This window comes from Perca fluviatilis, chromosome 1 (genome assembly GCF_010015445.1).
Source record: "Perca fluviatilis chromosome 1, GENO_Pfluv_1.0, whole genome shotgun sequence".
Taxonomy (NCBI): Eukaryota; Metazoa; Chordata; class Actinopteri; order Perciformes; family Percidae; genus Perca; species Perca fluviatilis.
Window position 1 is genome coordinate 23,693,219 of NC_053112.1, and position 59,190 is coordinate 23,752,408.

The 59,190-nt window shown below is 39.8% G+C and overlaps 3 protein-coding genes and 1 long non-coding RNA gene across 7 annotated transcripts; 2 read left to right on the forward strand and 2 right to left on the reverse strand.

The window, feature by feature from the left end:
- Positions 1-10,935: 10,935 nt before the first annotated feature.
- LOC120557252 lies at positions 10,936-25,508 on the forward strand. Its single transcript, XR_005638948.1, has 4 exons — positions 10,936-11,017; positions 20,466-20,596; positions 22,226-22,300; positions 25,256-25,508. It is a non-coding gene; the product is annotated as an uncharacterized LOC120557252 (long non-coding RNA).
- LOC120557242 (rab11 family-interacting protein 4A-like) lies at positions 18,609-27,532 on the reverse strand. Of its 2 annotated transcripts, none has more exons than XR_005638947.1 (3): positions 20,779-20,868; positions 20,499-20,586; positions 18,609-18,689 (listed from the first exon to the last, which is right to left on the reverse strand). XR_005638947.1 is itself a non-coding variant. In XM_039797387.1 (3 exons), the coding sequence occupies exons 1-3, from the start codon at positions 27,427-27,429 to the stop codon at positions 20,008-20,010; spliced, it is 246 nt and encodes an 81-aa protein (XP_039653321.1). In that variant the 5' UTR covers positions 27,430-27,532; the 3' UTR covers positions 19,929-20,007. The 2 variants fall into 2 exon arrangements, 1 of the variants encoding a protein (XP_039653321.1); XM_039797387.1 differs by lacking the exons at positions 18,609-18,689; positions 20,779-20,868 and adding exons at positions 19,929-20,012; positions 27,277-27,532.
- Positions 27,533-32,000: 4,468 nt separating this feature from the next.
- LOC120565434 lies at positions 32,001-38,357 on the forward strand. 2 transcript variants are annotated; one of them, XM_039811267.1, is made up of 10 exons: positions 32,001-32,128; positions 32,573-32,721; positions 32,821-32,977; positions 34,813-35,094; positions 35,188-35,211; positions 35,396-35,497; positions 35,614-35,644; positions 36,072-36,121; positions 36,298-36,332; positions 38,010-38,357. In XM_039811267.1, the coding sequence occupies exons 1-10, from the start codon at positions 32,059-32,061 to the stop codon at positions 38,106-38,108; spliced, it is 999 nt and encodes a 332-aa protein (XP_039667201.1). In that variant the 5' UTR covers positions 32,001-32,058; the 3' UTR covers positions 38,109-38,357. The 2 variants fall into 2 exon arrangements, with proteins under 2 accessions (XP_039667201.1, XP_039667285.1); XM_039811351.1 differs by having other exon boundaries at positions 32,047-32,128; positions 32,577-32,721.
- A 4,462-nt stretch (positions 38,358-42,819) lies between these two features.
- Positions 42,820-52,813, reverse strand: si:ch211-207j7.2. 2 transcript variants are annotated; one of them, XM_039804317.1, is made up of 4 exons: positions 52,598-52,813; positions 46,497-49,095; positions 45,288-45,361; positions 42,820-43,986 (listed from the first exon to the last, which is right to left on the reverse strand). In XM_039804317.1, exons 2-4 carry the CDS (start codon positions 49,027-49,029, stop codon positions 43,891-43,893), a joined length of 2,703 nt encoding a protein of 900 aa, XP_039660251.1. In that variant the 5' UTR covers positions 49,030-49,095; positions 52,598-52,813; the 3' UTR covers positions 42,820-43,890. The 2 variants fall into 2 exon arrangements, with proteins under 2 accessions (XP_039660251.1, XP_039660260.1); XM_039804326.1 differs by lacking the exon at positions 45,288-45,361.
- Positions 52,814-59,190: the final 6,377 nt, after the last annotated feature.

Here is a 59,190-nt window from a genome sequence, read left to right on the forward strand (position 1 = left end):
CCCCTGGCAATTGCCGTGGTGCGAGGATGCCCTGTCACAGCTGGACGGCGCAATAGCCCACCCCCCGGTGATAACCCAGCGACTGTGGGGCTGGCTGCTGAGTGGGAACGCTTGCAGAGGTTAGGCTTGCCTAAAACGTTTTTTGAAGGGGTCAGATGGCAGAAACCCGCCGTGCGTTCTCTCACGCCCCAATGGGATCTGGCCCTGGTACTCCGAGCTCTGGGGAAGCCCCCTTTCGAGACCCTGGCACAAGCCCCTCTCCGGTTGCTGTCTCTAAAAACAGCGCTCCTCCTTGCACTGACATCAGCCAAGCGAGTGAGCGACTTATGTGCGCTGTCAGTCTCGCCGTCCTGTCTCTCAATCAGAGGGGACGGGAGCGCAGCCACCCTACAGCCCAACCCTTCCTTCACACCAAAAATTTTAACAAATTCGTTTCGGTCGAGGGTTTTTTCCCTCCAGGGTTTTTTTCCCCCGCCTCATAACAACGACGCGGAGGAGGCTTCCCACAGATTGTGCCCGGTGCGTGCGTTATCACAGTATGTTTTACGCACGGCGGACATAAGGCGGACACAGCAGCTGTTTGTTCACTACAGGGAACGCTCCCAAGGGGCGGCCCTGTTGAAACAACGCCTGTCCCACTGGCTGTGCGAGGCTATCACCCAGACCTATAACATAGAGGGGGCGGAGCCCCCCCAGGGCATTCGGGCACATTCCACACGGGCTCTGTCTGCATCGACAGCCCTGTTCAGAGGCATGTCAGTGTCCGAAATCTGTGCAGCGGCCTCTTGGGCATCTCCATGCCCTTTCATCCGCTTCTATTTGCGGGATGTGTCTGAGCCCTCCCTGACTCACTCAGTCCTCTCTTCTCACAACGACGAATGAGGCCCCGTCGTATGTATAATTGTATATATTATGTACATATGTATACGTTTTGTCACTATTATACAATCACGACATGTGCCGCTTTATGTTTTCTTCTGCCCCCTCCCCTCCCCCCCTACACTGGGTGTCTGGGAGGAACTCGGGCGTCCCATAATTATCAATCATGTATTTCCCTCATCAATCATGCACACCTGCATTCTCGGCTTGGGCTTTCAGCCAGCTAACAGGTCATTGCCATGGCGGCACATGAGAGATAAGTGACAGTAAGGGAAAATAAGTTAGTCTATGTTCCACTTGTGGGATCTGTCGCAGGTGGCATTGACTACATCAGCTTAACCCATAGCGTGGCTTAGAGGGCGAAGCCTATAAGAAATAGAACGATAGTTACGTTATTGTAACTCCAGATTCTATGAGTATAGGCGTAGCCCTCTAAGATTCGGGCCACCTGCTCCTATTGCATTAGCTGAAGAAAAAGCTGATGTTGGGAGCAGAGCAACGTAGGCCCCTTTTTTTATACAGTAATTGCGGACGTAGTTGAAGCCCGTGCGTCACGCAAGGGCGGGAAAGAAAATCTTCACGACTGCGCATGCGTGAAGGGATAAATCCATAGCGTGGCTTAGAGGGCTACGCCTATACTCATACAATCTGGAGTTACAATAACGTAACTATCGATCTATGACCAACAAGATTTTTTTTTTAAATGTTCTCTGTTTACTTTTGTTTCTTTATGTGGAGTTTTCTATTACAAACTCATGTTTACCAGCTGTTGGGTAACAAAGGACTTTAAGATAAGACTGCATATCAGAACAATGTTTAGTGTTATTTCAAACTAGCATGTGGGTATAGATAACAAATGGATGGATTGATCTATGTCTTTATTATGTTTCAACTAGTTATGAGTCAGTGAACATGTCTCACAATTTGAGTTTTACCCATGTAGGCCTATTAGCCAATGCAATGTTGTGGTGAGCTGATGTTTGCTATGTTAAAAAGAGTCAAAAATAGATTGTTGGTTAAAAGAGACACACATCTTCTGTATGAATGCTGAGCAGGCCTGGTAGCATCTGACTGACAACAGATCAAAGCCCGGTGATCAATACATGCCATGGCTATCCATCTGTCAAATCACTACCAGACCACTGGGACAGCAAGTGACAGAGGGATCATTGAGGAAGTGAGGAAGATTAGTCCGATAACAACTAAGACAGGAAGGGGAGAGAGACTAAAAGAAAGAGACACACCTTTGTGTTTGTAAGTTACAACATCTCTCACGCTACAAAACTCTAGTGATTATTTCAAAACCCTGGTGTATTTGCAGCTCAGAGCGGAAGAAGTGCTACAGAGCCTTTGCAGGATGTTCAGGGTTTTATGGAGGTTTTTCACTTCCTCTATTAAAAGGTTACTTGGTGCAAGCTGAACTGAAACAATGCAACTAGACAATGGCTGCTAATTTGCCCTGACAGGGAAAACACTGAACCATGAAAGGAGTTACTGACTAAGGTGATGGAATATAAATGCACTTTGCAAAGAGATGAACAAACAGAAGATACTGTACACACAAATCACACACACAGTGGGCAAGGTATTTGAATTCAACAAGTGGGATTATATTATTATATTAGCTGCATTTTCAAAGCCAAGTCACATTTTTGTAGTACTTTACAGCTGTTGCAAAGTGCCAACAACATGAACTGTAGTGACCGGAATACTAGAAAGAGAAATGCTGGACATGCAGCACTGGAGCCAAGATCACAACAGGACACCAGTGATAACCTGTTCATCGTGTGATGAGAGGTATTTTCATTTTAACCAGTGTTTTATTTTGATTTATTATTCCAGTTGCACAATAAGCAATAGAGCAGTGTTCTGGTTTAAAGACACCTTTAAATACACCTGGGTGCAGACATAGGAAGTGGGCTGTGGTAAACATTTACACCAAGATGACTCCTTTCTTTCACCCACAGTTCTCGTTTGCGTGGAAAAAGGATTTGTGCCAGCTGTGAGTTTATTGTACGTTCTTGTGTATCACCCTGTTATGATACTGTGGGGGATACGATTTTTGCTGAAACACCTGTTGAAATAGTTTGTGCAAGCGTTAAACTTCCTTTATGGTTGCACTGTGACCCTGAGGCGGAGGCAACATTTATGTGTGAAATTGCCTTGTAAAGTTGCTACATGCGCTGTTTATCAGTCTCTCTCCTCATAGCTGGAACAGGTCGATGGTAGAACAATGTTAAGTCACTTTTATGATTGATAGCAGTGTAACAAAATATCACAATACAAACATTTGCAAACACAAATGTGATCATACTCAACTTAACTAATATTTAACTGCTATTTTCTCTAAATTGTAAACAAAAGGTTTGTTGCCCTTAGGGTAATTTCCAGTCAGTTTGGTGAATCAACCCCTAAGTGTGGTGCAATGCCATTACTCCCACTATGAGTGGGAGTGAGAGTTGTTTATGAAAGAGGGGAGAAAGAGAGAGAAAAAGGGAGAGAAGGAGGAAGCATTGATCCAGAACTGAGCTTATGTGACAGGTTTTCTATTCAGTCCACACATCACAGGACAATCAGCGACCTAACTAAACAAACGAGAATGAGGGAGTAAAAGACCAAAGAAAGTGTGGAGGAAAAAAAAGATGTGTGGACTGATCGAAAGCTAGTGAGAAAACCAAAGGCAAAAATGGGGGTCAAAGAAACAAAAAACCTGAAAAGAGAGAATGAGATTCAAAATTAGGATTTAAAGAACTTGTAGTGAGAAAAAAAAACAATTAAATCAGGTAAGGCCCAAATAAAACACAAGCAGCAGAGTAGAAAGACAGTAAAGAAGGATGTAGTCAGGGGTAGTAAGGAGGGGTACAGTGTTTTACACACTAGCCTTGAACAACATAATAAAAGCTGGCTCAGATTTGGGGGTAGAGAAAGAGAGAGGGGTTTGGGGCAAAAGGCCTGCTGCAAGCATTTCAGTTTATCCACCTTGAAATGAGGAAGACAGGGTCTGACCGCTTGTTATGGATAACAAGATAGACAGACGGACACTAGCAGAGCTTTTCCCAGACTGCACCAGCACTGGTCAAGGGAGATAACAGTGGAGAGAGACGAAAGGAAAGTGACAGCAAATTAAGGAGGGAGGAAGGAGAATGGGACAGAAAGTAAGAGAGACAGAGTTAAGTATTTCATTTACGGACGGCAACAGGGGTGATGTTTTTTCTCACTACCACAAAAACCCAGTAGCAGTCCAATTTCCTGTCTGCAGCAGCCCTTACAAGGCCAGCAGTAGAGCATAGCATACACTGGGGAAAAACTGGAAAATCCACACAAGAGAAAGAAGGCAGACTGCTGGATGCCAAAGCCACACTTAATGACAGAATGTATCCTGTTGGTCACACTGATTCAGCCATCTGACACTTTGATGTACAGCATCATTCAGATTTAGTCTGACAAAGGCACAGTGTAGTAGTCTGTGCAACAGTTGCGACTAAGAGGGTTATTAAGGGTCATTTTTGTGTGGAATTGCTTCTTAAAATATTAAGTATTGGTGCATTAAATACAGTACAATCTCTCATTTCAGCTTTGATGATAACACATTTGTGTGTTTTTGAGTGTATATCCAATTATTAGTATTGACACATAGTTATGTGATTTTATGTCTAATATACACAGACATGTGTATGAAGAAATATGTCTGCAGATCCATGTTTGCATTTGTAACAACGTAGATTATAGATCTACATGCACAATCACTCTGTGTTCTGCTGCGTACTGTGACACTGTTTTTCTTCATTCTTTGCAGAAAGGACACTTAACAGCTGTGAAAGTTTGCATGTTGTCTGTTCTGCACTCTGTTCTGTTGTGCACGGAATGATTAAAAAGGCACCACCCAGACAGAAAGAAAAGTTGTTTGGAAATTCACAGCTAAAAGTGATGGCAAAGCAAAGTGTTAAGAGGGGTGTCATCAAAAAAGGAAGGGCCAGTAGAGATCACCCACGCACATACTGAGATGGACAGACAGTGAGGACAGAACAGCTTACAAAAGCACATACAGTACTGTATAGACTGGCTTTTTCCTCAAGTCAACAATATGGTTAAGGTTTGGTTAGGTTTAGGAAAAGATCAAGGTAAGGGTTAAAATAAGTATTTAAGGTTAGGGAAACATTGTGGTTTGGGTTAAATTACTACTGCAGGTTAAGGACATTCATCCTCATGGTTGCAAAAATAAACATGGGGTTAAAGTTAGGGAATGATTGTGGTAATGCTTGGTCATGTCATTTGAAAGTCAAATGTTTCCTTTACCCATCCATACTAGAGGATGGATACCTGAACCGAGCACGTAGGGACCCGACGGTACCCGATGGGCCGGGCCAGGTTCGGACAGATATTTAGAAATTATGTTTGGGTTCGGGTCGGGCTCGGTCACATAAGCGCAATAAGGTATTGAACATTTTCAATTTAAAAAAGCTTATTATGTAAGTGCGCACCTGTGTTAATGTGCGGTCTTGGGCCGGGTTCGGTTACTGCTCTATCGGATGCGGGCCGGGCTCGGACAGAAAAATGCGGCCAGATTCGCACTCTAATCCATACACATCAACCTCCTCACTACATGGACTTTGTTGCTTGCTAAAAACATCAAAGGCTTCCTTCTTTGTCATTATTACTACAGCTTTGTCACTCGAATGTAAACATATGTAATTTGTAGGTACTTGCTGAAACAACTGATGCTGTCGTTCTTCCTGGGAGGACAGTCTTGTTTATCTCTTTCAGACACACATGGACATGTCAGGCATAAACCACTGGGGTTTTCATTGTAGTTAAGGTACAATTATGCTCTACCTTTCTCTGAGAGTGTACAATACAACTCCTCTCCATCTGGAGAATCACGATAGAATGAAGAGAAACTTCATGGACTAAGCAATAGAAAAAAAGAAAAGAAAAAGAATTAGCATAGCCACACAAAGACAAGTTCAAGGTGAAAATGAGTTTCCTTCTGACTGCCTGTGCAATGCTTGTCTGTACACAACACAGAAATTGCAGGTATGCTAGTGTGTGTGTGTGTGTGTGTGTGTGTGTGTGTGTGTGTGTGTGCGCATGTATGTGTTCATGCTTCATGCTCTCCACCCAGATGCTCCTGGCAGGAGGTGACCTCTGTCGACTGACAGACTGTCTGGACCTGTGGCAACACAAACACTCACACAGGGATAGAAAGAGAGTATCAAAGCCAGTTCAAAGTCAGAATAAAGTCGTTTACAGACTCTGGGCCCTATTTTAACGATCTGAAACGCAAGTATCAAAACGTGAAACGCAAGTAGCTTTGTGGGCGGATCTCAGGCGCTGTTGCTATTATACCGGCGGGATAAATGACTCTTGCACCCGATGCAAATCTAAAATGGGTTGGTCTGAAGTAGCTAGGTGTGGTTTGGGCGTAACGTGCAATAAACCAATCAGAGCGTCATCTCACATTCCCTTTAAGAGCAGGTGCGCTTGTTCCATGGCGGATTGCTATTATGACGGTGGATTTGCCTGCCGCACGTCAGCGTGAGCTGTCCGGGATGTGGCAAAGTAATAAATGCCCATCTTGTCCGGGTGGTGATGTTGCTGCACCACCTGCTCCTGTTGTGACCCTTCCTCCTCCCCCCACTCATCTCCGTCCACGCGCAAATACATTCCCTAAATTTACCTGTCTGTGGAGGGAAAAGTCCGCTGTGCGTCGGGTGCAAAATAGGAATGATACATGCGTCGGTGTACAAAGGCAATTGCGCTGGGTGCAAGATAGGGCCTACAGTCACAGTCGTTACAACAACTTACAGAATAACCAGTTAAGAAGAAACAGCCCTGGTGCGCACACACACACACACACACACACACACACACACACACACACACACACACACACACACACACACACACACACACACACACACACACACACACACACACACACGTGGCTGAGGTGATCAAATGCCAATGAAAAGCATAATTTATCAGAAAGTTGAAGGACTATTACTTGTTTCTCTGTGTGAAGATGCTCTACATTCTGGCTTTCAGAGATAATGAGGGTGTATTGAAAGAAAGAGGGAAGTGGAAAGATGGCGTGGTCTACAGCACAGGAAGTATAAGAGCATTAATGCAAAAAAAATGCTGTAACATTTGAACATATATAGGTTGACCTACATCACATACATGCATAAAGATTAATTTGGCAAATTGGACAGTATACAGTTGTATAAGATTTATAGCCATTGCTAGTCAGTGAGAACATGGGAGAAAAGAAATGAATATGTGCATGTGTGATGGGAGAGAGAGAGAGAGAGAGAGAGAGAGAGAGAGAGAGAGAGAGAGAAAGAGAGAGAGAGCAAGAGAGAGCGAGAGAGAGAGAGTCTCGTGGTGAAGTTCATTAGCAGTCCTCCCTTATAGCCCGATAGTTACAGAATAATCCTCTCTGCTTGGTGTGTCCTTGACTGTCATTGGTGGGACTCTGCTGGGCCTTGTCTCTATTCCAGACTGTGTGTACTGTATGTGTACGTGTGTGTATGCATGTGTATTGAAGTCTTTCAAAACCTTCATTAAACAACTATGCCACACACACTGGTGCCAAAAACTGAGGCAGAAATGCTTGTGCTCTTCCAAATAAACAACACGTAATTCCCTTCCTTTCCAAACAGCCTATTGCGTACGCATTACCAATCCTTGAGAATTTGATGTATAACAATAGAAGACAATAGAAACAGCAATGAGTGCCATATTCTGCATTAAATATTTTTCAAATGGCATTCATTGGCAATGGACAGTATGAAGCACCAAAAGATGAAATAGAAAAAGGGAGGTGATGGTTGCAGCTACATGCACCTTGTCCCATTTTTACCAGAATGCCTCACTGCATTTCTCTATTGATACTATCCATTGATCACTCTCTGCTTAAACAGAGTTAGAATGATTTAGCAACTCCACATTTTTGGGTTGACTGGCTGCTTTTCCCAAGGGTATTTTGGAGACTTCTGCAGCACTGTGATCGATGGGTGAACTATTGAGCGTATTTTCCACACAGCTCAATACAGTTACTGTTTTTTCATGTGATCACATTGTTATGTTTTTTCCAAATTCTGGAAATGTACAGTAGATGAACTCTCTGTTTCAGTAGACCAAACACAGACACATAGACATAACCTACATCGGATAGCTTTAAATAATGCATAACTCAAAGGCTAAATTGAAGAATAGACTATTATGACTAGGAGCTAAGAGGCTCAGAATGAGTTTTTTAGCCATCTAGACCCCAGGCTGCCATAAGATGAAATTAAAAACTTCTTACCTTTTTAATGTCATATAGAATGAAATTAAAGCAAGTTTTACAATTCAAATAATTCAACTTTATAGTGCATGTACCGTTTTTCTCACTTTAACCTGTCACAAGAACTCTAAACAAAGTAAATCCTGATGAATAACAATTAGAATGTTTTAACTGCATTGTAGATCTTCAGTTTGGATAATTTTATGTTAACAGTGCAGACCCCCACACGGTTGACCATATTGTCCTGACCGTATCATTCGTTCCTGTTTCCATCTGAACAGAGAACGTATTTGGAAGTGAGACCTGATGAGTGTCATCTGCAGTAATGGGGTCCGTCACTCACCGTCACAGGCCAAATGGTTCACTGATTAATAAATTAGATAAGGCGCTGCTTAGTTTATCCATCTCTGTTGTTCATCTGTTCTCTATGTCCACATCTTTTCTTTTTAGTTTTTCCCTGTTCTGTTTTCCTTTAGTCTCTCTTCAGACTCTCTGTCTGCATTCCTTCTACAGCTCTTATCTCTTTCCAAACTCTCATTCCTTCACATCCATCAATCCATTAATGTTTCCCTTGTGTCATTCTTTCAACTGTCATCACTGCTCCATCAATTTCTCCTCACTTGCTCAGACAGAGGTAAACAAAACTCACATGGTCTGTATTCACATTTACACTTGCTTCCCATAACCTCCTTTAGATGTAGTCAAAGTCAATATACTATCAATATAACAAACAAATGAATACCAATTGATTTTTGCTTTAGGCTGTATGTGCGACAGCGAGTTAACCCACATGCTGTGCTCCTCCTACAGGCTGTTGTAGAAATGCTACAGTACTGTAGTCATTTTACTGTATGTACACTACATGTATAGCTATAGCAAGATACCAGTAATATTTTATGTATAACTCTGTTAAGCCCCTTTTACATATGCACTGCAAACCTGAAACGGGTCATGCACGAAAATAAGTAGTTTGTATTTCTGTGCATGTTACTGTTGTCCACAAATAGTTGGCTATTTGTTAGTTGTGTAAAAAAATGAAAACGAGAGCTAGAGAGAGTTCAAACCCAGCTTACTTTCTCACCTCGGCACATCTGACCAATCACGGCATGAAGCGGGTGTAAATGTTGGATTGTCAAAAAAGTGTGGAACAAACTAACACTTAAATTGGATGACATGACATGGTAATAGATTTACAGCTGACATGATGTGTTTTGCACCTGAATGCAACATTTATAATATTAGGCCTAAAATCAGCTTGTCTTATGAATTGCTATCGAAGAGGAGAGATTGAATCATCACACTATGTGAAATTAGGCTCTGTTACACCTCTGTGATGTTCACGTTTATTTTAAAACACAAACATTTTTAATTCTGTGAGACAAACAGTCTCTAAAATTCTCAGAAATATTTTGAAGATGCATTTGTATATTGCATATTTTAATGATTGTTGTTGTAAGAAAGTTAACAAAAGATGCAACACTAACTTTAGCTCTCTCCATACATTTGTATGACTTTCAAAAAGACCAATGGCAGCAGCTGAGAAAAGGTCTTGGTCATTAGCAGACATCACAGAAAAAGCACACACTGCCAGCACTTATCACAAGAAAATGGTAAATCTAAAAGACAGCTTGTCTTAATGTGCCATCACATCACATCATACCAGATGGGTCACAATGTGGCATCACATATTGTAAGGTTTCCATGGCTGTCAGTGTGGGTATCAGTCAGCTGCGTTGGCGTTTAATGTGGCCAGAAAGTTTACTGTGTTGGTTTGGGATTGCCTAAACATTACATGCCTGCAGGAATTTACACATGCTGCTCCACATGTGTGCCAAAAACATAAAACATACACAGAACTGAAATAATTTGTCAACCTCTACAAACCATACAGATCTACAGTCTTTGCCCCCATCTTCAACAAAGATGAAAACAAAAGATCTGACATAAGTGGATTTCATTACAGTGCGATTCTTAGATATTAATTATTCAAACTGAACCGCAGATGTAACCATATAATTTCATCCTGCTAAGGAAACTTTGAAACAGTGGCATACGTCATATTCATACATTTGTAATCCTAAGCCTGATCTTCAGTACATCTGTAGAAGAAAAGATACTAATAAAAATCAATAAATTTTCGAGTTGGTCACAGTGGCAACAAGAGTAAGCAGAGCAGCCTAAACACCTCAGCAACATCCCCACAGCATGGAGGTTCCCCAAACAAACGTACATGCATGTTTGACATCTGCCCCAGTTTAGCCTGGAAACCCTAAGAACTAAAAACTACATGCCTCTAATTATTTAATACATAGTACTAATTGCTAGGGCAGAGCAGACCGGTCTCTGCCTTCGGTCATGTTTTAACACATATAGTCAAAGACATTATGCAAAGTAAACTCAGTTTGCCAAACTTAACAATGAAACAGGTCAGTGGTTTGTCATTGCCTTCTAAGACAACACAGTAGGGTACTATAGTGTTTTCAGAGGTGGTGCCCCAATCAACGTGGAAAACATAATTCGTCAGTGCCTTCCAAAATGCAAATCAGGTTACTAAAATTATTAATTTCTGATCTGCCACTGCTATGGATTAGGTTTGGTCAGGTTTTAGGCAACCCAACTTATTTGTTAAGGTTATGGAAAGATTGTAGCCATGGTTTAAAGAAACCAACTGACAGTTGGTTGGAAACAGGATGCATTAAGTAGTCTTTCAAAAGCACGCATTTTCTAAGCCTAACACCCAACTGTGACTTCCTCCCTAGGAGGTTTTGAGGTTCCATAACAGCATTGTTTCGCTTTTGCTTCTGAGAGACAACAGTCACAATCTGCACGACCACGAGAGCTCCTTGTCAGGTAAACACAAACGTATGTCATTTTTAACCACAATACTGTGAGTCAATTGCATCATTACATTGCTGACTGACAAACGTTAGACAACTTCCGCTTACTCAGAGAGTTGAACTGTAAAAAATAGCCAAAGACCACCAATACACAGCTCTGAGGAAGGCTTGTGGATAGTCCTCATGAGGAAGTGTTCATGTTGCAGATGGTGACAGGGATGTTGCCTCTGTTTCATAGTCTGCAGTGCAGCTCGGATAGCTGATTTTCACATCATGCTCTTGCACAAACAGTGGTAAACAGCAAACATGCTCTTTGTACTCTCTCCATTCCTTGCTGGATCCCTTTTTCATCCCCTTTTTGTTTTTCTTTGTTGTTGGTTTCAACTTTCACCGTTATTGCTCTCTCCTGTCTCGGTTCGCAACTCTCTGTCTCACTTTTCTTCCATCACAGTTCTTCAATTAGACCATGAAATGACAGCAGAGACTGGCACAGCAATCTCCTCCTCACTACCCATGTGATGTGCTAATGTGGAAGGAGGGATAAGAGGAGGATGGAAGTAGGAAGAGATGGAGAAATTACGAGAACGGAGATCAAGACAGACAAGCAAGAGGGAAAGAGAGAAAATGAAGCAATGAATGAAAGAGAATTCTAGAAAAAGATGAGAGAATAACAAAGTACAAGCAAAGGGGTGCAGCAGAGTGCTGGGGAGTGATGGATAATTAATGAAACCAAGAGATTTGCTCTAAACAAGCGCATATACAGTATGAAGCAGTCAAGGGGGGTGAGGGAACGAGAGCAGACCATAAATAAAAAGAGAAGAGGGTGACAAGATCGCAACAATTTTTTTGTGCTTATGTCTGACCTGCAAACCCCACTTCTGCAGCCGTCACACACACACAAACAAAATCGTCTTGGTGATAACTCAGGGAGGATGTGCCTTAACTGAGAGCACACAGAGATCAAGCGAAACAAGCAGGAGATAAAGAAAACACACAGAGAAAGAGCAGACAAGCTTTGATAGGAAGGCAGATTAGAGGCAGAATGCTCAAATGATACCTCTGACCTGCTAGAAACCCTAAGGAGAAGAAATTAACATCCCTCCATGTGAGGACAAATTAGGTGTAAATTATTGATTATTCTGCTGCAGCAGCTCAGTAAATCTGGGCCACCACACGGTTTTCACATATTTTCAGGATCAGGTTAATTGAGGTTCCCTGCTGTTAAGGACAGCCAAACTGTCGTGCGCCAGTGTGACGTCATGGGAGCGCCGTAACTGTTTATACTCCTGCATGGTGGTCGCGACCCTACACTGTAATAAATTTCATGTTAGTTTAACTTGGAAATGCAAGTTCCCTTGCTGCCTTGAAAATTGAAGTTCACTCAACTTGAAGACTGCCTTTGTTTCAACTTAGAAATTAAAGTTAATGAGGTTGATGTAACTACTGTGTTCTAGTTTTGTTAAAGTTGTTCTTTTAGTTGATTTAACTTTGTATTACTTGCTTTAACTTCATACTTTAAGTTAAAACAAATAATTTATTTTCTTTAATAATGCCAGAAACCTTCCTTGCCTAGTATAACAGACATTCCTTTCTGCTTTATTACAACTCACACTTTCAAGTTAAAACAACATAACCACATTTATAGCAGAGATACCGTGGGTGCTTGGGTGGGGCCACCCCAGGGCCCCGTACAAAATAGCGGCCTCTCTGCTGATGTTGTGTCACTTGACATAAAATGGCCGCTAGTGAAGTGACACGCCGCAGATTAATGGCTGAAGGAAGCCTATTACTGCTCAATGTCTAACACTGTAATACTCCACCTCTTATCAAACGTAACAGTCACTTAACTCATGGTTACAAATGTAAACCAGCACAACAATGACAATTACCAGGCAACAAAACATTACATTCTAAACACATGTTTAATAAACAGAATTCATAAAGTTACATTTGTATTTCGAACAAACTGCAAACTTTTCAGAAAATTTTAACAAAACTCTATTTACCGCCTTGCATCATGGGAATTGGCCAGCCAATGAACCAGTTGCAGTCCTGACTGCAATTGGTTGATAACTTAACTTACATACCCAAGTTCAATCAACACATACATTTTTTTAAATAGTCAACCCAACGAATAAATGCAAGTTTAACTTTCAAAAACTCATAAAGTTGAGTTCAAAATCGACAACTTGTATAAGCTCGTTCAGTTAAAAATAAGTGGACATAACTAAATGGGTCTGTAATATTTTACAGTGTAGTTGCAGTCTTCTCCTGAACAGAGGTGGCTCTAATGAGGAAAGGCTACCGACTTTGCTCTTTCTACGAACTAGAAGAAGAAGAAAAAGGTAAACAACGGCAGAACTGGCAACAGCATTGCCGTCAATGCTTCGATTTGATTCAATGACCTACAGTACTTTGCATTCACCATAAAAGAACTCATCTTAACCCAGTAAGTTTACAAGAGAGACTTGCAGTCACTCTGAGAGTCCTGACATCCGGTTACCCTCGAGCTCGTTCAGGCTTGCTGTTTCCGCTTTGTTGCGCGCCGCTGAAAAAAATAGTGCCCTCTGGACGCGCACTCAAAATCCTGGCGCCCAAGCGAGCGCTACGTCATTTTGACGTCACATTGGCGCGTGCAAGCTCGGATGCGGCGACTGTAAAACGGCCTTTAGTCTCACATTGCCAGAACTATCTCCGCAGCGCTGTAGAGTAAGGTCTGGCCACACCGCACATACATTCTAGGATAGGAGAAAAAAATGCTCTGGGTTGTTTGCCTTTCTTTAAACCAATCACAATCATTTTGGGCAGCGCTAAACTCCTGACGCAACAACGGTAGCTCTGCAAAATAGTCTCTGGAAGGAGTGGAACATTTGCACCCTGCAAAACCCAGGAACAATAATGTACTTGCATTATCACTGCAGATCAAATGCATAATTTCTTTTTAGACAACTCCCTGGCAAGTGTTTGATAACAACATTAAACAGGCTGGGTTAGTTAAAGCTGCTAATCAATAATTAAGACAAATTACACAAGAGGGTGTGATTTAACATCATTATTGGTACGACAGTGATGCGGCTAGGACATAGGCACTTGCGCCGAGGTTCGTTAACATCACTGATGTGCCAATAATATGATGTTAAATCACACCCTTTAGTGTAATATTGAGATTATACATACAATGGTTACCAACAAAATAAAAGAAATAATCAAACTATATTCATATTGTGGGGCAATTTGCTCTCAAAATAAAAAAAAGCATCAGAGACAGATTTGTAGTCTGTTCCTTTTAACTCAGCCAGCCAGCTTAAGCTAACGTTAAGACCATAGAATTTCCAAAACGGAATAAATACCGCACATATAAAACACAAAATTGCTTTACTAGCTCAATCTTGTAGTGACTAAGATATCTGCTGAAAAAAAAATATTTTTCCCTTTGACAGATTTAGCTATTATACTACAGTCAACTCCAGTGTGTTGTAAGAAAAAAAATAATTGTTGTTTAATCCAATGAATCACTTTATATAAATATGTTAGAGATCTTTTGTGTGTTCCACATTTGTTCGTGATTTATAATCATTAATAATGTTTTAAAAAAAAGAAAAATTTGATTCAACTTTGTAATGTTGATATGGAAATGGCAGATATTTTTAGTGATGGTGTGCTCAAACGTCTTTTGGTGTGAGATCATGCTGCTTTGATAACGTTCTAAATGTCTAGTTGACCAATCAGATTGCCTGGTTGGATCTACTTGTTGTATAATTGAGAATTGAAGCCATGGGCCAAATAAAAAAAAAAGAAGATATACATATATATACATATATATATATACACCTTGCGAAAGTATTGCCCTGGTTACCTTTGCCACATTTCAGGCCTCAAACATAAAGATATAACTGTTTGTGATTCCCATAGGCAGCTAACAAATAAAACGAAAGTGCAAATTCGCCCTTACTCGTGTTAGAGTTTATTTAACCCGGGATCGTAAACCAAACATATAAACACACCGCCTGGTTGTTTATTTAGTTTCGCCGTCCCTCTAAACTTTCAGCTAGCAGGACAAGCCCAGTCCGGCAGAGATTCCGGTGTCTAGGGGCAAGAAGATATCGTTTGCCAAAGCACCTGGGAGACACCTGTGGGAGGTGCTGTGGTGCAAGCCGGTTGACAACACCTCCCCCTCCCACTGTCAAACATGGTGGTGCGCATCATTGCTGCTTTTTTCGCACAGGGGATGGTTAAATTGATGGGGAGGTGGGCCATATCTGCGGAGCGCCTGGGGGACGCTGAATACGTCCCTCCCGTTTATACATATATATATATATAATATATATATATAACATATATATATATATATATATATATATATATATATATATATATATATATATATATATATATATATACACACACACATACACACATATATATATATATATAAAATTAGAAACGAAACAAGGGTGTTTATCTAGTCAGAGGCCAAAAGGGCAGGTTCCTGAGCTCCCCTGGGGTCTATCTGTTCATGTACCTGCTGAACACATTCTGTATAGACACAGACGGAAGACCAAAGCTGCTGCTGCTCTGCTAACGTGCTGCTAATGTGTACACCTCCTGTATAGACATGGCGTCAGCAACTACCAGTATGTTGGTGGAGCACTTAACAGCTAAAGAGCCAGATATTTCCCTTAGAAATAGCTGGAGACAAAAACAGAGCTAAATAGAGTGAATATTGGACTTACACTTAGTGTAGGGTAGCAACAGACATGACTCCAAATGAATGCTAATGTTGCCTATTTGTCGGATGTGTAAACTGCTTGCTAACATGTTGGCCATTGAAACTTCATAAGGTGGTAATGTCATATATACAAGTGGTGTGTTTACAGGTAGCTGCAAAGTCCCCACATGGCCAAAATTGATTTTGTATAAAACATGGTTAAATATACAATACGTTGGTCACTGTCACTCACATGAGTCCCACAATGTTTACATGGAGGAGCATTTGTCTGTGCACACTGTAGGGAGCACAACAGAAAGACGCTTTACATATCATCAAAGATGTTTAAAGTTATTTAGAAATTAATTTTCTGTCTTTTACTCCAGTCCATACAATGTTTACTATGATTACTATGTAATCATTTACAGCCTTCTCCCACCCTTCTCCTATTGATCCTGCTACCCCTGTCTTTGTTACTCTGGAGCTGAGCACATAGGCCAAGACATCCCCACACACTTTAGCAGGCACATGTACAGGATAGGTGCTTAGTACACCAGTTCAATTTGTCTTTGCTATGTGCCAAAATTAATTTCAGCACCTGCCTTGGCCATGCTGAGTCTTTCCCCTGTTATGACTAATATTTTTGTGTGTGTGTGTGTGTGTGTGTGTGTGTGTGTGTGTAATAGACGTAGACTATGATTTATTAGCTTGCTCTCCTGCTGTGCACACACCACACACACACCTCCCTCTACTTGTTATGGCAACACAACTTTATACCTCAACATTTTTCCCACAACTAGACACCTCTGCACTCAAATAACTGAGCTTCTATAGATCATAAATCTAATTGTAAAAGTGAAAAGGTTAAATAGCAGTTATTAATTTCAAGGTTATCTCTGTCCACCACAAGAGGATAAGCTCTGCATAGACCAAGAGGAACAGAGGAAGTACCTGCAAATTACACTGGAAACCAATACTGTAGCATCAACTGGCTGCAGCTTCCAGTAAGTTTAAATGCAGTGGCTGCTTTTTCATACAGCAGTTTAGAGCTTTAAAGCGTATTTCACTAGAGGTAAACATTCTAAAACATAAAAACAAGCTGAAAAAAAGTCTTAGTAAGAAGTCATTTTATGTAGAACACAATATTTAAATTGTATATGTACACACTCCCTGGTAACGACCATCTATGCTGCTCAGCCCGATAGACACAATGTTACAACAGATCAATTATGTAAACAGACCAGCCAAGTTGCACATTACTGTACGTTAGGAGTGACCCATATAGATAAAATCCTCTATCACAATATAAAATGTCATCATTTATCCTTAGTCTCTACTCTATCTAGTCTCTACATCACATAAGTACAGTAACGCATCCGTTTCCATTCTGGCTAATATCTTGTTTCCTGGTCATGCTAAAGACATTTCCAGGGTAAAAACACAATGCATTTTTATTCAAACAGATGACGAAACCGCAACAAACTGCAACACGTACCTGTCACTGTGTGGAAAAAATAATAAACAGTGAAAAATAATCTTGAATAAAAGCACACACCTCTTCCTGGAATATAAGATGGTATGACTGCTACTAGAAACCTTCATAAGCTGAGTTTCAAAGGAAGTTTGCAAATGAGACAGCATTTCCAAAAACAGAGAAGTGTTTTGTAATGCCCGTGAAAGATTCAGTAGGTAGTGACTCGTGAGCGTATTGTATTTCACCCAGTGTGAATATTTTAAGAGTACTTCTCCATTGGTATAATGAAATGTTACACTATAACGATGGCAGAGAAAAGACTCTTAACTTCTCTAAACCTGTGGTCACATTAAAAGACAAACAATCTAAAGCTAGAATATTGACGCAAACTGTTGCACAGAATACTCTACAACAGTTACTTCTCAACTATGAAGTGGAGCTTACATTCATTTGACTTTGTTTCTATGCAAAGTATCCATGTTCTTAATGCTAGAGGGAGTGGTATTGTACAAAATACCAAATTTCCCAAGAGATAAGCACAGGAGTTCATGTAATATGCGTCACATGTAACACCTAGGGATCTCAGTTAGACTATGATTAATGAACCAATTATCTCAGTGTACCCAAACGTCAGTTGGAGTCAAACAAAAGACTTTGTGGCAATAAGACAAAATGACTAAAACTGTAATAACTTTCCAGAGTAGATTTCATCATTTAACCAAGGGTCCTTAAAAGCCAAAATAATACATTTTGAAGAACAAATCTAACAGTTTATAGACATGCACCTAATCCAAGAACTCAATAGGGATTTTTGTCCTGTTCACATACAAGTAATTTAGTGTGGAAGTGAACCTGATATACTTTCTACTGCACATCTGCAGCTGAACACTACCACCAAGTGGGCAGAATAGTAAAAGTACAAGCTGCACGCACTCGACTGCTGTCGTTCTGACTCTCAACATGGCTCTCAAAATGTAACATGGTTACATTTTTATAAAATGTATTTAATGCCCACAAGACATAGTGTAACTGGTATTGAGGGCCATTGAGGATGAACATTTAGCACATTTTCTTCTTTATTGCACATGGATTACCGAAAACTATAGTTTACTGTACCTGTGTACAGTAAACTATAGTTTAATACTAAATACTAAAAAGAAATAATTCAGACATTATTTACTTTACATATATCTTCTAAACTGTGGTTTAGCCCACAGACTGCTGAGACTCCCCTCCAACAGCTGCTACTGGACTGTAAAACTAATAGAGAGGAAAGCTGCCAAGTACAGTACTTTCTGTAGTTTCTTGCTGTATCACAATTATCCTGCTGCTCACTTAATGTGCTGCAGTGCCGATGATATTAATCAAGATACAGTACTGTATATCCAACACACACAGACACACACGTAAAAACTTAAAAACTTACCTGATAACAACTCTTAGCTGTCTCATATGGCCCTGTGATGAACTGTGTCCTTTCCTTTTTAAGGATCCCAACATAACCTGCAAAGAAAAGAATGCATGACTCATCTCAGTCTGTTTGAGATTCTGCACTACAATCATTTCCTATCCAAGCTGCTAAAAGCATGTCCTGCTAAATAGACAATAACTTTGTTGAGACAAACAACTGTATATTGTGTGTTCTATTTTGGTTGGAGATAGTGCACAGGCTTGTCTTTGTGGTGTTAAGTGACTTTATAATTTAGGTTTTCAATTTATATTATTCACCTGAACACCATTACTTTTATTTACTTTCAAAATAGCAAATTCAAAAAAGGAAGAAAATCAGCATCACATTAGTTTTGATTTTTAATAAGACAATGTTCTGTAAACCTTTCAAAAGCCCCAACAACCGGACACTCCTGTGGTTTAGAGAAGTAGAGAAGTAGCTTCACTGATGTTTCCAAACCACTTTAAAAACAGTGGGTCAATATCAGGACAAAAATGTAAAAACACTCTGTGATAAAACTTGTAGGAGAGAGCAGATAAGTGATGCAATTTATAAAACGGATCTATAATTTAGAAACCCAAATTCGTTGAAACAGGAAAACAGAAATGGCACCAAGGGGAGGGCTTACAGAGTTGATGAGGTAAAGATGCAACACTTAATCCAGCAAAATGCACAATAAACTGATGCATGGAATGAAAACTTTACCTTAAAACTGCAATAACTAATTATTTTGGCCATTTGAGGGCAGAGGAAACAAGTAAACAAAACATTAGCATATTCACGTTTTAAGTTGATATCTTGTTTGCAATAGATGGTCATTTACATATGCAACAATTGCAGAGCAACATTATCATTCATTTGGAGTCATTTCCTGAGGGAAATATTGATCTTTTTAGCTGCTAAATGCTCCACTATGTTCACCAGCTAGTTGCTAACTGTGTCTGTCTGGTGCTAAGCAGATGCACAGAGGGCTTTTAAAAAAAAAATAATTAAAAGCAGCTGCCTGCTGAGACCGAAAACTACGCTAAAAATATGAGAGTGAACCAAAACAGTAAAGTTGCAGCCGGACAGCTAAACAATGAGTTGAAACTCTCTTTAACTCTCTATAAAGTAAAGTCGCATGGAGCTCCAGATTCAGGTGATAATTCTCTGCTCACACATTTGGAAATAGATCATTAACTGACACTTGAGGGTTAAATGAACATTGTATTATTAATGTCAGGTCAACTCAATACCACTCAACAATGCAGACTAGAAACCCAATTTGCTCCTCTCTAACTCAGTGGCAGTGCCCCGGCTCTGTCCTTTCCTGTGTCCTGGTTGGCCTGGGTCCACTGTAGTGGGAAAGCTGACCTGCTTTTACAGAGACTCTTAGTCTGGGCAGAATACAAAGAGAACAGAACCCAGAAAGGGGAAATATGATGAGTTGGCATACATGCTACATTATTCCACTTGGTTAAGCATGGAAGCATTATTAGGGCTTCACAAGAGCCACACATACAAAAAATACTTCTGTACATGAACAAGTTTGCTATCAGTCAGTATGCTCCAGGGCAGTAACCATTGGTTTTACTCCATCAAGCCGTCTTCACACCCTTTTTTCACACCATATTCTGTATGAAATGAGGAGGTTTGGTTTTGATGACTTATATTCTCCCCAAATGCATAAGGGCATTATTCACAAACAGGAGAATGGTAGTAGGACTTGAGTTAATAGAAAAAGAAATGTAGCCTATGCTAAATTATTCCCAGAGCTATTGTTAAGGGAGCAAGACGTTCTCTAAACCAACAAATGTGCAGCCCTTAAAACTATTAATTCTCACACACAGAAAATGTATTCCCATACTTGAGCCCATTCTAACCTTTCATGGTGAGGACGCCACGGCAGAAGATTTTGAAGTTGATCCTCCCAAAAGTGTCGGGGTCTAGACATTGGGCCAACTTCTTCACCTGTGGAAAGGTACGGAAAAAACATGGCCGCTATCAGAGCACACCAAACACTTTTCTGTTAATGCACAGTACATTTAAAAAATGATGGATGAGGTTATTATGGTCCCTGTATCACTTAAAAAAACATTTGTCTGTAGGTCCTGTGGAGCAATTTGGAATCCATGATCCTAAAACTGCACGTTCAAAAATTACCAGTAATTTACAGCCCAAATGGTACAAAAGGCACTGTAAATATATTCTGTGCTGGCTGAGGGCCGATACACTGGCTGCGTTTCATTTTGGCGAACGCCGACATAACAGAACTCAGCCATCGTTAGTGTTATTAGTTACACCTGTGTTTTTCTTGCTACTCAAATTCAAAATATGTGCTGTGAAAAAAAATCTATCAGTACTGAAATCCTGTTATATTATCATATTGGTGTCAGGTTATTGAAAAAGTACCTATAATGACCCTCATCCCTATTCAAACATTCTTCAGCCACTTCAACATGTATTTGCATGCGAGTGTGTTAATGCAGGTCTGTGCCTCTCACTGTCACTTTACACCAGTTGGTTTCCGAGATAGACAGGTGGCTGATTAATACAAACCAGTTATAAGTACATGACTCATCCTGACTTCACATTGCACTAAGGCTCTTTATAGAGATGAAGCACGCTGCAAAAACGTTTCATATCACCAACCATATTAAGTATAACGGATAGTTTGATAGTCATAGTATTCTCTCATGCTGCATCTATCCTCTTTATCAATGCAAACACTGGTCTTTCAAATGCAGAGCTACACTATGCAGTCTGTGCTGTATAAAACTACTTTTGTCCCTCAAACAACTGACCGCCAGAAAACATGGAAACACGTGAATTTGAATTGTCCTCCATCTACTATGCAAAAAAGGTCCTACAGAATGTTAAAATATAGCCCTGTAGGAATATAACCAACAATAAAAGTTTAACTGACAACAGTTTATTGCCTTTATCATCAACTAGACAATGTTTACAACCTCACTGGAATCTGTAATGTTTATCGCATGGCACAATGGTGCGTTTGTTCGGCAAAACATACCATTATTGATGGGTTTAATATTCTTATAGCCTTAGGAGTACCGAGTGTTACGTTTGTCAAGATAATCACAATGGAGGAAAGGCAGTTGAATCATTAAACCAAAATGGTTTGTCATCTTGCAAAATGCATGGCAATCTGCCTATTAGATTAGGAGAAATCCAATGTGCAAAGTTGATATTTTGGCCTGATGGTGGTGGAGATGACCAAATTGGTTAGGAATCAGCATATGCATCCATTACACTTTGCTATTTCCTTGAGAAGTGGAGACTTTGTCGTAATGTGACAACATGCTACCACACAACTGATTTAAATGTAAGTTAGCCTCCTGCACACACTTTAGTTTTCTATAGTTTACACTTAATAGTTCATAAAGCTCTTTTGTTGAGTTTTGCTTACCTTTTGAACTCATGCACATTGCACACACAACAACAAATTCACACAGCTTTTGTTTCATACATCAAACTAGTTTATTTAGTATTGGCAGCACATTGGTTTCTTTTTGTTGTGCACACATTTAGATAACTTCTGTGCAGTGACACTTGTGTTAGTCTTAACTTATTATAATTCTTATTTCTTAAGTTACCAGTACTGAAGGTTATGCTATTGCGGCTGTCGCTGAATGGAGGTCTTGGCAGGCTGGACACACTATAATGGGTGAGCTAGAATTATTACTATTACTCTAATATTTGTATCAATATATTAATTGTCCTGTCATAATGTCAAAAATAGTCTGATCACTTATATATTCCCCTATTCTCTTCAGTTTGTTAGGTCAGATTTTGTCTTTGTAAGGGGCACAACCCATATTGCAGTAATAATTGTGTCCCTTTTTAAAATACACTAACTCTGTTTTAAGTCTGATATATAATGATTAACTAAACATGATCACATGTTTGTATGTCCCTCAACCACACTTTTAAATGACCCCTAAAGATAGAAAGACTTGTGCTTTCCCTCACTGACAGTGGAATGCTATTCCAGAAACTCACTCCCTGATATGACAGGACGTTCTGTGAAAAGGCGGTCAGTTTAGTATGTTAAGTTTATGTTAAGCGTCTGCCAGCGCCATCCCTCACACCTCATAATGACACTACATGAAAGTGCAACAAGTCACCAATTAGAAAAATTGCTCTGGGAAGCATGATAATATACAATAATTGACATGGACATTTGGCCAGTAAGTAGCTGTGTTCTTCCTAAAGACCAGTGTTAATGGAAAAACAGACCTGCTGACAAACCAACAGATGGACAAAATGACATTCCCATCTTTAGGCCGTCAATGAGGCAAAACTGCTTCAAATAAAAATAATATGTTAATAACTTTTGACCTGAACCAAGACTGAAGACAGTAGGATGATTTACTAAAATAACATAAAAAACCTCATTTCCAATATCACACATTTGTGAGTGGCCAAACCATGCCCAAGTACATGCACACGCTGACTCATGATCCTCCCTCATCAACATCACTGAAGAGGGCTGCTGCCTTTCAGTGCTCTGCACCACAGCTGAAAAAAAGCGTCATTCTCTTTGCAAGCTACCCACAGCCATTTCAAATTTAACAGCACTAATTTTAGCAAAGGTTTATGACTGAACAACTTCAGGGTTTTCCCCAGGTTAAATAAAAAGAACTTAGGTTTGACGCTTCAACTTTTAAAGGTAGAGATAGTGTTACCACAACAGTCAACATAAGATAAATAGTGTATAACTAAATTATTGAACAGAGTAGCATACTGTGCAAGCGTCAACACTTAAGTAAGCCAGCTAGCTAGCTATGAAGGGTTAAGATTAGGGTTAGGGTTACATCACATCTCGTTACTTATAAGGTGAGTCACTTCTTTATGTATAATGAATTATAAAGTAGATTATTGCTGCGTTTGGCTTCATATTTATTGATGCTTGCGGTAACTACATTTTGTAACTTTGTTCGGTAACAACATTCTAGCATCTACCCCTCCTGGCCATTAGAAAGAATGCAGGCAAAAAGTATAGAAGGGGAGGAAAAGAGGCCAGGGGATTACGAGAGTGTGTGCACATTTGCATGTGACTGTACAACTGGGAGTGTCACCTACTGGTTCCAATAGTAGGTCAGGTTGTCATGGAGCAGCCAGTGGGATTTGCCCATATAGGACAATGACACGAGAGGGCAATGCAGGAGGCGGCTGCTTAATACGGTGCATGAATTTAAAAGTACCAACCCAATATAGGTGTAATGTGCATTGTTTATTTGTATACAATCTTATTATCATCATAGAATAGATATTGTTTTGTCCGTTTTTTTGTGTAAATTCTGAATAACTTGCAATACACGAGTTAGAGAGTTGGATCACAAGAACAGGATAAACAATAAATAAAAAGGTTATACAATACACTATGACGTGCAAAATGTTTCAGCATTATATTACATAGGTTCTACTAATGTATAGGTCCTTGAGTTATAAATAGCATCCACTTCATCCTGTTAACCCATTAGTCCCACTTCCCCCTGGAGCTAATCAGTGCTTCCACAATGTTCCTGCTGATGAACAACACAACACTGGGGAGCCAATCAACCACAGTGCTCATTTACTCTGACATACATTGAGACACGAGGGATGTCCATTGTGACACATATGCACTGATGAAAAACACCAATAATATTCCTTTTTCATCCCAAACTAAGCTCTTTAAGTCAAATTAGTTACAGAAGATGCCACAGTATTTTCCACTTTGTTTTGTCGGCATGTCTTCCATAATTATTGCTATGCTTCAAAGAAAATATCCTCAATCAAATGAAACAGCATCCTGAATCGAGATGTATTGGAAAAACTGAAGTGAAAAACAATTGATTTACTAAGCTTCATAGTTGCAGTTACAAATATTAACAGGAACAGTCCAATACATGGACTGGTGATGTGTGTGGTATTGTGTTGTGTTGCTAGATATGTAAACAGTACACGCACTGATGTTCTGCACTTAAATGAAGTTCCTAACGGATAAATACAGTTCATTGAATTGAACTGAACTACTCAGAGCTGAGGTAATTTGTTGTGATTAAGATATACAGGAGCATGCTCAAAATCATCTCAGCAGTAGTTACTGCTAAAGAGCTCTCCTCTTAATCAGTAAATTCTGTCCTGGTCAACATTCTCAAAAAAAGATTAAAGGAAGTGAAATTTATGTAGCAATCAAAACAACATATTTGGATTTCCTTTTTACTCCAAAATACACTCATACACTAACCATTTTCTAAACATCCCGTTCAGGGTTGCAAGAAGCTGGAGCTGTCTAAGCATAGACTGGGTGAGAGGCATGGTACACCCACCCTGAACAGGTCACCAGCAGTGTTGTAATGTAACAAAGTATAAATAATTCATTACTGTACTGAAGTAGAATTTTCACGTATCTGTATACTTCATTTCTGGAAACTTTTACTTTTTACTCCACTACGCACAGTGTACATTCCTCCAGGAAGACTTCTAAACTTCATCACTTTTCTTTCTCTTCTAACTGATCAGCTGTTACGAGGCGTTCACTTTTATTTTAACTAATCAGAAGCGGCCATGAATTTCACAAGCCAATCACAGCATGACATCCCTGTTTTAATCCCTGTCAATCTCTGCTGCTCAGGTTGTCATTTCAGGCTAAGAGCACGACCCTCCTCCTCCCCTTGCACCTCCGGTCTTCATCATGCACGGCTCCTGGGTCCTCCTCCGGCAGGCCGCTACTGTCGCCTCCTCGGCTTGGTCTTCAGGCTCCTCACACCACCATCAGTGTCTAGACTCCATCATAGACTCCGGGGGATTATCTTTTGGTTTTCTACCCCTTTATAAAATATAATTTCATAATGATGGAGTCTAATCTCCAAAGACTGTACATTTCATATTATGCATATGCACAATAAATCTTTGCATATCTGCAACGACGTCTCTCCTGATTGAAAGCATCTTAGTTACTCGTTACTACAAAATAAAATCAGAAGAAATTTGTTACGCTCGATAAAAAGCAGGTTTGGCGAATCATTGCTCCTTAACTGCCAAGATAATGCACCCTCCATTTCAGTTGGTGACCTAATGCCTGTTTTTTGATAACCGGCAAAAAAACACAACAACCATAGGCCAAAACTAAAGAAGAAGAGGAGGAAGCATAATGACTGATAGTGTCATGGAAGCACCTGGTGCAGGCTCTGCCGCCATGGTAACAGACGATGACCACCCCAACGACAGCAGTGATGAAGATAACATTACACACATTTGGCCATAAAGTTCATAATCAAAGTTTTTTTTTTACTTTTACTTTTACTTCTAATACTTTAGTACATTTAATATCAGAAAATTACTTTTGATACTTAAGTACAGTAAATATAAGATACTTTAAGACTTTTACTCAAGTAATATTGTAAAAGGAGACTTTAACTTCTACCAAAGTCATTTTCTTGTACACTTTTATTCAAGTAATGGAGCTCAGCGTAAATTCAGTCAGGGAGACTTCTATTCGTGGTCCCTCCCCCTTTACCGTCAGCTGGGCGGCGGGTGTTACGGTTCTGTATACCAATTAGAGTCTGGCACTTATGTTCTAACCAATCACAGCTGACTACCGTGTTTTAAAGCTGTCCTCTCTCCTGCTTCTGTCAGTTGTTTTTTCAGACTTCAGTGCGACCCGCCTCCTCCCCTTTCTCCTCCCGGCCTTTGGACGGTGTTCTCGATCTTCTCCCGGCTGTCGGCTCTCGTTCGTCTTCGGCTTTTCCTTGCCACCACCAGTGTTTGGTTTCCATTGGGGGATGTGTTTGGTTTTCCTAAACCAAAGAATTGTGTAGATACCCTTCCAATGGAGACTAATCTCCAAATAATTATGTTTCAAATAATGTTCCAAACACCTATGTATATGTACTTGGTTTCTCTTATTAAATGTTTGCATATCTGCAACGGAGTCTCTCCTGATTGAATTGCTTTCAGGTACTTTATACAAGACTGGTCACCAGTTTAGGTTTAAATACACTTCAGATGTACAAATGTACTCTTCATAACTCTACTGATACTGGATTTTAATGTAGGTATTTAAGAGTTTAAAAAATATGATGATGATATATCAGCCAAAAACAGAAGATTTACACAAAATACACTTTTGATAGGGATCCCTTACATGTTTCATTTAATTCCAAGATAAGTATGCCTACGAATTGGGACTTTTTACAGTTGAAACTTGTCAATGCTCTCTGCTGGACCAATAAATGTAACAGTGTCACATTAGCATACAGATGAGTTCAAACCTTTGTCATTTCCTTACTGCAATTTCTTGTTACCAGTTGGTCAACATACAATGCACTGATTTTGATTTTTTAACTATCAGTCCATAGCTCTACTTCTCATTATACTACAAAAGCCCTCTGCTGGGTCAGTTTGCAATATTCACATCTCAATTTCTTCTTGGAAAACTTTATTTAGGAACCTCCTCTGCATCAGGAGAGACATATATATATATATATATATATATATATATATATATATATATATATATATATATATATATGAGGCATACAGAAGCCTATATAGTTTCAGAAAATAATGAGTGTGGCAAATGCAAGCGTATTGCCTATAGCATCATAGTGAAGTGGCGGACAATTACTGAAGGTCCAAGACACGTGTGCTCACCTGTTCTGCTTGTCCAAACTGGGAACCCAACTGCACAAAGTGTTCAGGGCGGATAAACCCGTCTGAGTCTTCGTCACACACGTCAAACACCTCTTTGAGTGTCCTCACAAATGTCAACAGACGTCCCGGCTCAGGAAAAAAGTCTCTATCCATCTCTTTTTTGCTTTATTCTTCTAATTACCGGGTGTTTTAGCCCGACGTGAACCACAAAAACACCACTGGAAATCCCTCGGGCTGTGCACATGTGACACAAGAGCTCGTGGATGCTGCTGCTGCGCGCGAGAGGAGGCGTGATGCTGATAGACAGAGGACAAGTCACAAACCGGAGGCACAGCAATGTAACCATATCAGTAAAGTAACGTTATAGAAGTCCACTAAATCCCTCACCTCCCAGTCAGTTTGTCATCTTTAGTTCTTATCATACCCAATGTTGTATGTATATAGGCCTATTAGCCAATTGTATATAATATATATATATATATATATATATATATATATGTAGAGGTTAGCCTGTCCTGCATGCTGTTACAACAAACCTTAGCACAATAAACAAATCATAAGAAAAGGTCATTACTCTAACTGACCTTTTCTTTTGAAATGCATGTAAAAAGTTGTGTGTGAATAAAAACGTAGGCTCTGATATCTTGTTCACCCAAGACCTACAGCTAAGCTAGCAAAATGCTATAGCATAGGATACTAACAATAAAAATGACAATGCTAACATGCTGATGTAAGGAGGAATAAGGAGGAATAATGTTCAATCATTATCTTGCGTGTTAGCATGCTAACATTAGATAATTAGCATAAACACAAAGTACTGAAACTAATGGGAATGTCTTTTTTTTTTGCAGGATTGTATGAGCCAAAGATTTGGACAAACCTTTTTTGACCTGTTGGTATTGCTAGAGGGACAGTCAGGGTAACACCAATACAGTTACAACTTCTATGGGGACATCAATGTGTAACACATTTCATGCAGTCCATCCAAGACATTTCTTGCAAGTGTGAGTATTTGTCCACCAAAGTCATTAGGATAAACTGTCTGGGTGCCATGAATGTCTGTACAAAATTAAAATGTAGTGCATTTCCAGCAAGTCAGCCCACTCTCACTGAAAAGCGTACAAATAACACGGGTTTATACGTGTGAAATACGTGCAATGTGTACGCTAAAGTAAAATTGTGCGTACAGTAGATACGTGGAGCGCTCCAATTACAGTAATGGAAACCACTGCGTTTATAGTATAAAGGGACGTGGGACCGCGTAAGGAGGTTGGTTGGGGTGGTGGATGGGTAAAACACAGGACTTTTTTTCAGCATGTGTTTTTTTTGTTGTTGTTAGGATGTTTATTAGCGTGTTTATGTGGCGCGTTTTTGCGACTTTGTTGTGTTTTTTTGTTAAGCCTTCCCCAATGTTTCTTCCCTAAACTCAACCGTTTATTAGTGTGTTTTTGTGACTTTCTTGTGTTACTAAAGCCTTTCCCTGCATTATTTTTCTAAACCCAACCATATTTATGTTTTTGTGTGTGATGCTGTTCTAGCGATAACACACAATGTGGTGACGCGAGCTGCGTGCATATAAAACGCACCGGTCTCCCTTACTTCAATTGGAGCGCTCCGCGTATGTAATGCACAAAGAATTTCACTTTGGCGTACACATTGCACGGCTGTAAACCCGTTTTATTTGTACGCTTTCGAGTGAGACCGGGTTGAGCAAGTAGATATTTCACAGGAAAAATTGAAACTTTGATCATCTGATGGCACTAGAGCAGGGATCTTCAACTGGGGGTCCGGGACTAGGGGGTCCTCAGAGTCAATAAAGTGGGGCTGCCAAATTATTGTTAATTTTTGAAAGTTTTTTCAAAGATTAAAAAGTCCTATTATTAGCAAATATAAATCCCCACTGATGATAGGCTTACTGGCGTAAGGTAAGTCATAGCCATCACCAGATAGTTAATTAATGAATTAATCCTCTGTTAACTTATGAATTAACTCCTCTTTTAATATTTAAACATGATTTCTAAAATCATGCCAACAATTATTAGGCCATTTTAATAGCTTAGTATTCTATGCAAAAAGGCTATGCAAAAAGGCTATGTATAAAGGCTATAGGCCGCCCTACATGTTATTGTGGGCCCAGTTTAATATGCAACTTCATTTTATACAATATATGTAGAGGCATGTGGCATTTGTGCATATGGCTGTATTTCTCAATACACTTTCATTTTAACAGCATATCAGAGACAGATTCACACGCAGGATGGAAGGTGGATGCTGTTAATAAGTTAGTGGGATGGAAAGTAACTGTTCCTTGATCACATGCAAGGACCAGATGTAAAATCACTACTGTCTCCCTATTTTGTATTGTACTGCTAATAGTAGGAATCATTATACTGAGATTTAACCCACAACTTGCTATGTTAAAAATCAATTTTGTATTTCTGGTCTTAAAGCTGAAGATTGTCTCCTGGTGGATTTTAAAGATGATGGTGATGTACTGTATGTGTTATTCAGTTTGGAGTACCCAGAGTTACATTTAAAACAATTCTTCCTCAAAAATATACCACCAGTTCACCAGTAGCCACTAGTTATTCTCTTCTGTATTTGACATGCGTCATTGTGTATCCTTCACTGTACATATTTGTATGTATATTGGGTGGGAATCACACACAAAATATTAATCTTAGAAGAGATTCTAGAAAGAAAAAGTGTTTTAATGTTGTCCTGTAAACCCAGTTTCCTTAAAAGCAAGATAATGTGACTTTGTGTTTTAAAGGTTTTAAAATGTTGCTGCACCTGATAACTCTTTATAAGAGAAGGTTCTTAAATAAAAAATTATAGGCAGGCCATCCTTAAGGATCTGCATTTGCGATTAAATTTATAACTCCTCCACATTAAAACTGACTTCCCTGTCAATAAAACACGAGTAGGTGAACGAGTTGATGAATTCATTATGAAATATGACTCTTTATTTTGTCGGGTGCTATAGTGGAAGTTGCCAGAGTAATGTTCCATGACTGATGTGATTTAAAGCTGTACCCTTATCCTCTTTAAGAATATTTACCACCTTGAGATGAATTAGATTTATAATGCACACTTTAATTCTCCTCGAGGCTTCAGTTCTGGTCCCTCTTTTATGCAAAATAAAATACTTCTGTCTCACAGAGATTCAAGTTTGGAGTTGTTTATATAGTTTATAAACATCTTGTTCCATCATTTAATGACCTAATTCTTGGTCTCTATTATGCAATTTCTTGTTTTCTCCCATCATCTGCACACGCAGCGGACTCAAACCTTTCCAACACTTTTAAGTCTACTTCTTTTTCGCGTTAACATAGAACTGCCGGTTGCGTAGACTCTAACTTGTTTTTGGGCCATCAAGCTCTAGAAACAAAAGGCAAGTTTGCTGACAACATGTTGTAGGCTATACTCTTCATTTGATCTATGCTAGTATACAATAACAATAACATAACAGCTATAACATCAACTAAAATGTATAAAGATTTTCATCAATGAAGAAACAAAAAGGCAGTTACGTGCTTCATCATCATGACAATATTTCATGACACTATTTCTTTAATAATCTTCTAGAAGATATATTGATACATTACAGAAAATGAAATCCTAGATTTGCACAATATGACATTTTCATTGTAAGAAATAAATATACTAATAAGACAAGGTTACATCTTTCTCATTAATGTTGCAGCTGCAAGGTGGGGCTAATTTCAACTACTTTACATACTGCTGGCTTGTGTGACTGTGAATCTGCAAAGTGACTTGTGTTTTAACATAAATGTAGTTGAGTAAAAAGTACTAAATTTTGGCTGCCAAAATGTAGAGGAGTAGAATAATGAAAAATGGAAATACTAGTCAAGTAGTATACCTCAAAATTGCACTTAAACGGGAACTACCCCCATTTTCAAAATGCATACAGTAAATGTTATTCCTATACAGTACAAAAATATTTGACATGAACAAATCTCTCCCAAATCCAAAAACTAGAGTGCTAAAACTCAGATGTGAAGTCATCAGGTATAAAGTGTGGAACTGCTCCACAGACTTAGGGATGATGAATCGGAAAAGATGTTTATAGATGACACTGAGAGCACCCAGGGGAATTTTCTGAGTATATGGGAACATTTTCTGTTTCAGAACTGAGAGCACTACAATAGAATAGAACTCATTTGGGAATATAAAAAGAAAACAAACATTCTGTGGGTCCACAAAGTCTCCTAATCATTGTCTATGGAGCAGCTCCAGACTTTATACTTGATAACATCACACGTTTGAGACGTGTTAGCCTACTCCTATGGCTTTGAGAGAGAGTAGCTCATGTTTACCAATGTTGATTGAACTTGTCTAGGCCATGGAAATAATATATTGGTATCTTAATTTAGGTGGTGTTCCCAATAATTGAGTGAATGTATTTTCCACTGATTATCAAGCACATCGCATCCTATGGCACCAGATGACATGCTTCGTCTCGATTAATGTGCTGACACAGAAATATTTTGTGGGTTACTGAGACACAGCCCTGCTATTTATTGTCATCACACACCCGACCAGTGGACTCCAAAAAAGGAAGTGTGTTTACTGGTTCAACTTCCCCCAATCGTTCTGTCTTCAAGAGGATGTGATGTGTATTAAGAAAACAGATGAGAGAGAGAGAGAGAGAGAGAGAGAGAGAGAGAGAGAGAGAGAGAGAGAGAGAGAGAGAGAGAGAGAGCAGCCCATGGTTTTAGGTGCTTTTATACTATATTCAGTCTTCTTCTTGTGTCAAAGATGCAGGTTGTTAGTGGTGGACAATCACTCTGGATGTACACTCTGTTATTCACTTCTCTACAACTTTGGGGTAAGTATCATATGTACTAGAGGTGTTTCTAAATACATTATTCTTATTGTTATTTCTTTTGTTTTGTTTTACAGCTAAAAAACACACTATCAATTACCACTAGAATTATCTAATCACAGATTTTTGGGGGGTTAAAGAAGAAGTAAACAATTATAAAACTGCCATTACATATATAATCATTAACACAAACAATTATGTTTGTTGTAAATTTACTAAATATTGAAGTTACAGGCAATATTTCCATTTTGAGTTTCATGTCGCATTGTAATTTTCTGATTAGCTGCAATCACCGGTTTGGTACAAAACGAGCGTCACCACATGTAGCAATAACAGCAGTGTTTCTACATGCCTGCTGCACAGCTGTACTGTTGCTCCACCTCAAAAGGAATATGTCAAATTCATCTGATTCTTGCTGTATGTTGTACTTTTCTCTCTACTGTCTAGGAAGGCTTTCAGCTTCTACTTCCTCTCCTCCTCTTCCTGCACCTATACTTGACATCTATTCAAGGTCAAAGAGCTCAGTGGTTCTGGTCTGCCGTGCCCCAGAGGGCCACCGAGGGGTTCATTTCATGTTGTACCGAACTAGAGAGAAGGTACTTTTTTTTAAGGATTATGTATTTTTTCGGATGTTTTGTCTTATCACTGGGCTCCTGTGGTTTTATTATTCTCTGTATTTCTCTTCGTTCATTGAGGTGGACTCTCAGGAGCTGCAGTCTGGTGCTGAGGAGGTTCAGTTCACTGTGAGGGTAAAGGAAGGGGATTCAGTCCAACTCTTCTGCTGTCTGTACAAGGACCAGGATGGTCATTACAGTGTTTTCAGTCCCTATTTGCAGCTGGAGCACACAAGAGGTGTGTCTATGTTTTTTTCTTCTTTTTTTAAATGCATATCTTTATAGAAATTGTGCCTGTGACTGATTTAAAAATCAGATTTAACCCTCAGTTTCTTGATGGAAGCTTTTACTCTGGTAACACGACATTTTGTATTTCAATCTAGACACAGGTCTCATATAGAGAACAAAGCAGAGAGGAGATGTGGTTTATGGGCTGTAGCTCCACATCTTGTTAGAAGAGAAACAAAAGAGTTTGTAGAGTCAATCTGTTCACTCTGCACCCAGTAGTGATTCTACATGTGGTATAAAATAATAAACACTCCCATCCGCTCCTTTCCAACCTCCAAAACACACTGCTGCATGCAGGTGCTCTCTGTGGTCTCTTATTGTCCTCCGCTCTGTGGGTGTGTGGAGTGGTAGTTACATCCTGCACTTCATATAGAAACCACACACCCACACATACACACAAAAGCATCAAACACAATGTGTACTGGCTTCCACTGTTGGCGGTGACAGACCGAAATTTGGCTAGCAACAGTGGCAAACCAAGGTTGATAGCATTGGGGTTTACATAGGTTTTGTGAGGAAGAACGAATATGTAAAAGTAATAAGGCCGCAAAAACATAGAGACAATTGCTTCTTTATCATCTGTACTGTCCAGATGCTGTCCCTACTCGCTCCATGCCCTCTTTCCCTCCTCCAGTCTTGTCTGTGAATCCCTCTACTGGTGTGCTAAAACGTGGAGAGATGCTATCCTTCAGCTGCTCAATCCCGCTTCTGAACCAGTTTCAGTCCCAGTCTGTCAATAACAACAAACCAGTGACCTTCCTTTTGCTGAGGGCCACTGTACAAACAGGGGCAACATCTGTTATCCTCCAGCCTCAGGCTAGTCAGGTATCAAACCCTGAACCCCAGCCAGGAGTCTTCACTGTGGGGCCAGTTAGGGGAGGAGAGGAGGGCGAGTATACCTGCCTTTACCAGATCACCAAAAAAAGGGGATTGGTCAATTCAACTGTCAGCAATATGGTTCAAATCACTATTACAGGTGAGGGTGTCACACAATGTTATACTCTCAGGGCCTGCAAGCTCTGGAACAGCCTCTGTGTTGTTCACCTTGTTACTCCATTGACTTCCTTTAAATCTTTACTAAAGACTTACATTCATAAACTTGCTTTAGATTATGTGGGCTTTAATCAATCATATTATTTTTTTCTTGTTATGTTATTGTTATGGGATGTTTTTTTTCTGTTTTGTGTTTAGGGATTATTGTAACTATTATTATGATGCATTCTGAAAAGTATTCTGGTTATTTGAATTAATTACTGTATGCATGAATAACATTTGCAAAGGAGATAAATGTTGCATTGAATGGCAAGTGTTTTAGTGCTCATTACAATTTGAAAATGTTTTAACTAGGGCTCCAGCTAGTAAATGTTTTTTTAATCTATATATTATGTTTTTTAAATGTCAGTCAACAGCAAAAAATGCCAACCATCCCAATCACTGAGTCCAATTGCTCATTTTGTCTGAACAACAGTCCAAAACCCCAAAAAGTTAGTTTACTGTAGCATAAAACAAAAGCAAATATTCACATTTGATAAGCTGGAACTAGTGAATGCTTTGCCTAAAGATCACTTTAATGATTAATTGATTTTTAAAATTGTTGCAGATTAATTTTCTCTTCAATGACTAATCAATTTATCGAGTAATCATTTCACTTGTAACTATAACACCAATTTATCCAATCTAGAAACATGATTTATATATATATAGCCTACAGTGTAAAGCCTACTGAGATATATGTCAGCACCATTCACTCGGACTAATGTTTCCTCTGATTTTGTCTGTTGCTAGATGCATTGCCAGTTCCCACCCTTGTCGTCCAGCAGCAGATGGACGTGTGGCATTTGCTCTGCACAGGCTCTGCTGCTTACCCCGGTGCTGTGTTCTCCCTCTACCTGGCTGATATTGAACTTCCTGTTGCCACTCACCATGCCACCTTGCTCGACCATCAGGCCATCTTCCCAGTGCCTGTCCAGGACAGTCCAGTGGCTTTTTACCAGTGCCAGTACGATGTCCTCCTGGGAAGGAAATGGAGCAGCTCTGAGCGCAGCCGCTCGTTGGCTGTAACCAGAGGTGCAGATTTACAGTTGTACTATATGTGTGTGTTTTTATTAGAGCGTAATTTAACACAAAATGTGACTGTTTGGTGCTTTTCTCTTCTTTCAGGAATTCCTCCTCCATCATCAACAGGTAGACCTGCAAAAATGTGTCATTATTTCATATGTAGTTTTATATTATGCATTTTGAGTGGCAGGGAGTAAAAGACAAAAGAAGTGACAGTCTTGTAGTTCTACTCCAGTGACCATGAATACAAATATTGATATATCTCACATTAATGCCAGTGCGATGTAAACAAATAAACAAATGTCTGCAGATTTGTCCGGTGTGGACTGGCCTCTCGTACTGGGCTCTTTCTCCGCTGTGGTATTGTTAATCTGCTCAGTGGCACTCGTGGTTGTGGTGGCACACAGGAAAGGTATTTTACACATGAATCTCTGCTTTCTCACATGATACATTCACGGGGCCGTGATTGTCTTCCGTTGTGAAACTTATTATTTCCTCTCTTTCTTCTCTTTTCACAATCCCTTAAAGTTAAAGCTGCGGCCAAGGAAAAGAAGAAAAGGTATTGTCTTTTCAGTGCTCATTAAATCCCTGTTTGTCTATCCAGAATAATTTTGTCTTCCTAAAGTTACCATAAACAAGCGAGACAGCCATGACACATGAGCAACTGAAAATATTTTTCTCAAGTTGGCAACATAACAAACTGTTTTAAACAAATGGATCACTAAAACATATACCCTAAAATTGCTCAGAAATTGCATGAATATGATATAGTTTAAAATGTATAATGGCCAACAGAGAAAAGTTGCTGCACTTTATTGATCCCTCTCTCACAATAAGAATATCCATTACACATTATGGCTTGCCTTTACACAGCTCCGATCTGGGTTTATCAAGTTGATTTTCATATAACTTTGTACATAAAATGCATTAGTGCATTGCATAATTGGTATTGTGGTAAAACATGTTGCTGTGTTGAACTGTTTCAGACAGGAAGCCCAGTTCTGGACTCAAGTTCATGCTAAGGACCATGTTGTTGGTGAGTTTACGGTCATATTTATGACTTGTTAATTCCATTCAGTCCATTCAAATTCCTTTAGTTTCTACAAGGCAATTTTAGTTCTGCACTATGTTTCATGGAAGTAAAGAGATATACTTATACAAACCACTGCTTGATATTGTGCTTGCTTGTTTTTCTTCTTCTGTGTTTTGCAGACCTTACACTCAGGCGTACAAGGTTTCCCTCTGAGGTAATTATGAATAATCTGAATCTCCAATTTCTAATATTATTTGGTGATTTATAAACTATGCAGACTAGCTTCCTCTTACCTTTGTACCTTCTATTACAACACTTTGATTTAAAGGATGAGGCTGGCTGGCTTTTTGTTATTGTAATTGTTCATCCCATGAACCAACCAATAGTCCGCCTCTCTTTACTTTCTGACTTTCCCAGAGTGCCTGTGGCACTCAGCCTCAAGCCCATTGGTTCCTACTGAAGATGTACTGTAAATCTAAGACAGCTGGACACAGCAGTTCTTGGCAAACAAATGGAGTAAATAATACATTTATTGAGACAATTTTGAGCAGTGTATTAATAAGCATGGTGTTCTGAGTATTTACAGTAGCAGGATGGTGTTTGGATGCACAGCGCTTGTTAGTAGGATAATTTTATTGCTGGTTTTGGTCTTTTGATGGGATTTTTTGACAATAACAAAAACATAGAATATGACCAGACTTATCCTTTAAGCATGTTAAGCTTTGCAATAGCAATAATATTCATTTTGACACAAAATAAGGCCGATCATGTGCAGTTTTGTGACATTAGTCCGCCTCTTTTCTTTAGGTATTTGTGGTATTTCTGCGGTCTACAGTATGTTCCTTCTGTAGATTTAATTTGACAAACAACTGTAAACTTCCCTGATCCCTTTGCTGTAAACAGACACACATAGACACACACACAGAAACACACACACACACACACACACACACACACACACACACACACACGTGTAAGCACACACTGCCAATCACCAAACACACTGTCAACCTACACATATTCCTCGTTATAGCGCCAGGTTTGGGTCTGCCTCTAATTAGTTGTTATCGCGTTGATAAATTAGCTCTATGAAGGGCTCTCATTAGACTAAAGGCTCTCTCCAGGCTCTCTTTCTCTCTGCACACTGTTACTGAGCAGCCATCTTACAGTAAGAGGACAGAACGCTGTCATCGCCAGTTGATACCTGCTATCATGAAACATCTGAACTGAATATTTTATATCAGATGTGTTTCATTCTTAGCAGTGATCTGGAGTGTCTTCGTCTTACCTTTTACTTTAGAGCAGTAATTTGATCAAGAGTGGCAGGTGTTTTGGGGGTATTTTATCAATTATATCTTGTTTTGTTACATGCTGTCGCTGCACAACAAAGAAACCGTTTTCTTTGATTTTGAACTTAGAGATCAATTGAAAGTGTATAAGAATATTTATTGAGGTTTGCAACAGAGAAAACCTTTGGCGATAAGACTCCATCGATGTGAAGCATCTTCATTAAGCTTAGGCCCATATGAAGATGGGTGATAGGCAGGATCTCTCCGGAGTCTGGATGCTGAAGAGTGAAGCCTTTATATGTGTGATGGAAACTTTCTGTTGAATCTCCGTGGACATAGTGGAGGGAATGGCATGGTGATTCGGAGGTGTGAAAGACAGAATTGCAATGATATTTAAAGAGCAGCATCCAAAGACTGATTGGATCTAGGAACACGGGCAGAAACATCATTGGTCTGTTATGAAATGTGAATATAGGTACTTTGACAGAGTGAGAAAGTGACGATTGAATTAGAACAAGAGGAAACAGCAGAATGTGTAGAGTATGTCACAGATGACATTACGCTGAGATCTTTAACAGCTTGTGTGTTTGTGTATGTTGCAGGAATGGGCCAGTGTCGACACAACTACAGAGACAGGCTCCAGATCTCCTTTAAGGAACTCGCTTTCCACATTCACAACACCGATCCCTCCAATCCATTAGAAATATTTGTTTTTGCACTCTCTCTCTCTCTCTCTCTCTTTCTCCCTCTTTCTCTCTGTTTGTGTGTGTTTATACTTTATTTGAGTAGTTTATCAATGTAGCATCAGTTGGAGTTACACAGCGGGACAGGAAAGGCTATTTCCTCATTTCCTATTTCATGTGTGGCAGTAAAATTGACAGGATATGAAGTTTGTTTGATCTTACATGTTACTGAGCCAGTGAATCTAAATACAGATTTTATTATTATTATTAAGTGTGTATCTGTTTTGTTAATAACTCACCTGAAGCTTACCTTAAAAGTTTATTCTTGACCTTAAGAAAAAAGCAAATGACAAAACAATCTCACCGCAAGGTCCTTATTGCAGGAACTTCATCAGCAGATGCAGTTTGACCAGACGTCACAGAATTTAGTACCAGCTGCTTAATGGATTGTTTTGTATCAATGTGTATAATCTTTAGGCTTAACTATGCAATTTATTTTGTAGTGCTATATACTACATAGTACTATACAATATACAGAGCTTTAAACATTATTTTTATTTGCAGTTACATAGGAATGGTGATAATAATAATCTTTATTTATGTAGCACTTACTGTATCAAAACTGAAATTTCAAAGTGCTTTACAAGAAAAAAATAAAATGTAAAAATATGTATGTATGCTACATATGTATTAGTACATATACCAACCTACATACACGCATTAATCCAAAAAGTACCTTAAATAAACAAGGTGATCACAAATAAAACATTTTCAGAAGTGATTTGGAAAGACATACTGATTTATTTACTGATCAGGCAGGAGTTAAGTTCAGTTTTTGTCTTACCGCTTCAGATAGAAGCAGCAAACAAGTTCCTGCCTGAGGACCTCAGACTGTGTGCAGGTTGATAAGAGCAGAGTCATTCAGAAATATAGTCTGGGGCCGGGCCAGGACATAATAATATATCTCACAAATGTAATATGTTCTGGCATACCTGTGCGACACAGTGGGTAATGATTGTGAAGGAAAAGACAACTAACATCACTTACTGAAATTGTCCTGCTGTAGTGTTGCTAAATATTCTGCAGAGGGCACTGTTTAGATATTATTTGAAAAACACACCTACAGTACAGCACGACCTAAAGAGTGTCATTTATCAAGTTGCTCTCCTTTATAATTGACAAAACAGGTTTAGTGGAACAATGTGACTTTGACGTGCATAAAGCCGAGCAATCCAGGTGTAGCCATAGTTAAGCAATAGCCGCTGATATGTGCTGCAGCTTACGTTTTACCATATGATGATGGGAGAAGCATGGAACCTAAGGACATTATGATTGAGCCCTCATATCTACAGTATATTAGTTTTTCATTCCTACATTGTAAGTAGATGTGCTGACATCAATACTGTGCACAAGTAAGAAAGGACTCAGGAGGGAGAGACAACACCCATCTGTTTGTGTGTGTGTTTTTTTTTTATGGAGGACAGTAATTCAGCAAAGAAGGGCTGTCAGTGTACTTCAGGAAGCAGTTGAAAGCCAACTCTATATTAGTACTGAGTTTTATTACATTTTACTGTCCTCTTTAGCAGCACAGGGCTTTCTATCAGTAGCAGAAATCTATTTATTCATTTGTCCACGCAGAAAAAAACTAGATGACATGTGAGGACAGGAAAACACACATTTATTTAAGGATCGCAAAGTCTGCTTGATTTGTCATGTCCGAGTTTACTCTTTCTGTGCGGTCACACGCAAGCACAAGCACACACAGTGGAGATATTCAGCTTCAGATAATGGCTTTCGTCTGATTTGTTTGAATAAGAGGCAGACTAACGATAAGAGGCATGAGCGATGTGCTGAATTCAAGTGGCACCTTAATTTGCACCCAGAGCACACTGGCTTGTGGCAGCCTCACCCTGAACTATGAGTCAGGTTGATATTAAATGACATTGGCAATCCTATAACTCATGATAATTACCCTTTTAAAGCCACCCCATACCGTGTCTCCAATGTGATAGCTAAAGGAGTGTATGCAGAGACTGCATAGGAGGGGTGTGCTGGAATCTGAAGACTATGGGAGTTTTAGCAACCGATTTAGGTTCATCATTTAATTTAATCTGTTGCAATTCACTCACACAGTAAGTGAGGATTTAGGTTGGGTAGCAAATTGTGTCATGTGATTATCTTCAATAAATTACAACCAAGAAAAATGCTGTCTTTGTCCATTTGTCTGACCACTTCAGAAACGTTAGCTCAAGGCCTTTTGATTGCTGACGACCCTCCCTGTCAGTGGCTTACAGGAACACTATAATACACACAATATTTAGCAGACAGCCTTCTAAAATAATTGATGTAAAAAGAAAAAAATTAAAAAAATTAAAAAAAAAAAAAAAAAAAGTATTTTATAAAAATTTTTTTAAAAAAAAAAAAAGAAAAAAAATTTTAAAATTTTAAAAAAAAATTAAAAAAAAAAAAAAAAAAGTGTGTCTAACTGCGTGTCAATCACTGCTCATGCACACGCATTCATTCTCCCTTGTGGGGGGAGGGGCTTAAGAGACCGTTTTGGGCTTTAGCAGAAAGGTGGGGAGGGACTGAGAAGTTGTTGATGTTCAAATTTTTTGGCTAAGTCCTGGATCATCGCAATCCTACCTACAGCACCTTTAAGAACCATTGATTGATTAAGAGCCATTTTATTTTGTTAACAAATCAATTTCTTCTATTATCTGAGTTCTAGGAAGGTTTAGAAATGGACTGATTTGGAACAGATACTTTCCCAATCCATGTTTTTGTCACTTGTTTTAAGAATATCTATATATTTTTAAGACTCAATAATAGACAAAAAACATATTACTAGACACAATCCTATGTAAAGATGGAGATGTGTGTTTGCAGTGAATTAGAATATCTCCTCTTTTCCTCTCCATACAATAAAACACATAGCCTACTGCATGAAAATGTGTATTTATTCTTTATGACTCAGCTCTGCCATTTTATTCCCCCTTCTCTTGAACATCAAAGCGACACAACACACACCCACATGAACCATTATGATATGCAAAAGGCCCATATATGAGGAAATCAAAAGAATAATCTCTGAATTTCTTTTATTGTCTGTTGACATGTACACACACATGACACATTGAGACTCACATACAATTGTGACTGAATGACTTGTGATTGGATAGTGACTTAAGTACATAAGGGTATGTTTTCCATGATTACACTACAGTCATAAAGGTCTTGCTACAGCATTGAGTGCCATCTTCTGTAATAACGAAGCAGTGGTGGAAGAAGTATTTAGATCATTTACTTAAGTAAATAGCAATACCACAATAAAATCACTTAGTTCACAATATGTAATATATTTACTGTAATAAATCCAAAAATGATCAGATATTAAGGAAACATGCTAAGTTGAAATACTATTTTTTCTGACAATAATACTAATGGCAGTATTTTCTCCTTTTGAAATTTCCGTTCTGTGACGGAATATCTGTTTGTGTTTTTTAAAAGAGCAGCAGCTAATCCTCTAAACGATGATTTTGTATCAGCAGGACTTTGGAAGATGGTGATAATGAAATATAATGGAAATGAGCCTGGGGCTGAGCAGGTGATAGACAGGTGTCCAGGTTTATTTTTGCATCAGCAGATCTCAAAAGCAGCCAGATTAGATATCATAGAGAGAGAGCGAGAGAGAGAGAGAGAGAGAGAGAGAGAGAGAGAGAGAGAGAGAGAGAGAGAGAGAGAGAGAGAGAGAACTTGGAAAGTAGTTGTATGTTTGATTGTCTGGGCATAAAAAAATCATCTTTGATCTTTGACTCTGAAATTATTCCAAGATAACAAAACAGAAACTATACTGTGTGTTATAACAACTCTTCTCCTCAGTGCCAAGCTGTTGGTCTGGTAGGGTGTGTAGTTCATTTTCATATTTTCAATAGGTTGACAGACTGCACATCATTTACTGTTATACCAAGACTTTTGGTAATCTGCCATTAGACCTGGCAATGTGGCAATATGAGGGTTTCTATATATGAGTTTCCTAGTGAGGAATAAAGCTTATTAATAATTTTGAGCACTTATGTTGCGGCAGCTCCACCATAATAATAATGTTCTGGCAATGTTGCTGGGCTGCGTCCAGTCAGAAAAAGGTGATAAATTATTCATAGGAGATTGGGAGGTCACTAAAGCGTGGTCTACTGATCTCTCTCTCTCTCTCTCTCTCTCTCACACACACACACACACACACACACACACACACACACACACACACACACACACACACACACACACACACACACACACACACACACACACACACACACACACACACACGCACACAATGGTCTATGGTGGCATTTATGCTGCCTAATTCTAGCAAAGCTTACATCTTCTTCCAAAGCTGTATCCATGGTGACACATTTTCTCTTTGACCACTGACAGTGTGAGGGACCCAAATAAAGATAGAACATAAAGCAGAAAATTGTTCAGAGGATCAGTGGCATTTGTGTTGTGGCCCAAACATAGTGTTGGTGCTAAGAGAAACTGTACTGACAGGACTCCATTATTGACTTCAGCCCACCTTAATTAGTTTCATTTTAGGCTGCTGTGGCATATGAGTTAGTAGAATAATACTGAACGTATTAGCGTCATATTATGTCGGCCTCAGTCAGGTACAAAAAAAGAAGAAAAAAAAGAGAAATAAAGGACAATAAAGGAGACACCTTAATTATGTGTATCAAGTTTCATTCCAAAATACAAATTTATCATTTAAAAAAAGGTACACATCTAAACAATAGAGAGCAGCTATTATTTAAGCATTATGAGTGTAATACAGTATGTAGCATCATTCAGCTCTGAAATCCAGATCAACACTTTTTTAAGAAGGTGCCTCATTGCACTATAGTCCAGCTCTCAGTAGTGATGCATGAACAAAAGAAGTAGCTATTCAGGAATTACGACTTGTGTAATAATCCAGATCACTGGCCTATATACACTGAGTTACCTGTTCAAAAGGAACACCTTAATTAAGTGATCAAATACAATAATTGCTGAAATTAATTTTCTTTTTCCGGCGGTACCTGAACAATAGCGGAAGTGGAACATCGAGGATATAGACTCAATGAAAACTGAACAGACTGAGCTACACAAAGATAGGATTTATTGCATGGATATTGTATGGGATTGCATTAGATTGTACAGGTGTAATAAACTAGTAACTCAGTGTGAGACATTATTAGAGGCAAAAAACTGGTGATGACACATCATTTTTCTAGCTAGATACTGTACCACTCAATCTATTTTCATCAAGAAATAACATTTCATTAATATTAAAAAAATCCAATGGTTAAGAACTTCATTAAAGTTTGGAAATCCCATTCTTACTAAATTTACATTTTTCTTTTCACCAGTGCAGTATTATTATTTTGTTTTTCCTTTTTACATTCATTAGTCTCAGAGTTTTACAGCACCAGAAACAGGCCAAGTGCTTATCCACTAATAAGGTGGCCCTCTTCCTTCTTTTTCTCTCCTCCTCGATGAAGGACTCTTCAGGGTTTTCAGTCCACCGCCAATCCTTTTCCTTGCTCCCAATCCTCCTGACCCCCTTTGTAGCCTCAATCCCTGACCTCTTTCTCACTTCACATTCTCTCTTTCCTCCACTTTATCCCTGCTCCCTCCTCTAGTCTGCTCCCAATTTCCGTACACTGCATTTCTTTTTATCTCACAGTCTTTCAGCCCTCCACTTCAAAAAACTACAGGTCTCTGGTAACCTTCCTCCCTCCTTCAGTTACGCCCTGTCAACGTCTCCTCAGTCGTCTTCTATGTTGTGCCCGTTGACTAGACCTGACTCCCAGCGTTGTACCAGAGGGGTCTTCTGTCTGGGGGTCCGGGGACTCTGGAGGACCTGGGTGAAAGGACGGGACAGGAGTAAGTGGTGATTGCAATTTGCAATGTAAAAGAGGAGGGAGACAGAAAGTTGCATGTGAAAGTGGGTGTTGAAAAAGAAACAGAATTAAAGAGCAGAAACATTAGATGTGTGGGAGCAGGAGACGAGTCCAATAAGCCAAAACAGGAAGAAAAAAAGAGCAAAAAGATAAAAAGAGACAGATGAATGTATATATTTCCTCTAGAGGACATCTCTTTGGATGAGCATCATTAGTTCTGTAAGTCAAAGGGAGGTTAATGCGACTGTGATCCAAGGCCATGTTCGGAATGACTCAGTCAAAAACTGAGGCCAATTTCTCCTGCAATCTTATATTTATTCCTGAACTTTAATCAGGAACCAGGTCTGTGCAGAGTGCAGATAACTAACCAGCAGAGAGGGAAAGAAGAAAGAGAGAGAGAGAGAGATGAAGCAGAGAGAGGAAAGACAGCAAAACGTTTAATGCTGACGTCAAACTGAAGTATGTGGCTAAAACCCAGCATGTCAATGCCAAACTGAATTAAAGACCTAAAGCCACGGAGCATCACTCAACTCTAATCAGAGATACCACAGTTTCAAAGAGATGCAACATCCACAAGGCAGGTAACGGAAATCAGTGGGATTGTCTACGCTATTGACTGCACACACACACACACACACACACACACACACACACACACACACACACACCACACACACACACACACACACACACACACACACTTCCGCCCACAAACACACTCTACAGACTCTCCCACCCTCTCTGTCTCAGGGCTGTTTGCCTTCTTCCATTATCTATAAAGATAAGCTCCTTATTGTGTGTTCAGTATGTTATCAGATGTTTGGGCCCATATTTGGTGCAAAAGAGATGCTGACATCCTCCCAAGAGCCTTTCTTCACTGGACCCACCTACAATCCAGTGCAGTTTGAAACATGCATTCATATTCATGCTGCTGAAAGACTAACTGAACCCCCAAAGCGACATTGCAATTTATGTGAACTCTCAGTTAAAGAAGCTTTGTGATTGAGGAACCTGATATCCTCTTAACTGCATTTGAAGGAAACTCAGGAAGGTGATTTGCCTACATTTTCATGTCCTATACCAAGTGTACCAGATAGCTGGGGTTGGTGTTTTCATTTTATAGAGCAAAAAATACTGTCACTATAGGCCTGGTGTTTTTCCACACGGTCACATTTTCAGAAAGTCTTAGAAAGTAGTAGTATGAAGGAAATTGTATTGGTTAAACTTAATTGCAATAGGATGACTGGCAACGCTGACTCACCTCTGGCTGGTTAATCTTCTCCTCTTCAGCCTGGGCAGGGGGCCACATGCCCAACTTGCCAACTGACTGGCGTGCTGCGAGAGAGAATAAAAAGTGTGTGCGGGCAGGTTGAGCAAGAGCAGGGTAGCCATAAGGCCAATGTGATTTTGTTCACAATGTGAGCAATAAAGCCTCCTTGAATCAAATTAAGAGTCAACATGAAGAGGAGAGGCATGCAGAGGAAACTAGAAATGTGTTTGATTGAACATGAACTTGGTGAAAGAGAAACAAAAAAAAAATAAGGAATATGAAAAGGTTGCATATCTCATTGTCTACAAAACAATACATGATTGTTCATTTCCCAACACTGAGTCATGGTCATTCAGGTCCTGTAGTAGCACACCCTGATCGGTTTGTCACACAGTTGTTAAACCTAAGATGACTGGTGACCCTTTCGTTCATATACAGCAGTATACAGCCCTTCCTGTTAACACTACACACCACACACACACACACGCATGCACGCACGCACGCAGGCACGCACATACACACAAACACACACACACACACATATACATATATATATATATATATATATTATTTAGTTAGCAACTCCGGACTGCTATACAGTACAGTGCATACTGTACAATGGCAGAAGAGTTGAAAGAGATGCACATTACGTAATAACTTATTATGCCTTATTGGCAGCACTGTATTTCACATTTGCTTTTTTTGTCTTGAGTCTCTACACTAACTCTATATGATCATAAAATAAAAAAAGTTGTATGCACTTTTTGAACGCTTCATCCCAAAATTGGACTCTTCCAACACACTCCTTTCCTGCTGACACAATAAAGTGTGGAGCTATGACTCAGGACTTTTCTTTACCTCAGCTTTTGCAATTAATATGACAGACTAGGTGATTTATTTATCGTGGAGTTACAGAATTCTATTTTCTTGTCGGCCAGCTTATGGTCTCCAGTGCAAAATTATTGCTCATAACAGCTAACTGTTTCGAGGTTTTCCACTGACCATGAAAAAAAATGACATAATGTGCTCGCAAGGCTGTTTTTGGGGGTTTTCATCATCTCACCACAGATGAAAATGACACACATACCCACACAGAAGCATCCATACACACAAACAAATTGTCAGTATGGGCTTGTGGGTGCAAGCAGAATCAATCATACCCTGCTCACACTCATTTCTAGCACTCAGCTCTACACTAACCTGCTGTGGGTCTAGTTCCCCCTCTGGATGATGAGCCAGGTAAGTCAGGAACAGACAGTCCACTCAGTGAAGAAGAAGACAATGTGGGACTCTTTCCTTCTGTGCTGACTGGCCTCTCTCCTCCTCTTCCTCCCCCTCCGCCTCCTCCTACCCCCCCTCCTTTTGCACCCTCTGTACCCCCATACAGACTGGTCCTCTGCCTGTGAAGCTCATTCTCTCTCTCTTGAGCCTCCCGGATGTCTTGCTCCACTTTGACTAAATTTGTTGAGGAGCGCAGTTTGAAAAAGGGGTTCTCCTTGGGTGTCACCTCCTCCTCTTCCTCCTCCTTTTCCTGCTCTCTCACTTTAATCCCACCATGTCCTTCTGTCCTGGATGATGAGATGTTAGGACTTGAGTCGACTACAGTGAAGGGCTCTGCCTCTGGTTTGACGTGGTAGAGCTTCTGTGCTGGGACACTCAGATTGTTCTCTAGAATGATGACCTGACAGGCTGTCCCTTCAGAGAAGCCCGGTCCTCGGGGGGTCAAAGAAGTGAAACCCCCTCCTAGGTTTGGGCTCTGTGTGGGAATCCTCTCCACATATGAGCCTCCTATGGTGGATGCCTGTGATGACATGTCGTCCTGGTTCTCCAGGGTTGAAATGTCACTGGCAGAGGACCAGGACGTGGCCTTACTCCTGGCTGACAGAGTCAAAGTTGAGTCACTGGGTTTCTGAAAGACCTCAAAAAGCTGTTTCCTCTCCTTGACTTGGCGTACAGTGCCTTTGTCATAGAAACCTGGAACTTTCCCAAGATTGACCAGATCCTGTTCCCTCTGGGCCTCCTTATGGATCTCATGCTGCATTTTCTTGCCTGCAAACTGCCTGTCTTTACCTTGACACTTCTCAGACTGAGCATTTATCGGCTGGCAGAGAACAGTTTTCCTTAAAGGGATGTCTACATACTCTGGCGAAGTGGGTGGATTCGGAAGCCCTCTAGACCTTCTCAGGCTGTGTTCACGTTCTATAGCCCGTCGGATCTCCCTCTCAATGGGAGTCTCTTTGGGTACAGCTGCTGGAGTGCCTGTAGAGATGGTGTTGCCCTCCAAAGTGCTGCATGGGGAGAAGTCCGCTGAAACTCCACTGTCACTCTGGCTATCATCATAGGAGTCACTTTCCATTCTGGTGTGTTTAGAAGACACAAAGCTGTGTTTTTTTGTCTTTACCTCTTGTGTTTGGACTGTTTTTAAAAATGTCAACAGTCCTCCACCGTGTTTCTGCCCAACTGCCTTCTTTCTTTCAAGTCCACTCTCTTTCTGTCCTCCCTCTCCACCTGTTTGCTTGCTTTCTCCCTCTGTCCTTTCCCCCGCCCTGCTGTGCCGTTTTCTCACAGCTACAACACAACCAGAGCCCTGAGAAGCTGCCCCGCCCTGATTGGACAGCTCCATGGCAACGGTAGACAAAGGTGAAAAACTTTGGCCGAGCACCTGTTGTGCAGCTTCCTGGTTTGCTCCCCTGGGGGCAAGTTCACTTTGTCTCATGGACAATAGCTCCTTCTGCTGTTTGGCTGAGGGAACTGCAGCCAGGGTTAAAGTTCGGTCTTGTTCTGTAGAAACTGAAATATCAGCAGAATATGAGGGTTTGAAAGGCTTGCCACTGATATCTAGTGCAGTCCATTGCTGCTGACAAGACATAATATGCATGCTCACTTCCTCTTCTTCCTCACTTTCATCAGCAAAAGGAGGCGAGCAAACCGTATATACATCATCTGAGTTGTTTCTGTCAGACGGAGAATGATGAGAAGTTGAATTTATTCCAACAGCTGCAGCCCCTGACATATTATTTTCAGGTTTACTGTTGTCAAAACCATCTGGTGAGAGGTTCAGCTGTATGCCATTCTTCTCTGTTGTCATATCATGTCCATTCACTTCCTCACAGGATGAATCTACCTCTCTATTTACTGGCTCAGTAAGAAGAGGTGGCCATTCTTGAATACTCTGGCTATCAGGGGACGCAATGTCTTCTGTTGGGTCTGACATGATCTCAGCATCACTGATCCACTCAGCCACCTCCCCCTCTAAGCTGGAAAGTCTCTCTTTCTCAAAGCATTCCCCTGTTGATGAAGCAGTGAGGGGAGGAGAAGGTGGCAAAGCATCCTCACATGAATCAACCGACTTTTCAGATTGCTCTTGACCCTGTAATGCTTCTGATAGTTGGGCAACTTGTTCTAAGTCTGTCACCATGTCTTGTGTCTCCCTTGGGGCGCACGGACTAATTCTCGTTGATTCCTGATTTTCCGATTTGTTTGCATCAGCTGTTTCGGTTATTGAGAGCGTCTGGTTCTCTTGGAGTGCTTGGTCTCGAGCTCCAGGCTCCAGGGCGTCTATGTCCTCTTCAGGTTCTGCCCTGGGAGCCTTTTTGTCTCGCAGTTGTGAGGAGTTGTGATGGGAGTGACTTATGGTTGCACCCACTTCACCGTGCACCAAGACGTCATTAACCCACTCGTCTAGTGGGTTGACAGGACCCTGTTCCTGCCTGGCCACGGGCTTTGTTGTCATGATGACAAGTCTGCTGATGTAAAACTATTTGGAGCAGTCAGGATGTTCGGCCTCCAGCCAGTCAGTCTGAGTGAAAACACAGGAACACAAAAAGAGAAAGGGGGAACAACAGAGTGATTAACAGAGTTGAACAACAAACATGGCCTCCCATTTTACACCCCATTATTTCAAAGCAGATGAAATGACTCGCTTTAATATTACTGCGCTGGGAATTATCAGATTGTATTTACTGTGACATTTAGTGTGGATTAGTTTTGAAATGCAAAGTGTTTTGTTTTAATTTTTTTGTTTTAAACCTCATTCAACCTCCTATTCAGTCTTGCGACGCTACAACTTGTAGAAAGGAATGCATATTTTAAAGAAAATGTTGAAAATACAAAATAAATAAAGAATAATACAAACAATTGCTTTACATCTTGTCTAGTGCCCAGTACCTTAAAGTGATAGTTCGGATTAATTTCACCCTAGGGTCCTTTGCACCATGACTTCGAGCCAAACAATCCCCCCAGAAGCATTTTTTACCTGGGTCGAACATTGGGCGAGTTAGCGTTATCAGCTAAATAGCTTAGTGCAGAGGCAAATGGATCCAAGATTGTATCGTGTACATTAGCCCACTAATAATGCCCGAAATTATTTTTTAAAAGTGCTGTAGTACAACTAGCAGGAGACAAGTTATAACTGAGGTACATTTGGAGACATTACCTTATTTAAGCATTAAATTAATACATATTTTTGTTGTATCTCTTTTCGGTGTTGTAATTTGTAGTCGTCCCTAAGCACTCGTTTTACTGCCGGTAGCAGTAGCAGCAGAGGGCAGAAGCCAGCAGGCAAGTGTTATTTAAATAAACTCCTGGTGTACTTACAAACTTTCCAATCCATTGTTTTTTGAGTGCATAACCTATATGTACTAGTGTAGAAGTTTGGTATCATTTCGGGCATTATTAGTGGTGTAATGTACAAGATACAATCTTGGATCCACAAGCGCCTGCACTAAGCTATTCAGCTGATAACGCTAACTCGCCCAATGTTCGACCCAGGTGAAATAAGCTTCTGGGGGGTTGTTTGGCTCGAGGTCATGGTGCAAAGGACCCTAGGGTGAAATTACTCCGAACCATCACTTTAATATTACACTTTATGTATTTTTCCTTTAACTTGTCCCCCATTTACTGTATGTATTTGTGCAAAGAATTGTATATGATAGCTGGTGCAAGATTAAAGCAATCCAGTTGATGGGTGGTGCGTACCTTTTTTTAATGGCAGATACTGAGTGCTCTTGTTATTGTATGACAGGCAGGCTGCTTGTAACTTTGTGACTGGCTAGCTACTCTACTCCACTGTGCAACGTATACAGTTTTCTGCTGAACACACCTTTCTTTAATCTGCTTACAGGATGGAGAATGGCTCAGTGTCACACACACACACACACACACACACACACAACACACACACACACACACACACACACACACACACACACACACACACACACACACACTCTGAAATAACAATAGGATTGTCCGCATGGTATACTGACTAAAGAGAAGTCCAGCTGCTCTCTTCTTTGTTATTACACACACTGTCTCTCTGTTCGTTATTTCACACACACACACACACACACACACACACACACACACACACACACACACACACACACACACACACACACACACACACACACACACACACACACACACACACACACAAAACACTTCCGTCATTGTCTTTCACCCTGGCTCCTGACAAACTGTCATTCCCATTCATGTGGATTCTTGCCAAGCCACTTTGGCTGGACAACAGTGTGACTGATCATTAGGGGAATGTAGATCACAGCACTGGGGATGACCAGTCTCTGATGATGAATTGGGACAGATACAATAGATAGATAGATAGTTAGATAGATAGTTCCAGTGCAGCCCCTCCTTCATGTAGAGATAATAAGGACTGACAGCATGACATGGCAGAACGAATTGGGAACACTGTAATAACAATTATGGTAGAGCATGTACTGTACTGTAGGCACCAGGGCAGAACAACATGGCCTAATGTGAGTTAATTAGGATGAGAGCAGTGAGTCAAGAGAGTTATGACAGCCACTGTTTGCAAACAACTATGGTTAGCTTACCATCACTGTATTTGGGATGTCATTGGTAAAATTGTGTTGCTATCACTTCACCATATATTTAAAAATGTTAGTATATTGTTCTACGTCTACATGATGAAACAGCTTATTAGAGTGGACTCTGAATATGCTACTGACTTTATTCAGTACCCATTAGGAAATGTACCCTGGCTGCTGTCAGACTGGCTGTTTTCTCATGGGATGAGTGGGAGGGGGAATGGGATAGTTTGCATTCCCACAAAGTTATCCCTGTGTCTAAATGAGACTCAATCATTGATTGAGTTTTATGCATACTGCACCTTTACAGACTCCAGACATAGAAATTATCTGGTCATTTCGGAGAAAGTGAAGCGTTTCAGAGATGGAGAGAAAATGTTGCTAAAAGTTGCTGTGGCTAATTAAAGTTCATGTTTCGGTAGCTAGCTAGACCCTTGAATGACCGTATGTCATCTTAAAGCGCTTTGTAAAAACAGGACGATTATTCTCATAGAGTTAAAGCTATATAATGGCATCAGTATCACAATGATGATGGGGATGATTGTAATGAATGACTAGTACTCACACAGGTCACTGTATTAATAGAGGGGCTGAGGACAGAGAGGGGGGAGCGGCAGGAGGAGGGCTGCATTTCACAATACTGGCAGGTTTTTTGCCTATTTCCAGAAAACTGCCTACCCCAGCTTTAATAAGCTTAAATTAATTAATACAATGATCCTGCAACGCTACAGCAGTGAAACAATCCCCTCATTGATATTGTGGTATGTTAATGTAATCTGACTACTCTGGGTATAAACTCTGGAATGCTCTAATGAGATATTTCCCATATGTGCATTTGCTTCAACAAACTAACTGCATTATATATCTAATATGACATGCTGTTCTGTTTTATTTTCTGCTGGCAGCTGGCACAATTTAACTAAAGGTTCTCCAACTCTCTCATTGGGTAAGGGAGGTTGCAAGAGATTGCGGATTAAAACTCCATTACATAACAGACTTATGTTTTGCTCATTATCCACAAAGGGGGCTCACTTTATCAAAAGAAAATATACCAAAAAAAAATACATCTGCGGCAGGCCTTACAAATAAACCCTGCCCTTTTTTTGGGGATCAGCAGTGTCCTAAGGCATTTGACAAAAATGCAAATTAATTTAAATAATTGCAGCCAACTTCATCCCTAATTAGAGTTCGTTCTTCTGCTCTCTAATGGTTGCTGACATAGTTCTTTGCACATTTTACAGTCACTTACTTTGATATGCTTTAGTCATTGTGGCAAAAAGTAACACCAGGATAATCTGAACTCTACATACCTGGCTGTTTGGAATCACCACAGTTCTATTGTAGTAATTCTCTACCTGATTGGAATATAACGGATGTATGTGTATTATAAAATTTAAAGTTCAACAAAAGCAGAGTAAATTACAGAATAATAGACTATCTAGTTGCACATACCTGTTAACAAAATGCTTTGAAGATGGCCTCCAATGACAAATGACTCTCATTTCTGAGAATGCACACTTGTTTCTTGTTTCATGTCACTGATGTTTAATCAACAAAAAAGGAATCTCTTTGCTCACAGCTCTACAGCTCACTTGCCTGAATCTCCTCCCTTGGGCACACTAACACCCTCTGGACACCGATTGTGCACGCCCACATTTGCATTCCATTCTCACACTTGTAAACATGTAACACATGTGCTTGAGGCTTACCATATTGTTGTGGATTTGAAAATGTATAGTACTAATCCAATTAGTGAGCAACACACATTAATTATTATACAATGCAATTGAATAAAGAATGTACCAGAGGGGTAAGGGGGTGATTACATCACTATACGCTTTAATTTTGTCCTCTTATATCTGGGGGAAAAACAAACAGTGTGACATTTTCTTTACATTTTGGTATAAATCACAGAAAAGATGTAATTTACAGCCCTCTGATGAATACATACATTTTTTTTAAAGTAGTCAAATCAAGTCAAGTCAATTTTATTCATATAGCCTAAATCACGATTCACAAATTTGCCTCAAAGGACATACAACACCCTCTATCCTTTGACCCTTGAATGCAGAAGTTGAATCTAAAATTCCTGAGAAGGTTGCCAAAAATAACAATTTCATTTCCATCGAGAGTTAATGTGCATTAATTACAAGCATGCAAGTGTCCATGTATTGGTAAAAACAAAAGAAAAAACACTGATTGTTTAAACTGTCTGCTTGAGACCGGGTTGCACAAGGATATGTCTGCCAAATGACAACACATGAATAAATCAGAAATAGACATTCAAACAAAATAAATCCCATCATGTCATGCTGTATTGGCAGTGTTCAAGGGCTGATTTAGGGCGACATTTCTCCATGATGAAAAATATTCATTGCATTCATTCATTCATTCATTCATACTGTCCTATTTTTTCCATACTGTGACTGAAGATCATGTACCAATATGCCAAAGTCCCTCATGCCTTTTATTTCTCTGTTTTCTGTTCAATCTGAACTGCTTGCTGCTGTTGGTCGGCTCTCGGGTAGTTGTGGACAAAGCTCCTTGGTATGATCCTTAACGACAGGTGTAGGCAGCTGATAACAATTCAGCTGAGCCTTGAACTCCTCCAACTCCTTCTCCTCCACCTCCCTCCTTCTGCTCAGCAGGTACAAGTCTTCAGATTGCCTGTTGTTTGACTTCACAATCCACCGCATCACGACACAGTCTGGACAGGATGTATAGAGGAAAGTCCCGTTGAGCTCGAAGCGATTCCCCACATCAAAGGTGAAGGTGCTGCCCTTTACCAAGATTTTGTAGTGCAGGTACTGGCATTGATCGCCAAAGCGGTTGATTTGGGTATAAGAGAAGTTGAATGTTTCACTGGAGTTGGAGATGTATATAGTGATGCTGTCTCTTAGTCTCAGGGCCTCCATGGAGGGCAGGTTGTTTAGACTGCCTGCAACTAAAGCCCATCTGCCCTCCAAATGATGAGCATCCAGCTGATCCAAAGGCTGGACCAATTTTTCACAGACCAGAGGAGCTGAACGGCTCACAGACATCAAGCAGAGGAGAAAGGTAGCAAAAACAGCAAACATGTTGAAATTATACTGATTCTGTGTTGATATCTTGTATTCACCTTTTAATCTGTGGTCCCAGTTGTAATTTATCACCTAGAGTGGAGCTGGATGAAGAACGCTTGTCCAGTTTTATAGTACAACTTGCATTAAGAATCCAGAGTCCAGTCTTGCTACACAGTACAGGTTCATGACCCCTTATCTACAGTTACTGAACAACTGAAGTAACAGAATCAGAGTTCATTTGCCTGAAGTGACATGCAATGGACTCTATGATTCTGTCAATAACATTCAAGGATTTTCTGTGTATAAGAAAATGTGAGGTGAGCTAATATATAGACTTTGGAGAGAGGTTTGTTAAAGATACATGCATATTATTATTATTTTTTTAAGATTATTCTTTTGAGCATTTTAGGCCTTTAATTCCACAGGACAGATGAAGACATGAAAGGGGAGAGAGAATGGGAATGACATGCAGCAACGGTCAGCAAGTCGTAGTCGAATCCGCGGCCGCTGCGTCGAGGAGTAAACCTCTATATATGTGCGCCTGCTGTACCAACTGAGTTACCCGGCCACACGTGCATATTATTATTAAAAGAATTTTTTTTAAACTGCCGCATTAAAGAAAAATCATAATTTGTGTGGATCTTTAGACACTCAAATGGTATGTGGTTAAAACATTTAAATGACAAAAAGAAAAGACTCCTCCAGTTTCCAACCCTGTCACCTAAACATTACATTTCGTCCACTTATATGGGAGAAAACACTGTGCGATTTTATTCTCTATTACATTTAGGTATTAATCACTCACAGGAATAGTATGTGTCCAGTGAATGTCTCAGCTACAATAGGCCTTTTTTTACAGCAGACATTTTGGCTCTAGCAGTAAAAGCACAAGTGTTACTAATAACAATAACCATAGCTCTGTTCACTGAAGTGTCATGTGACAGTGTGACGGTCAGCCAGCATGCACGATACCAGGACCCTAAAACTAAGGCAGCTAAATGGACTTTAGCCATCATGTGCTTTTACAGTGACAAGTCAAAATGTCTTGCATTAAAAAGTATTATTCATTATGCAATTTACCATAATGATTGAAACTATTTATTGTTTAAAGCAAAAGATAAACATTTTGGCAAACTTTATTCCTCTAAATGAGAAGGGATCTTCTCAGCAAACTCTCAGTAAGAAAGCAAATAAGTGCATTTCCCAAAAGGCTTTATCCTTTAAGTGCCCTAATGCAAAAATCCGACATTCCTGGCAAGTTTGCCAAAAATAAACTTCCAGTGAAAGTTAATGGACAACAAATGAAACTTGATAATGCATACTGCTCAACCTTCTGCCATTGACATATAGCACTGTAGTGCAATGTCATTTACTCTATGTCGCCAAATATCATTGGTTAATGAATCAAAGTCTATTAGGCCTTTTGTACTTCTGTCTTTGCATCAGTTTGAGCTGCTGGATTACTGGTGGTCTGTTTTGGACAAAGCTCCTTGGTAGGATCCATCATAACAGGTGGAGGCATGTTCAGACACTCCACCTGAGCTCCTCCATCTCCTTCTGCTCCAGCTGCCTCCTCCTGCTGAACAGGTAGAAGTCTACTGACGTCCTCGTCTCTCTCTCCAGAACCCAGCGAATCACGAGACAGTCTCGACAGGATGTATACAAGAAGGACCCGGTGAGGTTGAAGAAACTGTCCAGATTATGGGTGAAAGTGCTTCTTTCTATTGAGAAGTTGTAAAACAGATAAAAGCACTGGTCATCCAAACGATTGCCCTGGGTGTAGGAATAGACAAAAGTTTCACTGGAATTGGAGAAGTACATGGGATTTTCTAGTATGGGTGTGCTCAGACTGGCTGCAGCTAAAGCCCATCTGCCCTCCAAATGATGAGGATCCAGTTGATCCAAAGGCCGGACCAAGACTTCACAAACCAGAGGAGCTGAACGGCTCACAGACACCAGGCAGAGGAGAAAGATGGCACCCTCACTAAACATATCTCTGTATGTTGAAATCATAATGCTTTGTAAAGATATCCCCTCTTCACTCCTCCCTTTATGTATTTGTCTCATCAAGAGTGGAGCTGCTGTTATTGCATAGATATATCTATGGTATTATAGTACAACTTGCATTAAGAAACTACAGGTTTGCAGGAAAACCTCATCCATTATCCAGCTGTACAATCCATTATTGTGCAATGAAAGAAAGTTTGATTATTGTGGGAATGATCAATCTTTGCACTGGAATAACTCCATTGGTCTAACATGCAATCTCCACTTGCCTGGGTTAGACAAGGTTAGAGAGATACACACAGAGCAAAAAGTAAGTATTTAGTTATGTATTCACCAATTTACAACTAACCATTATTTTCATTATCAATTAATGTTCAAATTATTTTCTTGATAAATTGATGAATCTACAACATGTCAGAATAGTGAAAAATGCCAGGATGACATCTTTAAATTGTTTGGTTTGTCTGACCAACAGTCCAAAGCCCCAAAATATTCCGTTTATAGTCATTGAAAAATACAAAATCCAGAAGATACTTACATTTGGGAAGCTGGAACAGGTAAATACTGGGGCATTTTAGCTTAAAACTGACAGTGATTAAAACAGTTGCTGATTATTTTTCTGTTTGAGTAATTGAAAAATGTAAGTTATTGATAAGTCTATGAATTGTTTCGGCTTTATTCAGTGATATAATCAATATCTTATTTCTTCTATTTTGTTCATTTTAAATATAAGAAGAGTTTACTCTGGGATTCTGTCAGTAACATTCAAGGACTTTCTGTTCTTCCCTCACGAAAAGAAATGTTGGGATGAGCTTAGATAGACTTTGGAGAGTAGTGGATTTTACACATGTACATTTAAATTTTAATGTTTTAATGCTGGAGCTGTTTCTATGTTTGAAGAACTCTAGATGTGCTGGATGACTCAGACTGGCTGCAACTAAAGCCTGTCTGCCCTCCAAATGACGAGAATCCAGTTGATCCAAAGGCCGGACCAAGACTTCACAACCCAGAGGATCTGAATGGCTCCTAGACATCATGCAGAGGGGAGTGATGGTGTACATAGCAAACATGTCTTTGTATTATAAAGTACTGTCTGCTGTCTATTGTATTGTCTGCAAGCAACGCTGTCAAATTAAATTTAGGCTGGTTAAAAGGCCAGGCTGGTTTTTAAAATTGTTTTAGAGACCTCCAGTTTCACAATGCTACCAATGCCAAAGAGCAGAGTCCCCTTTTCCATGTGTGGATTCTCTGGTTGTGAAATGAAGGAATGTTTTGTGTACTGTGACTATTAAATATTAACACTGGTTGGCCCTCTCTTACCTCTTACCACCGTGCCTGTGCTGTTGTTGGTTGACTGTTAAGGCTGTTTTACAGTCCTGTGTAGGCTCCACACAGAGCTTTCGCCGTAGCCTACGTAAGTGGCCTGATGTTTATACTTGTGTGTTGGTGTGTGCGTCGAGCCGGCGTGTGTGTGTGCGTGGGGGGGGGACCACGGTGGGAAATCTTTAGCAAGAAAAGTTAACCCTCTCCTTGATTTCCTGTTGTTTATGGAAAAGGAGAACCAGGAAATGAGTCAGGGGAAATGCAACGCTACCAAGCCACGGCAGAGTGTAGTTATATTTTTCGATAGGTGCACGTCAGGCTACGGCGTAGGGGGTTGATTCTACGCACAGCAATAAAACGGCCTTTAAGCACAAATTGTTAATAAAAATGCAATTGTGCTGTTTTTACATTTTACTTTCTCAAATTACTGTTTAAGCAGTTTATGTGATGAAAACATCTAAGCCTGAGAAAGACAAAAATAAAGAGACCATCAAATCCCATCTCCACTTTGCATACCTGACATACAAATAGACATAAATAAAACTTTTGAATATAGAAACTCACAATCGTGTTTGTACAAATCAATTTAATTACTAAAATGATTAAAGTGGCTTCAAACTAAATGAGAATAGAGATAAGTTTAACTTTATTTTAATTTAACAGATTTAATTTTAAAGTCTTCATGGCAAGTTTTCTTTATCACATTGATATAGATTTTTGACAAAATCAGAGGGAGCTCTTTGAGTCTGTCTGTTGAGAACTTTAAATCCCTGAATGCTATCGGCAACCACACCACATTATCCCCATTTGCTGACAGTGTGGCACACTGACCCTTATTAAGACAACAACAGCGGTGTCACTCTCTCTCCTCCAGACATGTATTGACTCAGCAAGCTATAGGTATAGGTAGCCCTACGCCTGGTGAAAATCCACTAACAAGGCCGTGTGGTCACATACTTTATGCAAGTTATCACTATCAAAAATTACATTTTATCTAGAACTTGCTGATCAAGTCAGGATGCTGAAGTTTTAGACTGTGGTGACACTATGTTCAGCCTTGGAGATTGTGATCCCTTTGTATGTGAAGCTCTTTGATGGTGGTGGTGGTGGTTAAAATGTGTAAAATCAAATCATGTTTTACAGCCCTTGAAAACTGCCCGTGAAACCTCTGCTGATACAGAGAATTTGTTTTCAGTTAGGTTCAATACAAATACATTTTAAAACATTCTTTAAAATGTAATTCATCATTGAGCATGCCATGTTCAAATATGTGCTTTTTACTGTAAATATAATGTTGCCACTTAAGCGGACACTGAATTGCATATACTGTATATTTCTCTTTGTGTCACAAAATGTGGTCAATTGTTTCAAATAACAAACTCAGACTCAAACAAGCAAACAGTCTCAAAAAAAGGTTGCATCCTGAAAATGTATTTAATTCAAGTTACAGATCAGTTAAAAGGTAAAATAGAAACACAGAAACATCATCACTGATTTTGACATACTATTTATTGAAACTGTGTGACTAATTATCTTAAATGTCTTTCAGTTCTTCTGTGCCTCTGTTTCCTCTTCAGTTGGCTGCTGGATCGCCGGCCGTCTCTAGTGGACAAAGCTCCTTGGTAGGATCCTTCACAACAGGTGGAGGCATGT

What these genes read in the sequence shown, in the direction of transcription:
- LOC120557242 (XM_039797387.1), bottom strand. Translation starts at nt 27,429, where the DNA reads ATGGATAGAGACTTTTTTCCTGAGCCGGGACGTCTGTTGACATTTGTG. An exon ending in AGTTTGGACAAGCAGAACAG is followed by an intron (nt 20,587 to 27,276) that starts GTGAGCACACGT and finishes ACCTTTCCACAG; the next exon opens with GTGAAGAAGTTGGCCCAATG.
- LOC120565434 (XM_039811267.1), top strand. Translation starts at nt 32,059, where the DNA reads ATGCAGGTTGTTAGTGGTGGACAATCACTCTGGATGTACACTCTGTTA. An exon ending in TGTACCGAACTAGAGAGAAG is followed by an intron (nt 32,722 to 32,820) that starts GTACTTTTTTTT and finishes TCGTTCATTGAG; the next exon opens with GTGGACTCTCAGGAGCTGCA. An exon ending in TGCTAAGGACCATGTTGTTG is followed by an intron (nt 36,122 to 36,297) that starts GTGAGTTTACGG and finishes TGTGTTTTGCAG; the next exon opens with ACCTTACACTCAGGCGTACA.
- si:ch211-207j7.2 (XM_039804317.1), bottom strand. Translation starts at nt 49,029, where the DNA reads ATGACAACAAAGCCCGTGGCCAGGCAGGAACAGGGTCCTGTCAACCCA. An exon ending in GGGAACTAGACCCACAGCAG is followed by an intron (nt 45,362 to 46,496) that starts GTTAGTGTAGAG and finishes TCTCTCTCGCAG; the next exon opens with CACGCCAGTCAGTTGGCAAG. An exon ending in AGAAGATTAACCAGCCAGAG is followed by an intron (nt 43,987 to 45,287) that starts GTGAGTCAGCGT and finishes CCTTTCACCCAG; the next exon opens with GTCCTCCAGAGTCCCCGGAC.